The sequence below is a fragment of the Euprymna scolopes genome, chromosome 7 (genome assembly GCF_053919585.1).
Source record: "Euprymna scolopes isolate OS-2025 chromosome 7, ASM5391958v1, whole genome shotgun sequence".
Classification (NCBI taxonomy): Eukaryota; Metazoa; Mollusca; class Cephalopoda; order Sepiida; family Sepiolidae; genus Euprymna; species Euprymna scolopes.
The window spans coordinates 147295236-147367324 of record NC_136488.1 but is presented as its reverse complement, the minus strand read 5'-3'; the positions used below and the strand labels follow the sequence as shown (position 1 = coordinate 147367324).

The window sequence follows — 72089 nt, the reverse complement described above, 5'->3', positions numbered from 1 at the left end:
TTGATGATAGTTTCTTTATATCTTTCCTAATGCTAAAAAGAATGTGGGAACTATTATATCAAATTAACCTGCATACAAAAAGACTTGCTCAAAAGTAAAAATGAACTAATTTCAAAGTAATGAAAAAAAAAATTTTTTTTTCAATCAAATTTTTATTTAAAATATGCTGCCCAAATATACTAAATCTAATTCTATTTGTTTTATTTCCAGGAACCAAGTCTACAATGAGACTGGTCGGTTACCGGTCCAGATGAATGCCCAGTAGAAGAGTTTCATTCCAAAAAGTTGTTAGCTTTTTTTATATATATAGGATTAAGCGATGCTGAGATCATTTCCATTTTGCCAAATTTAATTGGTCCCATACCAAAGAAAAACCCAGATTCATCCAGCGAATTATATTTATAGCTGGTAACATTTATATAGATTACAAGTCTTTACATGCTTAAAAAAAAAAATGAAGGATTTATTTCTTGTCTTTTCATAAACTATTTATCTTTAATTTATTGCCACTTAATAAACCATTATTACAAAAATATGTTGTTTGAGTTTGTTTGGGTTTTTTATTAAGAATTTATAAGAAATAATCACTTTTGTTTAAGTTCCAAAATTTATTTTCAAGTGTAAATTTTATCTGTCCTATACCAATCAATTTTTTTTTCTGAGTGCAATGTTTTGAAATGAATATAGATAATAAACAAGGACAAGAATTACTAATCAAGATCGAAAACTGTTAAACATTAATGTTTCAGGAATTTAACAAGCGTTAAATAACGTTAAATATGAAACACCTACATCAAATCTGTTGCCAAGATTGCTGGAAAAATGGTTGGATCATTTTACTGCTCCAGTAAGTATTGAAACGAATGGCTCTCGTCTTGGGGAGGCTCCATGTTTTGACAAGCTTCTAGGCTTGATCTTTACTCATGGAATATGTACGTCAAATCTGTTGCCAAGGTCGCTGGAAAAATGATGGGATCCTTCTATCGATCCAGTAGGTATCTACCTGTTGATGCAATCCTCTACCTATCAGGTACATCCAAGAATGGAGTATTGCTGTCAAATCTGAGCAAGAGCTGCTAGGAAGAACTTATCCTGCCTTGACAGAGTTCAGAATAGATTTTGTAGCCTCTTTTGCAACCTCTTTCTTGCAAAAGATGTTGCGAGTTTGTCTCTGCTTTATCATTATTTTCATGGCAAATGCTCATCTGAGCTCCAATCTTTGGTCTCCCCTCACTAAACATTCATGAGAAACACTTGTTTGGCTGTAAACACTATCAATAACTTCCCCTACTCTTATCTGTGTCTAAACCTAAATGTAGATTCCATGAACAAAGCTTCTTTCTTAGAATTGCACACCTTTGGAACTCTCTTCCGTATACCTGCTTTCCAGCTGACTAAAATATGGCCATCTTCAAGTCCAATGTAAACAAGTTCTTGATGAGCCATTCCCCTTAAGTAATCCAATTTACCAAATTTAAACTTCTAACGATTACTAAGTATTGTCCTTTTGACCACTGTACACTTTTTAGCCCTTATCCTCGAGCGGCCTCAGGGCCTTGATAAGTGGTGATTCCCTTGTAAAAAAAAAAAAAAATTCACTGCTGATGTAATCCTCTATCTGTATAAGAGCCAAGTACGTCCTAAAATGAAGCACTGTTACCACATGTGGGCAAGAGCTGCTCGGCGTGCCTTTTATAGAGTTCAAAACTGGCTTCAAAACCTAGTAGGCGATGCCATTTTCTCTTCCTTGCAACCTCCTTCCTACAGAAGAGACGTTGCAAGCCTGTCTCTGCTCTATTGTTATTTTCATGGCAAGTACTCGTCTGAGTTCAAATCTATGGTCCCCCCTTCACCAAACTTTCACAAAAAACACCCTAACTGAAAACACTATCAATAATTTCCCTCACTCTTTATCTATGCCTAAACCTAAACGTAGATTCCATGAACAAAACTTCTTTCTTCGAACTGCATGCCTGTTAAACTCTCTCCCGTTTCCCTGCTTTCCAGCTGACTACAATATGGTCATTTTCAAGTCCAACGTAAACAAGTTCTTGATGAGCCGTCCCCTTAAGGAATCTAATTTACCAAATTTCCACTACTAATGATTACTATATTATCCCATGACTACTGTACACTCATTAACCCTTATCCTTGAGTGGCCTCCAAACCTCGATAAGTGGTGACTCCTTTGTTAAAATATATATATATATATATATATATATATATTTATAAGAGTCTTTAGTGTTTGTAATCATCTAGCTTCTCTATTGTTCTTGAGTAGATGCATGAATAACATGTGCGTATATTTAACGTGTTGATATGATAAACAGATGCAGTTCAACAACATGGATATATAGCAATTTACAGCAGACAGTCTTTACAACAAAAGAGACGAATAACATCTTTCTGTGGGTTTTACATCTAGCTCATAAGGAAAATCTGTCCATCTTTGGGTCTTGTTTGACAGATCCACAAAAGCAGCAAGATTTATCTCAAGGAAATGAACAGAAGTTTTGGGTTGTATTTTCAGCAACTTTTATTTCAAGAATTTTTTCCCTTTTTGGAAGTTGCACGTTTGTCTACATTCTGACTATATCATATGATGGACAGCTTTTCCAGCATACAGAGGCCATAGCGCCTTGTTGTTAGCTGACTTCCTTCATCTGTTCAGCTCGACTGTATTTCCCCAACTTACTAAACTCTTTGTATATAAAAAAAAAACTATCTCCCTTTCTAATTATGTCATCAATACACATAGCACTAAAAGATCATTGCTTGGTCTTTTATCACATACGAGGGGCGTGCAATAAGTAATGCCCCTGACACACTTCCCGTAGAAGTAGAGTAACGAAACTTGGCACAGTTATTAGTTTTTCTCTACATAGGAACCAACCAGAGTTATGCATTTCTCCCATCGTTTGATGTAGCTCTGGAGACTGTTTTTGTAGAACACCCCAGGTTGGTCCTCCAACCATGACGTCACTTCAGAAATCAAGGCTGCATCATCTGAGATGCTTTCCTTTCAAAAACAACTTCATGGCTGGGAAGAGGTGAAAGTCAGAGGGTGCAAGGTCAGGAGAGTAGGAAGGATGGGAGATTTCATAATCACACGTCCGTGTTTCTGATCTGGCGACATGCGAGTTGTGGACCGGAGCTTTGTCCTGCAGGAGGAGGGTACCTTTGCTGATCTTGCCCTGCCTCTTGATTTTGATAGCTTCCCTTAATTTCCTCAAAAGTGAAGCATAATATGCTCCTGTAATCATGGTACCTTTTGCCAGGAAATATGTCATCACTACTCCGTCCTGGTCCCAGAAGACTGTGAGCATGATCTTGCCAGTGGAGGGCTGCACCCTTGCCTTCTTTGGAGGTGGTGAGTCCAAGTGCTTCCACTGCATTGATTGGGCTTTGGTCTCTGGATCATAGTGATGGACCCAGATTTCATCCTGTGTAATCAGTCTTTTGAAAAACTTTGACTCCTCTTCTTGGCACATCTTCAAATTCATCCTCAAGCACTCGGAGTGTTCTCACTTCTGGAATGGTGTGAGCAACCTGGGAATCCATTTGGCAGACACCTTATGCATATGCAAATGGTCATGAATGATAGTTTCCACAGACCCTGTACTAATCTTGACATCTTGAGCTATTTGGCGAATAGTAATGCACCGATCTTCCAAAATGGCAGCCTCAACTTGACGGACATCAATGGTAGAAGAGCGGGGGACCAGGTCTGGGAGCTGTTTCCACAGACTTTCGACCATGTTTGAGTTCACGATGCCAGCGTTTTACAGGGTCATATGATGGGGCATTATCACCATAAGTTTCTTTCATTTCATCAAAAGTCTCCTGTGGTGTGCATCCTTTCAAATACAAAAACCGGATCACTGCTTAACATTCAACAGGCTCCATTTCACACTTGACTCTGCTCAAACACCTGTAAAACAGAAACCACAATTAGTTCAGAGCTGTAATTTGCCACATAACCCGTAAAGATATAAATCATTGCACATGCAAAATTTCAGCTAGATCAGACAACTGGAAGTGGGTCAGGGGCATTACTTATTGCACACCCCTCATATTTTTGTTTATTATTTTTGTCAACTAAAATTCCAGTTTGTTTAACTAAAAATTCCCTTTCAAAGTTATTATTTATCCAAACTAAAATTCTTAACTGTTCTAAAATTCCATTTCATCAAGTTAACATTCTTGGTATATTTTTTTAGCTGGCAAAACATCTAGACTCCAAAACAATCATCTAGTTTATGTTCTGGTGTTTTCCCCAGAGCAACCATCCAACATTAATAATTATCTTCCTATGAGATAATGTGCAAGCTCACCTCCCCATAGCTTTCTTGTTTGCCAAATGGACAGTAGAAACTGAAAGTCTGAAAGAGCAAACAATCTTGAGTATATTTGGACAATCTTCAAGTTTTTATAAGTTTAACAAATAATGTGTTTGTTTCATACACGAATGCAAATTCTCTGCTCTAATGTGTAATTTCACTTTTTATTAATCAAAAAAAGACTAAGGTAAATTTAGATCACCGAAGTTAAGCCATGTTGAGCCGGGTCAGTACTAGATGGATGACCATTTGGAAATACCAGATGCTGTATGCAGGAGAATGTTGCCACCTTCCAGCAAGAACTGCAAAAACCTAACATTGTATTCCTCTCTGACAAGAATATACATGCAACTGGGGATTGCTTGTGAATTTGTTATTCCCTTGAGACTTCCTCCTTTGGAAAAAGCTAGTTCAACCAATTTAAGATGCATGTCACTGGCTTTTTACTTTACTTTGAGCATGAGTTCTCCACTGCATTTCTTTTTTTCAATAGGAAAAAGATGACTTTTTACAAATTGCTGGAATTTTATTTTTTTCATGGCCATTTTGCTGGATTTTATTTCTTTCTTACCCATCTCTTACTGTATTTCGTTTGCCTGCTTTTTTTATTTTTTATTTATTTATTTTTTATGGTACTTGTGCAAAATTTGAACCAGACGTAACTAACTGGCTGTTCAGCTTTGCTTTGGAACATGACGTTAATCGCTGGCTTTTGCTGAGCGTCGGCAAGCGTCGCCGATTATCTAAGCATAACAGTGCTACTCAAGGAAAATATGAAAAAAACATTTAAATATAAAATCATCAGAATATATATATATATATATATATATATATATATATATATATATATATATATATATAATGAAACGACCTACTATAACAATTTGTTTTATTCATGTAACAATTTAAAAAAAATAAATAAATAAACAAGTTATATATATATATATATATATATATATTTTTTTTTTTTTTTTTTTTTTTTTTGCAAACATTTTTTTTTCAAACAAAATTGAACAAAATTAATAAGCTAACCAATTTTTTCGTTTTTCTCATTTTTTTTTTTTTCTTTAACAAAAGTTCAAAAAACAAAAAGGAATTTCTTTTTTTTTCTTCCAATATTTTCCTCAAATGTTCGTCTGCTTCTTTGCCGCGCATTGATTAGCTGATCGGCGTCAGATTTCAGTTAAACCCGAGCACATGACGTCATGTTCCGAGCAAAGCCGAGTGGACGGTGAATTACGCCTGGTTCAAATTCTGTACAAGTACCTTTATTTCTTTTTTTTATTTTTTTCTTTCTTCCTCTTTCTGTCTTGTCTTCATTTTCCCATCTTATGAAAATTGGAAATGTTAATTTTGCCATGAAAGCTAAAACTTCAAATGATTCATGATAGGGATAAGGGTGTTAGATGACTTGTTTCATCAAAAAAATGACTTCCTATCCCCCCCCCCACATACACACACACGTGCACTCGGTGTCTTTCTTTTAATTTCTTACTTTCGATTTCCTTAGTTGAAACTTATTGAAGTTCTTCATAGAAAAAAGTTTTGTTTGTTATCATTTTTTTTTCACTGCTCTGTCCACACAAAATAGTTAACGTGAATGTTTGACTCGGACTTAGGATACAAATATTCTGCAAAATCACGTTGACATACCAGTCCTCCTTGGATCACCAAAGTTAAGCAACGTTAAACCTAGTCAGTACCAGATGGGTGACCATTTGGGAATACCAGGCACTGTAGGTAGGAGAATGTTAACACCTCCCTGCAAAAGGCAAACATTGTTATCTCCTCAACAGACATATACATATGACCAGGGACCGCTTGTGACATTTCCTCCTCTGGAGGAAGCCAGTTCAACCAGCCTATGATGAATACTGCTGGCATATACATACATATACAAGGCTACAAGCGTTTTACTATATTTAATCAAATTCAAGATGACGGATTTATCATCATAAGGAAAGTAGAAAGTGAATCTTGAGTATATTTTTTCGGCAGTTTTGTAAATTTTGCTTCCCTTATGTCATTTAATACTCGCATTCAGTGAGTGATGTTTCTGACAAAGAGGGATAAATTGCGATTTTCTGAGTCAGAATCTATCCATCTCTTATCATTGGCTAATTTTTGACCTTGAAGAAGTATTGTTTTGTTGTTGTTTTTTTTGTTTTTTTTAGCTTCTTTACATCAAGTGGCTTCATGTCTTGTCCGGAGCAACTTCTATAAAAAAAAATATCTTCTACTCTACTCTGGTCATGTTTTATATCTTAACGAAACCTTTTTTAATATCAATCACAATTAATATTCATCTATATATATAAAAGGCAAAATGTGTGTGATCATTTCGTGTATGTCTTCAAAATGTTTTTCTCGCACACGGTTCCGAGGTCGTTACGATCGCTTAAAACTGTGTATATAGGTTCTAGATAATAATATGTAGGATTTGGGAACGCATGTAGCTTATAGATTTATTTACGTCGACTTTTACAAAATTATTGCTATTTTGGCTTCTTGCGGGTTGATTGGGCTTTTTAGTATAAATAAACTGAAACTAAACTCAAACGGACATTCTCGGCATTGCGCAGGGAAAAACGTCCAGCGTAATTCTATTTGACCTTTTTAATTAGGTCAAATGGAAGCAGCAGAGTTAACTTTTATTGCGCACGCCTGTTTTTATAGTTAAATAAATAATTTCAAACCTGTTTAACGTTGTCTGTCGTCGTAGCTCAATGGTTAACGTAGCACGTTTTTTTTTTTCACACATTAATTTCCAACTCAAGGGTACGGGTTCGATTCTCATACTCACCTACCAAAACATTTTTTTATTATTATTTAACCCCACCCCCCCCGGAGTTTTGATTTACCTCAAGACACCCGGGCATCGCCGGGTACCCCCCCGCTAGTCTATAATATAAATCTCCCTGTCTGTTTAAATGTATGTATGTTTGTATGTCTGCCTAAAACTTTCGACAAAGGCGATGGATTTTCAAAAGATCGGTATTGTTTTGAAGCTCAACCCTTCGGACGACAAATATCGAAAAATTGGCTAAAAACATTAATTCCTTCAACCTCAACTGGGCACTTTTCTACAAGGAGGAATCGATTTTTTAGGCGATATTTTCGAAAGCCATCCCCTTTTTTCAATTGACTAGCCTTAATTTAAACCTTCGTCACTTCCAGTTTAGCGATGAACGCAATGGCAAAGACGTCACTTTTTTTTTTTTTTTCATGTTCTTTTCCTCCTTCACAGTATGGGTTCCCGCTTGCCTGTCTACTACCACTTTTTTTTATCTTATTTTATTTATTTATTTACTCCAAACAACCGGGCAACGCCGGGATCCCAGGCTAGTTTAATAATAAACATAAAATCAGCAGAACATGTTTTATTTGCGGTCAGGTGTTGATCAATCTTGCAGAAAATAAACAATCCTATTTGAGGATTTTGTTTACAATTTTTCATGTACAACAAACAATATTTTATCCTGCTGGATTATTATAGAATTGCTTAAGACCTTTTTTTAATTTTTTTTTTATCCCAAACAAGGTATATTACCGCTTGAACATAAGGAGCTACTAATTTGGAATCACGTCTTCAGGGCACTATATGCAGAGTTGAGCTGTAAGATGTCTGCGCACTCGGGACAAGATCAAAGTGTAGTATCTGTTCCAGCAGATGCTGCACTTAAGATAATTTGTACCAGTCAATGGAGGGGAAACCCTCTATACTGGGACAATTATTATTTTTGGTAACCAGAGTGCCCCCTTTCTTTTAGGGGAGCTGGTTTTTACCTCACATTAAAAACGGCCTTGTGCCTAATTTGCTCAGTGGGGGAGCAAATAAACACCATCTGTTCCAGCAGATGCTGCAAGCTATGACTAGCTATGACTAGCAAAGACCAGATGTGGGGGCAACCCCACATGCCTGACCATTAACCAGCTCCCATTTCCCACCTCTCGGGAGCTGGTCCCCTTTTTCCCTTCCCCCTCCCTTCACTCCTCACATTAAAAATTGGCTTTGTGCCTAATTTGCTCGGTGGGGGAGCAAATAAATACCATCTGTTCCGGCAGATGCTGCACTTAAGATAATTTGTACCAGTCAATGGAGGGGAAACCCTCTATACTGGGACAATTATTATTTTTGGTAATCAGAGTGCCCCCTTTTTGCCTACTTTTAGGGGAGCTGGTTTTTACCTCACATTAAAAACGGCCTTGTGCCTAATTTGCTCAGTGGGGGAGCAAATAAATACCATCTGTTCCGGCAGATACTGCAAGCAAAGACCATATGTGGGGGAAACCCCACATATAAGACCTTGGTCAATGTAGGGGCAACCCTTCATACCAATTGTCATTATCCAGCTCCCCTACTCCCCGGGGAGCTGGTCCCTATTTCCCCTTCACTCCTCACATTAAAAATCGGCCTTGTGCCTAATTTGCTCGGTGGGGGAGCAAATAAATACCATCTGTTCTTCAGATGCAATCACTGGCCTGCGCGCCCTCCGGGGCCCGGGCGACAAAATCAAAGTGTAGTATCTGTTCCGGCAGATACTGCAAGCTAGGACTAGCTATGACTAGCAAAGACCAGATGTGGGGGCAACCCCACATGCCTGACTATTAACCAGCTACCATTTCCCACCTCTCGGGAGCTGGTCCCCTTTTTCCTTTCCCCCTCCCTTCACTCCTCACATTAAAAATCGGCCTTGTGCCTAATTTGCTCGGTGGGGGAGCAAATAAATACTATCTGTTCTTCAGATGCTGCACTTCTATTTCTTGTTCTCTTTCGGTGGAGGAGAAATCCTTCACGACTGAGACAATTTTTATTTTTGTACCTTTTTCTCCACGTTAAAAAACGACCTTGGTGTCTAACTCTGTCCCGTGGGGAGGCATAGTAAATAGGTATATTAGTACAGTCATGGAAGCAAGAAACAGGGAAGAAATTCTAAAGTCTAGCGGTCTGTGGAGAAAAAACTATTAGAGTAGAAGGATTTCCAGCATCTAGAAACCTCAATGGTGAAGAGGTAAGATTTTGCTGCTTGCCAGGTTAGTCGGGAGTTAATGTACGTCAAAGGGGCATAAGTGTTATAAACTCATCAGAGCACATTTCATGACAGTACTTGTAAAACAGACACAGGGGTGCAACATTGTGGCAATGATACAAAGGCTGGCGCTTGGCTGATAGTACAGGACCTATTAGATTCGAGACATTTTTTTTTTTTTCTTTTTTTTTTTTTTTTTTTTTTTTTGACCCTTTCTAAACAGAAGAGACTAGTGGTAGATGCACCAGGCAAGATTTGGCAACAATACTCCATGCATGAGTGAATGGTGGCTTTGTAAAGATATACGATACTCTCAGGTGTGAGCAGTTTTCTAGCATGGTAGAGGGAGTTAGTTTAAATCTACAAATAAAGCGTTAATGAATAATGAGACAAATGATATTTATTAGAGTTGGGACGATTCATTGGAAATCAGAAAAATCAGAACTTTCTCGAGTACAGAAAAAATTTTTAATCCTAATTTCTGATTCCAAAACTAATTGCTGGTACTAATAATAAGTATTTATTATTTTTAAACTACCAGTAAAACAAAAATCCATATACCATAATAAATTAATGACAAAATGAAACCGGAAGAACTAGCATGGTAAAAAATGTCCCAGATAAAATGGCACAAATAGATAAATGAAGGGGAAAAATGACACACGTGAAAAATATAGATGAAAATCTCAGTGAGTTTATTAAATCGCTATTTTTTAATCAATTATGAAGAAAAGATTAGTTTAAAAAATAGTTAACAAAAAATCTAATCCTGTAATGTACGCCATTCACAAGTGTGGAAATATCTGTACACGTTGCAAATGATTTTATGGTAATCTCAAAATTAAAAAGAAAAATAACTCTAAATAAATATTCAAAAAGTAAAAAAGGTTGAAATCGAAAATTTAAAACAGAATCAGGAATTGTATCGGAATCGGGGAAAATATTGGAATCCTCCATCACTGATCTCTACAACTGTTACTGACATCATTGTTGAAAGATGTTACTATCCATTAAGTCAACTACTTACAGTATGTTAACAAGAGATCCAGCCGTTTTCTGTTAGTGGGAAGATGTTAGGCTAATTGGTGGGGATTGAAGAACTCACTAATCTCACAATGAGTTTATCAAAACGCTATTTTTGATCAATTGCAATTAAATATTAGTTAAAAAAAAATAGTTAGAAAGATTTGTTCATGTAATGTATGTTGACCCCCCTCCCTTCTTGTATTTTTACTTTTGTGAAAATAAATGTACAAATTTTTATGGTAATTCGACAATTACAAATAAAAAACAAAAACAAGTATTCTATAAGTAAATATTTAAAAATTTGAAAAGAATTTGTAATCTATGTATATATAAAAGTAGCCTTGTCTCTGTGTGTGCGAAACAGTTTCTACCAAACTACTCTGTCAATTTTTGGTCTTCACACTTGAAACGATATATAAAGGATTCAGACTAGTGGAATAAATGCGATTTGGTTTTTGGCCATTAAAAATAACTGCTAAGGGATCAAAATTGAAACATTGGAACTTGGCAGGAATAAGTCGACTTAAAATATATCCTCTACGCACGTGCAAATATACATTTATGCATTTAACTGTGTTGATTTTTAACGTTTTGATATGCATATTTCCTTAGGTCAGATGGTGACAAATACCACTGTAGAACTTTGTTTTGGTTTTGATTACAGCTGATAGCACTTCAGTTATATTTTTTCTTTTTAACTTTTGAAATCACTATTATATATTGGATACAATATAATAATCAATAAAGAATTGGCTCTATAATAATAAATACGAAATCTGCATAAATTAGAATATCATATTTAAGTATATATTACGACCGGACAACGCTAGGCAGTCTGCTAGAATATTCATAATTTAACAAAAATATTAATGGTATAAGTTTGTAGAGTGGTTATTGTGATGAGATGCTTCTTGAAGATTGGAGATAACAATTTTTGAGTAACATCTGTAGTCATCTGACTGGGATGGCTTGAAATGAAGCAGAAAATATGAAAATATTGATCATCAAAATTCCATATAAAAATACCAACATCTTCGACAATTAAATTAGCTTTATTTAATACAAGAACACAAAAATGTAAGACAGATTGGTCTGACAGGTTGGTTTTAGCTATAGAAAGAAAATTTAGTTCCGGAGTTTTATCTTGTCCTACCAGGCCTTGGAAATGGGCGAGAAGAGGTGTTTAGCATCAGGTCTCCATGGCGTCTGTCGAGGAACTGTTTGTATTTTAGCACCAAATTAAGGCTGAGCAGAAATGAAAGAAAAAGGTGGGTATGTGTTTGAATTGCCCAATGTATTTCTGTGTGAGTTTTAGCATGCCTGTTTTAGCCAACCAAACCACAAACTAATCACTACGCCAGAGATTACATGTAAATACAAAAGAAAGTAAATTCCAATCATGTAACTGTTACAAATAGTTCATGTCTGTATTTAAAAAGTTAAACATTCTCATTTGTAGAATGTTCAAAGTGAGAAGACTATATATGAGCTTGCCTTTGTTTTATTTAGTGTAAGAGTATGTTCATGAACTTGTGCGTGAGTTCAGTAGGCAGTGTGTGTCTATGCTATCTTTTGTCAGTGTGTGAATACGTGTGTGAGTAAGCTGAGAGTAGTCATTTGCTTTCCTCCTATCATTGAGACAAGGAGAAGCAGGGCCTAATGACTTGTTAACTTTCTGTCTTGTTTCTTGCTAACTGTCTCTTGTTTTCTGTGTTGTTATATATATATATATATATATATATATATATATACCTAGCAGCTGACTCTGAGTAAATATTAATTTTGTGTGCAAACATATTTTTAAACGCATCGTGTGAATACTATTTTTGTAATTTAAAAAGATTTTTCTCATCTGGAGCCAGTTTTTGCACAAAAAATGCATTGCTTTTTTTTTTTTTTTTTTTTTTTAAAGAGATTGTTTATTTGCATGTTTTCACTATGCAGTTATCCAATAAATTGGAAGACATATCAGTTCTATACTCCTTTGTAGGAATGAGGTATGGTTCAGTTCGCACCATCCTACCAGGCATTATCTTCACCTTCAGGAAAGGAAATTGATTTTTTTGCCAGTTGCATATGACACCACTACTGGGAAATGCCAACAAGTCCATTCACAGCTATTTTTGTACCTTTCCAAAGTTTCCCCCTCAGGGTAACAGTATTCCCCTTCACGCATATTAAACTGACTCTGGCAACTGGCAATGAACGAACTCGTCCCCTTCCAACTTAAGAAATAATGCTTAAGATGATGGCCTGTTAGAGCCTAACAGTACTTGAAGGGAGGGGATAGAAGGTCCTTTGGCAACAATAGCAAAAGAGTCTAGGCCATTGTTGGGACGACTTATTGATTGTGGTATGTCTCTGTTTGTGTGCAGCTCTAGGAGGTCCACCCTCTCAGCCTTTGCCTTCTTACCTTTGAGAAGAATGTTAGTTTATGCTAATCACCTGAGGCGCCCCTGTCGGGGAATGCCGACGGGACTGGCCAGGCATTATTTGCAGGTCAGAGTGCTCTTCCTATAAGAGGAAGGGCTGGCTTTTTAAAGTCCACTTTCTAACCCCTATATCACATCATTACGCCATGGGAGGAAGGATTTTTTAGTTCTTTCCCACCGCAAGAGACTTAGACATCAGGGTCAGAAAGTGGTGTTGAGAAGTCAGCACCCCCGAGGAAGGGGCACTGACCTGCAAAAAAAAAAAAAAAAAATGCCTGGGCAGTCCCGTCGACATTCTTCAGTATGGGCGTCTCAGGCGATTAGCAATAAATTAACCCCTTTCTCAAAGAGAGAAGGCAAAGCCTGGGAGGGTGGGAACCTCTTAAAACCGCACAGAAATAACATCCCACCGCAATCAACAGGGACCAGATCATTACAGAAATGCTCTAATCTCTGTTGATTTGGGAGCTGAAGAGAAAAATCCTTCGCAGTGGGAGGGAGATAAATAACATTGGAGTCAAGTCAAAGAATTTAGATTTGGGAGTTATTTCCCTTAGATTTGCGACATTCACACGGGGGAGAAGGAGGAGGGGGTGATCAAATTTAAAAGCTCTACTAGGCTTCATCTGTCGTAAAATCTAATTTATTGTAGTGTTTTTATTACGAGTTATTCCGCGTATGTAATTCTGTTAATTATTTACAACATAATATTACTGTTAGACTATTTTTAATTGGTATTATTATTGACCAATCGCAAGTGTCGTTTCACTTTTTATCAGAGCCATTTTTGAAGGTCTAACCAACGGGCTTTTTTTTTTTTTTTCACGTTAGCAAATTTGATTTTTTAAAAGATCTGATTGTCCACTTTTCTTTTTAATCATGTCCAAACTGAAGGTAAATTATTTCCTTTTAAAAAATTATTTCTCTGTTTAGCAAAACTTTTCGTATATTTAGTAACTCGCATTTTTTTTTTTTTTTAATAAAAATTTATAAAAGTTTATACAGATTTAAAAACCAGTAACACTTATTTAACTTATTACATAGTTTCACTTTTCTTATAACTTATTTCTGTTTTATAATTATAAATTTAAAAAATGTGGTTTGATAACAATAAGTGTATTTCATTCGACGAAGTTTAACTAAAACATATTTCACCATCATGCCATTCAGATCAATTTTGCTTTTTTGCACGTGGTTTTACATGACTGAGGGTCCATGTGCCATGTTGTCGATTAAAAGTTGCGTATGGTGATGAAGTAGTTTTTGCTGAAACCTACTTGGTTGTTTTCTTAATAACTTTATAGTGTTTGTTTTACAATCCACAGAGATTCGAAAAAGTGGTAAAAAAAAATTCGGTACTAGTGCAGACTGCAGCAGAGAGTGATTTCCGGACGTAAATAATAACGTTATTATTTAAAAAGCCGTTCTTAACATCGGGAGGGTGTTTTGTACCTATTCTATACTTCAACCTTACAATTGAATAAAAAAAAAACATATAAAACTTTAATTAAACTTGGAAATACGATTTAAAAAATAGCGCGGATGATCACTCTGTCTGCACTCACCAAAAATTCAAATACACGACAAATAAAGGTTTTTGGCTAAGATCAAAGTGTAGTATCTGTTCTTCAGATGCCGCACTTCCATTTCTCGTTCTCTTTCAGTGGAGGAGAAATTCTTCACGACTGAGACAATTTTTATTTTTGTACCTTTTCTCCACGTTAAAAAACGACCCTGGTGTCTAACTCTGTCCCGTGGGGAAGTATTGTAAATAGGTACACGACAAATAAAGGTAATGAAAGATAAGATAAATACTCTTCTACCTATCTGGAAGAGTTTTTAGTGCTTTTGCCCACTTTAAAACGTTTAATCTGCTCGAAAAACCTACAGTGTCTAGCGTTTACGCGAGAACAAGAAAAGGGTAACTATGAAGAATTACTCCACCCTCGAAAATTCCTTTAAAATTTCCACTTTTGAAGGTTTTCGGGGGCGCTGAAAACAGAAACGACGTTTATAATTACGGCAAACGAGTAGTTTCCAAGATATGAAGAAATGTTAGTGGCCAAAATGTGGGGGGTCACTGTTCTATAATAATCCAACGTAAAATGGGCACTCACTTTATGGCCACATGGAGGGGGAGGCAATATGCAATGAACACACTTTAACGAAAAATACTACTAACTTTTAACATTTCAGGAAACAAGAGGCTTCCAACAGAAACAAGTAGCTTCCATGAAGAAATACACCCACTTTATGGGCACCTATTTTTTTTTTGGGGGGGGGCTGCCGATTTATATTTTTTGGCGCCGTCCGTGTAATGCAGAAGTGCCTTATTTATAGACATATTTTCGCAACTTTTGGGTTCAGCTGAGAAAATCAGTGCTACAAAAGTGTGAAAATGAAATTTGCCAGGTGAAGGCCGAACGATAGGATTGCAAAATATGCATGCGTAACGTAATAGCTATTGGTTCATGTTTTAATTTTTTAGCCTTGCAGCAAATATGTCTTTATAGCTCAGGCATTAACGTCAAAGGAAAAAGTAAAAGTTAACGTTTTGGTTTCGATTCTCAGTGGTAGCGCATAAGTCTTTTTTTTTTTTTTTTTTTTAACTTTTTAAATCATTACTATATATTGAGTCCAATATAATCTATAAATATAAAAGCGAAAATGTATGTATGTGTGTTCGCTTTTTCTGTGTGTCTACAAAAGGCTTCTTTTAGAGAAGCGCTCGGTCGGTTCACAACTTTTTAAAACTTTTTATATCACATATAAATCATAATATCTCACAGTTAACAACGAAGCTTGCCTGTCTATTTAATTTGCTCCATTTCGGGAAGATAAATATTCAATATTTGTAGCTCGCCGCATGTGGGTTAGTCTTTTTCCTATAACATCTTGGGGGCGAGGAAAAAAGCGTTCAGCAGTAAATGAAATCCCGCAGTCAAACTGACCTCATTAACTCATTAAAACGAGCACCTGCTATATCCAACTAATTAAATAAATTCAAACGTGTTTCCGTAAGCATGTTGCGGTGGGGCAATGGTTAACGTCGCACGTTTTATTTTTTCACAACTTTGCCTCAACGGTTTTGGTTCGATCCTCATACTTACTTTTTTTTTAACCCCCCCCCCAAACACCCGGGCAACGCTGGGTACCCCTCGCTAGTATAATAATAAATACGAAATCTGCATTAATCAAAATATATTTAAGCATATTTTACGATCGGGCAATGCCGGGCGGCCTGCTAGTTGTTTTTGCTTAAAACAACATATTGGGAAAAATCAATCTGTCGTCTCTTAACAAGCACCGATTTTGGCGCACGTATGAAAGCTGTACCCGCCTCTGTATTTTTTTTTCGTCTTTTTTTCATTTTTTCTTTCAGCGGATTATTATCGAATGTTTACTAATCTACCAGATTATCAAAAAAAATTTTTTTTTTAATTCAATATTTAACATTTTTAAGTGGTGCTCCATTTCTAATACCACTTTCTTAGTAAATCGATCCCCTATTTTGGAAGCATCAACTTTTTTTGGCTAAATTTCACGAATTTAGCTTTTTTTTTTTTTAAAGCAGTTTGGCCTTCAAAAATCTGGTAGATTAGTGTCCATTTGATAATAAGCCACTGAAAAAAAAAAAGATGGAAATAAAAAAAAATTACAGAGGTGGGGAGGTACACCGCTTGCATACATGTGTTCCAATTTTTATTTTTAATCTGACATTTTCATTCCGTGAAGGATGCGTACATCATAAAGATGTTTCTGCAATATAGTTTATTAAAATGGGTTTAATTCTAAATAAGCACCAACTTTATGCAATCGTTGGTTATTTTTTTTTTTCATACAATATATTGTAATAAAAATCAAAACATAGGAATAAGCGAAGTAAATATTTTTAAAAAAAAAAAAACACGGAAAAAAACTAACGTAAGGCAAGCAATGTTAAATGTAAAAATGGGAAAAACAAAAAAAGAAAACAAAAAAAGAAAACAAAAAAAGAAAACAGAAAAACGAACGTTAAAACTTTCTTAAAAAATCTGAAAAATAAAAACAAAACAAAAAAATGTGAAAAATGGCTTAAATAACCCCGGGGGTACCCAGCGTTGCCCAGGTGTTTTTATGTGTGTGTGGTCGGAGGGGGGGGGGGTTAATGAAAACCTAAGAATAAGCGAAGTAAAAAAAAAAAACAGAAAAACGAATGTTAAGAAATCTGAAAAACACGTGAAAAATGGCTTAAATAACCCTGCTTCAATATTAAAATTTAAAAAATCAAAAAACAAAAAAAAAGAAGACATCTCACACCACGATTCAACCCCAAAACCTTTAGATAATTACCCAGCACTCTAACCGACTGACTTAACACGACGTACACGAAATTAGCTAATTTTTTTAAAATCTTTAAACTAAATCAGGTTACGACGTCGTATGACGCATGCGTAGACGTGACTTCGTCAGGAGAGGACGGTTTTTGCTGACCCCCCCCCTATAGAAAAATGCTGATTTCAGGGTGAAAAAGTTAACGTTTTTGGCCAATTTTTCGATATTTGTCGAGCGAAGACCAAATTTGTGAGTTTTTGTTCTGTCTGTTGAATGTTTTTAGCAGACACAAACATACATACATACATTTTCGCTTTTATATATATAGATGTTTTTGTTCCGATCAAAGGAAATAATTCTATAAGAATGAATACAGTTATGTCCCTTTTTATTTTTTTAAGATGGTGGCCAATTGAAATAATTCCGCCTCGGACAAAGTATTTTCTGAAAGAAATTAAACCAAATTAAAATTTATTCATCTTAAAAACATGATGCAATGATCCACTCGAAAAACTGATGGACCAGAATCTAATATTGATTTTGAAAGAAGACATCTATCGATGCTAAAGAAAAGATAAGGGAACTGATTTTACTTTATATGTTAGATATTAGAATGTAAATAGAAGTTGAAAGTGAAAATATGCATGCATGCTAGTTATATCAATTTATACTTTATTTTTAATTTTGTTAGCATTTTCATCATAGTTTGGCTGCGTTGCAGTCAATTCGAGCTGCATTAAAAGAAAACCATTGGACTTACAGAAGAAGTCTTCATAATTCTGTCCAAGATCAGGTACCTCGGGTAGGTGCCATACCTCTCTTTTCTTTCAGTTTTCTATTGTTTTAGTCAGAAGTGAGGTAGTCACATGTAAAGAAATGTCCAACACCAGAGTCTATATTTAAAAATGAAACCTTTTTAATATTTGTACTATTTGACTTATTATTCGTATCTTGAATATTGTTCTGACAACGTTTTGGCTGATGTAACCTCCAACCTTCTTCAAGTGTGTTGAGCTCGGGAATCTGCAAGGAATAATAATAAATAATAGTAAGATTGTGCATCTAAAAATAAGAATATATATTAATTAGTATATTTTATTTATTTAATTGCGGGATATTATCCTCATCCTTTATAGTTGTTGTTTCACGATGTCTCGGCCAACTATTCCTTTGGCCTTCATCAGATTGTTAACCATGATGGGATAGGAATACAATTCACCAAATTTACACTACTAACAATTCCTATGATATTGTCCCATTGACTACTGACTCTTTAACTCTTATTCTCGAGTGGCCTCTAGGCCTTGATAAGTGATGACTCCTATGTAAAAAAGAAAAGGTTAATAGTCTGCAAATCTATATATCTATAAAAGTGAAATTGTCTGTGTGTGTGGTCATATGTGTACATTTCTCTACCAAACTACTGTCAATTTTCATTGTGTGTGTATTTATGTATATATATACACTTATATGCAGCCTTTGAGACTACACAGTCGATTGAAAATTTCTTGGGACGGCTAAAAGTCATAAATCACTCGCCCGCCAGTCAATAAAATTTCTTTAAATAAAGAAGGGGGGGGGGGCATTTATTTTACGACCCTCAAATATGCGGTGACTTAGAATGACCTATGTCTCATCATTTGTGAATTCTTTCATCTAGTGGTCACGCTAAAGGTCAACAAGAGGTCAAATTTACACATTCCGCATGTAGTCAAAATGTCACCTTCATTTGGAAAAAAAATTCTTCGACGCTACAACTACATACACTTCATGCTTACAAAAGTAAAGACGAACATTTGAAAGAGGAAAAAAACGCATCGTTCCGTCAAGCACGCACCGAAAATTAAATTATACAACAAGTAATCAGTTTTTTCTTCAGTTTTGTTTCTTTGTAAACAAACATTATATATTCCATGAACGATAGAAATGTATAAGGATATAAACAAATCTGGACATGAATTATGAAAATGTAAACACATAAAAATATCAAGACGGCTGATTATTAGTAACATGTTATACATGATATAATATTTCGACTGCCTTGTAAAAAATAAAAAATATAGAATAAATGTATAAAAAAACCTTTATTGTTTCATTAACAAAGCTATTTAATTACTAGGTTAATCTATATAAATTTTGCTGAAATGTTCAATGCTATATGATGCTAAATATCCATTTTTATTATGATCTCGCTTCGAGTTTTGTTCAGTAATTATTGTAAGTAACTATTTCTGATTCTTTTGAGCTGCTGGGATGATTGTGTTTCAGAATATTTTTCAATTAGAGACTTCATATTGAAATGGTTTAATGAAAACATGAATCTCTAATATTTGTTTTGCATTTTAAAATATATTTATTTCAAGGGTGTGACTTTACATTATGTTTTCTTTGTGTATAAATTAGATATATTCATTTTCTAACGGTACCAATAAACACAGTCTTGAATTATTTATATTTCAATTGTCATTTTGATACTACGTATCAGCATCCGAAAGAAATGATTCTAATTTCTATGGAACAATAATATGAATGATGCTATATAAAGAAACTGGTGTTGTATTTTAACGTTTTGTTGAATATTTACTGAAATGTTTGTAGTAATAAAAATAGTTGATTTACAAATCAAATTTACAAATATTTTCTTGTTAGATTATACACACGGTAATTTTTTGAATTGTTGTAAATTATACTATTATTGACTGAAACCAAGACAAAGTCGGACAAGTAAAAATATTTTGGGGCAAGTAAATTTTCCCTCACACTCGACCGGCGGTTGAGTGATTTTTTTTTCAAATCTCAAAGGCTGCGTATATGTATGTATGTATATATATATATATATATACTAGCAATCGGTGCCCGGCGTTGCCCAGGTGTTTTGAGGTTAATGCTGAGAAAAAAAAACGGTCAATTTTTTAAACTTTGACCCCTATTATGACTTCTTAACATTTATTGTTTAGGGATCAAGTAAAGGTAATAAGTTAGATCCATGTCCAAGGAATCTATATCTAAAATATCACGTGTTTAGACCCAAAATTGTAGGAGGAGTTTGGTAGAGTTCTCAAAGGTCAAATCGTTTGATAGCGAGGCCAAATTTCGCGAATTTGGCCTTTTTTTAAAGCAGTTTGGCCTTCAAAATTTATGTTTGGCCTTTTTCTTCACCGATGAAATCTGGGGACGCAACGGAAATTTTCGGCTAAAAAATGTTGTTACTATGCACATCTATGTATTGAAATACAATTTGTGGCAAAATTTCAGGAAAAACTAATGGATGGTTCTCTCGCAATAGTCCGGACAATTCGCTAAATTATCTCGTCAAAACCTTAAATCTCGAATTTTTTGCATTTTTTTTCGGGGGGGGGGGCTAATTTGGCATAATAGTGTCCATTTAATAGTATTATCTTGAAAAAATAAAAAAATAAGGAAAATTACCAAAAAAAAAACAAACAAGAACAACAAAAGTGTGCCGTATTTTTAAAAGTTTTATTGCGTTGTTTTTATTTGCTTTTTTTATTTCATCGGTGAAGAAAAAGGCCAAACAGAAATTTGAAGGCCAAACTGCTTTAAAAAAAGGCCAAATTCGCGAAATTTGGCCTCGCTATAAAAAAAAAAATGGGGAAATCCCCCTACTTGAACTTTCTGTTTAATTAATAATGACTCGCTTGTAGCGTTGATTTTTTTTCTTTTTTCGCTATAAAAAAATAACTACTTGATGAAATTACGTGATTTTTTCTGTAGGAAAACTTTATCCCATGACGAGTACGTACAATATATATATATTTTTTTAAATATTTCCATTTTTTAATGTCAATGGAAAACTGCACAAGTACCCAAACCCGAAATGTAAAGACCACGAGTGAAGGCGCTTTTTTTTTTTTTTTTTTGGTTTAGTTTCATAATGGCGGCCGTGATGTCGGAGGTTCGATTGTTAGATTGTAAGTTTCGTATTTTTTTAATTTGTAAATCGCAAGTTAGGAAAAAATTAAACCCTTCCAAGATGGACAATAAATCAAGCCATAATACTTTATGGTAAAGGTAAGAGCCTACGAACCATAGTTTTTTAGGAGATGTGATTATTGGATTAACCAATCAGAAATCGTCTGTGGCACACACATCTCTGTTTTTATAGATATAGAAGATATATATAGATAGATAGATAGATTGCTGTTCAAGTTCTTCTGGATAGATTAAAAAAAAAACAACTTGATCCCTCCCCACACACACAGCCCCTTATAATAAATCATCACTTATCAAGGCTAAAAATCACTCTAGGATAAATGTTTAAATTAAAAGTTAAATGATGATGAACACTATGAGAGTATTGGAAATTTTCACACATCACCAACTCAAAACCAGGGTTGCGGAGTTGGATGGTAAAAGTTCAACTCCAACTCCAACAATTCCTAGGATGCCGACTCCAACTCTGACTTCTTTGATATCCCCGACTCCGTGATCCTTATGTGGAAATTTATTCTGTAGATCCATATACCAGCCTCCCACACCTATTCAGCAAATATTTTATAAATACTTTTCATATATATTATTTTTTATGTTTAACATTCACTTATATGATAAATATACTCACATATACACTCAACCAGCTTTATAGAATAAGTTAAGATAACAAAGGGATAAAAAAAAATTTACAATTAAATTTTATTATGCTATCAGTTCAAAAGGGAATACATATTTAGAGATAAGGAAACCTCTTTAGGCCATGACATTTTGAAGCCAAACGCTTCTCATCAGAAAAGAGGAGTAAAGACACATGATACAGAGAAAAAATTTTTAAAAGCATAATATTGCCTTTATGGAAAGAGGATCAAAGGAAAAACAGAAAACTGTACTGAGACTAGTGCTGCTTCCAGGACTGCCAGTAATCACTGTAAAAGCATAATAAAGAACACGAGAGAGTTGTATGCTCAGTACGTTATGTCCAAAGTAGCTGAGCAGCAGCTTGGTTCCCACGAGTTTTGGCAAATATCAAACAGGATCTTGAACAGAAGTGTGTGCTCTATTCCAACCATCATCAATGGACCAGAGGTAATCTCGCCAGTATCAGAAAAAGCCAAACTCTTTGCCAAGAACTTTCCAACTAATTCTACCCTATGCGACCAAGGCCGTCAACCCCCCTGTATTTCCTTCTGTATCAGAAAACACACTATGCGACATACAAATATCTGTGCGTGATGTTGTCAAGCTAATCAAGAACCTTGATTCTAATTATACTGCTCAAAAATCTTCAACCAGAACTAGCTCCCATACTTACAAAGCTGTTTAAGCATTGTCTTAAAGAGAATTACTTCCCAACACCCTGGAAAACCTCATCAGTATGTCCTGTATTTAAGAATTCAAGTGATCAGTCATCTCCCTCTCAGTACAAACCAGTAAGTCTCCTATACGTCATGAGTAAGTTGGTGGAATATGTTAAATACAGAAGTAGTTAATCACCTCATAGTGACATGCAATATGGTTTCTGTCCTGCTAGATCTACATCAGATGTGCTCACGGTTATATCTCATAAGATTAGCGAATCTCTTGATGGAGGCTTCCTTTCTAGGGCTTGACATATCAAAGGCCTTTGATAGGGTATGGCATAAAGGCCTACTTCACAATATCTCCAGCTACAGTATAGTTAGAGATGTCTTTTCAATTATTAAATCATTTCTCTCCAATAAGTTCATAAGAGTAGTGGTTGATGGGCAAAATTCAGAAGCTTATAGTATTAATACCAGAGTCCTTCAAGGGTCACTCCTGGGCCAATTCTCTTCCTGATCAACATTGATAATCTTCCAAATCGCATCCGAAGATCATTCCTAGACATTTATGCTGATGACACTACCATCTATGGCAACACATCAAAGACCGTAAGTGGCCAAGTTCTCTCTGATTCTCTCTCTTCTGATCTTGACCATGTAGTGCAATGGGGAAAGAGGTGGCTGGTTTATTTTAATGCATCTAAAACTAAGCTTCTATCTTTACATCATCAATGCTCTGATCCCTGTCAGGCATCAATTGAAATCAATAACTCTCGTCCTGGGGAGGGTCCAGGTTTTGACAAGCTTCTGGATCTGACCTTTACTCCTGATCTGAAGTAGAACGTGTACATCAAATCCATTGCATAGGCCGCTGGAAAAATGGTTGGATCCTTTTATCGCTCGAGTAGATATCTTACTGTTGATGAAATTCTCTATCTGTATAAGAGTCAAGTATGTTCAATGATAAAGTACTGTTGCCACATCTCGGCAGGAGATACCTTATCCTGCTTTGGCAGAGTTCAAAGTAGACTTCATAGCCTAGTAGGGGATGCCCTTTTCTCTTCCCTGCAACCTCTTTCCCACAGAAGAGATGTTGCGAGCCTGTTTCTGCTTTATCTCTATTTTCATGGCAGGTGCTTGTCTGAGCTCCAATCTGTGCCTCCACCTCACCAAACTTTCAAAAGAAACACTTGTCTAGCTGAAACCACTATCAATAATTCCCCCCACTCTTTATCTGTGCCTAAACCTAAACGTAGATTCCATGAACAAAGCTTCTTTCTTAAAACTGCACGAGAGTGGAACTCTCTTCCATTTGCCTGCTTTCCAGCTAACTACAATTTGGTCATCTTCAAGTTCAATGTAAACAAGTTCTTGATGAACTGTCTCCTTAAGTAATCCAATTTACCAAATTTCCACTACTAACGATTACTACAATATTGTCCCATTGACTTCTGTACACTCATTAACCCTTATCCTTGAGTGGCATCTGAACCTTGATAAATGGTGACTCCTATGTAAAAAAAAAAAAGGCAAAAGCTATAAAGAGCTATAGTAGCATAGGTTGCTTCTTATTGATTTATGCCCATTTTTTTTGGATAAGATTGTAATTCCGGATCGATCCCAGACTAATCCAATTGCTAAATTCCATTTGATTCTCACTCAAAGATAGAATTTTCATAGATTCTGTGTGACATCAAAACCAAAACAAAAACAGCTGTTCAGACAGGATTTGCAGTGAGCTGATGGACCAAAATATCTTGATGAAGTGGAAGCATTGCAGTACAGTAAAAAATATATCTCCAAAAATAAAATCAAAACCATAAAAAACTGCTAAATTGTGCATCAGGTAAAACCAAACAGAAAAACCATGTAAAAAAAAAAAAAAAATTTATTGGACATAAGGAAGCAGTCGGATAAAAAATTTTGACCACTAGTACTCTTACAAATCCGACTCCGGCTCCAGCTAAAACCTCTGACTCCACAACCCTGCTCAAAACAATAGCTGAACCAAAAACGGCAGTTCTTCTTGTTACGTTTTTGAGTCTAGGGGTATTAAACATGCAACATATATTAAAACAAACTAAAACTCAGTTTACAGAAAAATAAAAAGTGTTTATTGTACATAAAAACAAAGAAACAAAAATATTTACAAATGGTCTAAGGGAGATAAGCAAGTTCTTAATTCAATCTAGTTTATGTTGAATAGAAAGACTGAGTTATTGAGAATTTATAACAATATTTCTTTGGTCAGATAAGGTCGGAAAATCTTTATAATTACAAAATGTGTCCAGTTTTTCTTTGAGGATTGCTTGTAATTGATTCTTTCTGTGAGATTCCTTTCGACCAGATTTGGATCCTAGGGAATATTGGCCAGAATTAATCTGATCAGCGTCAGACAACCTGGAGCGGCATAACAACTCAAACTGACTAACTGAAGAGTTGATGCAATCAGCTTTCTTTTATAGTTTTGGTCAATTGAAAGTTCTAGAAATGCTCCAGATTGAACACAACAACTTGGAACTCTCCAGAAGCTCTTAAAAAAAATTTTATATTCTAATTTTAATGTAATGTTTTTAATGTTAATAATTACACATTTTTAATATTATTATAAGCAATTGTAATATCTTAATACTTTTATGAGGAAAATGTCCTCTCCTGACATTCCTCCTTTGTCAGAAACATCACTAATGGAATATGAGAACTAAAGAACAAAATAGGGGAGAGGGTAGCAACACTCCCAAAAGTAGACTCAAAGTTCACTGAATCTTTTCCATTTTGATTCAGCAAATAAAGCTTTTGAATCAGTGTTTTTTGTTTTAACATTAAATTCATATTTTCAAGAATTTTGTAGTCGGTGTGTATTTGTTTTCATTTTTAAGATTATTTAAGTGTGTGTGATTTGCCTAATAGCTTCTGCTGCAGAATTGGTTATGCAGTGTTCTAATCCTATTGCATCTATTGTGGTCATTTGCTTGTTAAATGTTTTTGACTCCTAATGGGGCTATGACACCAATGATTTCGATGACCGTTTTTATAACCACAAGTTATAATAACCAACCAATGAAAAGCTTACAAAATTATTATAAAAATTGTTGAATTTTGGATTCTATTAGTCCACCATTGTCTCCGTCATGAACCTGCATTTGATTCTTCGCCACCATCTTTGTTACTGGGAATTACTTAACACTCAAGATCGAAACTGCACTGATTCTTCACTGCCATCTTTGTTCAACATATAGTCTCAACACTTTTTTCTTTGACGGTTTGGAATCTAAATTCGAATTGTGGTAGGTAAAATTTCTGGGGTATCTAAGGATTCAGAAAGCTACACTAAGTGATACAATCTCCAACAGAGAATCCTAACGACCCTGAATTTCTCGAAAAAAATGCGACTGTTTTTGCAGAACTGATTCAATGCTTGGATGATAGAAGTCTGTCTCTGATTATAAGAGAGGCATTGGATGATGGACGGAAAGCATTGAACATATTAAGAGAACATTATTTATCAAAAGGGAAACCGATAATTATATCACTATATACAGAACTAACGTCTCTGAAACGTAACAAGGATGAAACTATTATCGACTACGTTATAAGGGCAGAAACAACCGCCAATGCCTTAAAACTCTCAGGTGAAATAATAAGCAATAGCGTGTTGATATCAATGACCCTCAAGGGACTTCCAGCCGATTTTAAACCATTTACAACTGTTATAACGCAAAACACAAATCCATAAATTTCAGTGAATTTAAAGTGGCATTGCGCAGTTACGAAGAGACTAATCATATGCTCATGGACAATTAACTCCAGCAATATCATGAAGTTCAAAAATGCTTCTCAAAAACAGATAGCACCAAATTACACATCTTGCTGCAATGTTTTCCCCAAAAGTAATTTTCCCAAGAAAAAGAATAAAATTATCTGTTATAATTGTGGACGACCCAACCACAAAAGTTTCCAATGTCGATATAAAAGCTCAAAAATGGACTCCATAAAAAACGTTAAAAACTTTGATGAAGAAGATACATTTCTATTCACATGTAACTTTGAAAATACCACAAACGGTAAAAATCTCCTTGTAGACTATGGTGCTACAGTGCACATTATCACCAAGGAATCTGATTGTATTAATTTTGATTCAAACTTTAATCCACAGTCATTTTGTCAAACTTGCCGGGTAGTCAAATAAATGATATAGTCTTGAAAAGAGGCGATGCTAAAATATCACTAAAAAATAATAAAGTCGTAATTTGTAACTGTATTTTCAAAAATGCTCTTTTCCTACCTACATTTAAGCAAGGCATATTTTCCATGCAGGCTGCCATTAAACAAGGCGCAAATGTAAAGTTTGGCCATAACAAGCCAAAATTGATATACTCTAATGGAACTGTATTTGACATTAAAGAAAATGGCCGACTATATTATTTAAAAAGTATGGTTCCCTCAAAAACTGCCTGTCACGACTTGGAAACCTGGCATAAAATTCTAGGACACTGCAATACAGCTGATATTACAAAATTACCAAATGTAGTCGAAGGCATGAAAATACTACCTTCAGACGATCTCCCAAATTGTGATGTTTGTGTACAGGGGAAAATGACAAAATATATAAGCAAAAACCAGACAAAAGACCACGAAAATTCTCTCACTTGTGCACTGTGACTTGGCAGGTTGGATCAGTCCGATGGGGAGAAATAATCTAAGGTACGTTTTGAACTTTATTGATTTTTCCGGTTTAATTATAGTTTATTTTTTAAAAAACAAATCTGACACTATCCTTGCCACTAAGAAATATTTAGCTGATATTGCCCTGTATAGCTCAGTAAAATGTATTTGCTCAGACAATGTGACTGAATTTACTAGTAAAGACTTTGAACTTCTGTTAATTAACCATCATATTAAACATGAGAAATCTGTGCCGTATTCCTCATTTCAAAATGGCATTGCTGGAAGGGCATGGGGAACCCTTTTTGAGATGGCAAGATGTCTACTTATCGAAATTAGCTTGTTCAATAGAATATTAGGCAAAACACCGTATGAAGCGTTTTGCGGTGTAAAGCCCAAAATGAACCAAATACATATATTTGGTTCATATTGCTTTGCATTTATAGAAAATACCAGTAAACTAAATATTAAAAGCAAAAAAGATATTTTCATAGGTTACAATAAAAACAGTCCAGCATATTTAGTCTACTTTTCAGACCAAAATGCCATAAAAAGGGTTAGATGTGTAAAATTCAATGGCACATTAAATTTAAAAAATGGCGAGCCATTGGACGAAAAATGTGAGGAAATATTACCTAGTATTTTAATTGATTACAATGAAAATATTAATAATGACGACAATTGCAGTAGAACTACTGACGTAAATATTAACCAGACACATCGATACTCAATAAGAGAGTGAAGAATGCCAGACTTCTTAAAAATTGAAAATATACAAGACTACGCAGTGGATTGCTGTTACTCGTTGAAAAGCGCATCAGAAAGTTATAATGAGGTGATTAATTCAGAAAATCACCAAGAATGGAAAAACGTTATGGAATCTGAATTGAAAGCTTTATCTGAAAATAACACATAAGAAATAGTGGCAAAACCAAAGGATAAGAATATAATTTCTTTTCGCTGGGTTTTTTTTCCAAAAAACTCACAGCTTCTGGCAGTGAAACTTGTAAAGCAAGATTTGTTGCAAAAGGTTTTTCACAAATTTCTGGAGTGGAATATTTTGCAACATTTTCACCAACAACAAATTTAATGACAATTAGAATTTCAATACAATTTAAAAATACATCAAATGGATGTAAAAAATGCTTATTTAAATGCTCCAATTGACTGTGAAATCTATATTTACCCTCCAGAAGGATTTAAAATCAAAAATAAAAGTTTCATGTGGAAACTGAATAAATCATTATATGGACTAAGACAAAGAGCTCACAATTGGAATTTAACACTCCATAATTATTTAATAGAACAAGAATTCAAGCAATGTCCCATAGATGCATGCATACCAAAAATGTAGGTAATAAATTGTTGATTTTGGTTTTCTGGGTTGACAATATATTACTCGCCTCAAATTGTGACAACACTTTAAAAGATGTTAAAAATAAATTAAATAAAAAAATTTTAAATAGCCAATCTTGAACAATTGTCATGGTTCCTCGGTATAAAATTTACCTGTGAAAATGAAACTATAACAATGAACCAATCACGGTACATTGAAAAAATTCTGTTTGGAATGCAAGATTGTAAATCGTGTACAACTCCCGTTAAGATGGATATAAATAAAAATATAGAGACCGGAACAAAATTAATAGACGATCGATTATACAGAGAAATGATTGGAAGTCTCATCTATTTGATGACCGCAGCTAGGCCTGACATATGTTACACTGTAACAAAGCTATCTCAAAACTTATTGGAACCGAAAAATAAGGACCTTAATCGTGCAAAACAAATCCTTTGTTATCTAAAAGGAACCAAGGAACAATCTTTAATCTTTAAAAAGTCAACATATCCTCTAAATTTAGAAGGATTTTCAGATTCAGATTGGGGTAATTCTGAGGATAGAAAATGTATAACGGGATACGGTTTTAGACTGTCAACCTATGATCTCTTGGAAAACTAAAAAGCAAATTGTTGTTCTTTCTACTTGTAAAACAGAATTTATGGCCCTCACCCATTCCGCGCATGAGGCAATTTTTCTGAACACCCTTCTAAAGTCTATTTTAAAACCAGATCTAAGTAAAAAAAAAACCTATAGTAATTCATTGTGACAACCAGAGTAGTATCTTATTAGCAAATAATTCTATGATTCACCAAAGGTCGAAGCATATTGATATCAGATATCATTTCATAAGGGATGAAATAAGTAAAAAATCTGTTACCCTTAGTTATGTAACGTCTGAGAATAATATAGCCGACATTTTCACTCAACCTATAAAAAGGATAAAATTAAAACATTTTATAGCAGAACTTTTTGGAATCTAATCATGAATAAATCTCTTTTCAGAAACCTAAAAAGAGAAGAATGAACAGTCGAAATCACACACAAAAAAAAATAATAAATAATAGATTGTAAATTGTCCCGGGCACGACGTTAAACTGTGACCATTTTTATCTTACTAACCAAATTAACCAACTAATACCTAACAGAATGTTTTCAGTTTTTGTTAAAAAAAGAAAAATGTGTTTGTGTATATATATTTATATGTATTTGAATCAGATTATATTTTTATGTGTGTATATATATATATATATATATATATATATATATTTGAAAAGTGTTTATTTTTATATGTATCAAAAAAAAAAACTTAATGTGATTTACAAAAAAAAAGTGGCTTCTTTTGGCACACATTATACCAATATATTAATACTTCTTTTTGACCAATGAGAATAAAGACAAATTCCCCAAAAACAAAACAAAAAAAAAAAATTGTCATCTTATTTGTTCATTTTTATTTTACTTATGTCTTTAATTTTTTCCTTTTCTCAAATCAAACCAAATTGAATCCAAAAAGAATTTTTCCATTAAATCAAAAAAGGGTTTATGTTAAATGTTTTTGACTCCTAATGGGGGCTATGACACCAATGATTTCGACGATCGTTTTTATAACCACAAGTTATAATAACTAGCCAATGCAAAGCTTACAAAGTTACTATAAAAATTGTTGAATTTTGGATTCAATCAGTTCGCTGTTGTCTCTGTCACGAACCTGCATTTGATTCTTCGCCACCATCTTTGTTACTAGGAATTACTTAACACTCAAGATCGAAACTACACTGATTCTTCACTGCCATCTTTGTTCAACATAATGTCTCAACACTTAACAAATACCTTTTTGGAAAGGTATTGTTTCACAATCATTGATGAGATCCAATTCCATCTTATTAAAAGAATTTCTAACCAGTAGACAACATTGGAAGCAGTCAAATGACTGTCATCCAATAAATTTGTAAAAAAAATAAATAAATAAAAAGCAATCATGTGATAAGGTTGACTATAAAAACAAGAGCACATCATCTCATATTACGACACCCAAACACCGAACACATCAACAAAATATATCAATAAATAACTATCAAAACATTTTGTGAGCCATAACTTATTACTACTACTACTACTACTACTACTACTACTGAAGCAATTCGATCAAAGCAACTAACTAAAGAGTATTTTATCACAACAGCAAATGACAACTGACTTTTATTATTGAACTTAAGATCTTACATAAACCCTTATAACAGACCTGGCATTCACTCTAAATGGGTTGAACCAGCTTGCTTCAAAGGAGGAAGTTTCATGGGAATATTAAATTTAGGAGTGGTCCCCAATCATATGTATATCCCAGTCAGGTGAGATGACAACATTGGGTTTTTGCAGGGAGGTGTCGAGGTTCTCCTATATAGATCGCCTGGTATTCCCAAAGGGTCACCCATCTTGTACTGACCAGGCTCAATGTTGCTTAACTTCAGTGATCTAATGAGAATTGATGTATCAACATGATTATGACGTGTATGAATCCTTTTAATAAGGCAATACCCTCAAATAGCCCAGAACATTTTTCTTTGAAATAAATAATTGAGTAATCTTTTCAAAATTCATTCTGTGTTAGTCTTTTTTTTTTATTGCTACCATACATAAATTATAACAGTATATGTAAAATAGCAACTTGTCTTCAATGAATCGTTTACAATAAATAGTATTTTACTAATAATTTAATACTAAAACTTTTAGTATTAAATAACCAAAAAAAAAAAGTTAAGTTTCTCTAAAAAAAAAAATTTAATGAATAAAAGACAAGCCAAACAAATTGAAATGTTGTTAGGGTTAGAAACAATGAATGATTATCAAGGGAATTGTGGTTAAATTCTGATTTTCTTTTTTTATTTCCGGTTTTGAGAAAAACTAACAGGCTGCCCAGTCGTAAAATATGCTTAAATATGATAATTTATTTCATGCAGATTTTATCTATATATTAATACTAGCAAATGTACCCGTCGTTGACTGGGTTCAAAAACAGCCTACAGAAAATGGACTCTGATTTATGAAAGTATGATAGGTTATGAAAAGGAAGGGTTGTAAATTTGGGTTGAATTTGGGGGTATCAAAACCAAAGCAAAATATGATGAAAGTAAAAATAAAATAGATAAATCCCATAATTTATTATACCATACCTGTTCACACTGAAACACTTATCACGATATTCTGTGGATCTATATTAAAAAACCTTGTTAAACTTTGTGACGTATTTCCATTCTATGGAGGTCAGGCACGAATGAACACCTCATAATTTTATTATACCATACGCAGATAGATATGGAAAGTCTTTATTAAAGTTTGTGCCGATTTCCATTCTATGGAGGCCAGGCGCGAACGCAGACCCCACAATTTTATTATACCATCCCTATTTAAGTTAAAACATTCTTATCAAAGTATTCTTATATACATCTATATCAAAAACACTTGTAAACGCTTTTTTTTTTAATTTTTAAATTTTTTATTTCCATACTTTGTGGACCAGGGGTGAAAGCAGACCCCACAATTTTAATGAATCACCGTTCTACCAGATCAAACATAACCATTCCTGTGTCCCGATACATCTTCTATCATTAGATGTAATCAGTTTTATAAAATAGTCAACCATATAGGAGCCTATTCGTGAACAGACACACACACACACAGTTTTATATTATAGATGATAGCGTGTGTGTGTTATTTTGTGTGTCACGCTTGCATCTTTTTTCTTCTGAGTGACTGTCGTTTAACTGTTATGACCTTCCATTTCTTGTATTAAACAATTTTAAACAAGAATTCTTCATAAGTTTTGGTTCCGGTTTCGATTATTGCTGAAGGAACTCAAATTATACATATATTATCTTTCTTCATAAGTATTGGTTTCGATTTCGATTCAAGCTGATGCACCCAAGTCATATGAGTATATTTTTTTTTATTTTTGAAATCACAACTTTATAATATATAAAAATCGATAGAAAATTGACTCTCTAATAATACATAACAAATTCTGTGTAAGTTAAAATATCATACTTAAATGTATTTTGCCACCAGGCGACGCCAGGCGTCCCTGCTAGTATTTATTATTATAGAGCCAATTCTTTATTCATTATTATATATTGTACCCAATATACAGTAGTGATTAGTGATTTGTAAATACACAGTAAAAAAAAAAAATGACTTGGGTGCCATCAGCTAGAATCGAAACCAAAACATGTAGCTTTCCAGCCTTATAGGTTACCATCTCATCTAAGTTCATATGCATATAAAACCTTTAAAAAAATAACGTTCTTCAATATATAAATGTATATTTGCGCATGTGTAGAAATAATGTTTAGTTGACTTACACCTCTCAAGTTACAATTTTTTTTCAATTTTGACCCTTTAGCAGCTATTTTTACTGGCTAAAAAGCAAATCAAATTTGTCCAAATCCCCTATATATCAAGTTTCAAGTCTGTAGACCAAAAATTGACAGAACAGTTTGATAGAGACTGTTCTTCACACAGACAGTCAAGATCACTTTCATATATATGTATGTATATGTATATATTATGTTAAAAATGGAGTACTTATTTAGAATTGGATTTATTTAAAAACAAAAATACAGAAAAATCTTTGATCATTCATTCATGGAATGAAAAGGATTGATCAAGTATTTTTTTCTAAGAAAATCAAATTTTTTGACTAAGCGAGACATAGTATTTTAATCGGCCATGATCTATTAATAAAAGGGAGACAACTGAATTCGAACTATTGAGATCAAAATCAGCCTTATACTGAATACAATTTAGTATTAAAATTTCTAAAATCATAAATTTTGATTTTCTTAGTTGAAAGAAAAAAACCTGCCTAACCAATTTACATGGTTTTCGGAATATGACTTCTTCGTTCCATGATGAGTACGTACATCATAAAGATATTTTTTTTGGTTTTTTTTAAGTGCAATTATAAATAAGGACCAAAAATGTTGATATTATTTTTTTAATGTTTGTTCTCTTTTTCAGATTGGAATCATTGGTGGAAGTGGTTTGAACAAATTGGACATTTTGGAGAATAAATTAATCAAAGACGTAACAACGCCATTTGGAAAGGTAATTTTAATTATTGTGGTTTTAGAATTTTTTTTAGATAAACTTGAATTATTTGGACTACTATTCTTATCTGGGTGTTCCAAAAGTAATGCCTCCTATTTTTCTTTTATTCCATCCTGAATGGATCAGAAAGGGTTTGCGAATTGCTTCGTTATGATGATTCAACTCATGCATTCATGACCTGAAGCAACCCATCTTTAACATGCGTCAGAAGCAGAGATGCGTCATTGAATTTCTCTATGCAGAAACAATTGAACTGATCAACATTCACCAGTGCCTGTTGAATGTTTACGAAGCCGATGCAGTTGCTGTGAGCACAGTTAGAGGATGGGTTCGTCGATTTCAGGGTGGTGACAAAGTGAGCTCCAGCCTTATACGGTTGAGGCATCAAAGGTGGTTAGCAAAAAGTGAATTGAGAATGGTGGTGACTATGTAGACAAATAAAGTCTGGAGCACAAAAGGTCACTTGTTTTAATGGTACCACTCCTGTCTTTGTACCACTTCAACTTTTTGAAAAGAATGGGGTCTTTGCTTTTGTAACATTTGTATGACAAAATATGCACAGCCATTGTTCATTGCTGGCAAAAGTGCATTGAGAATGGTGACTATGTAGAAAAATAAATTCTGGAGCACAAAGTGTCACTCGTTTTTAATGATACTACTCCCATCTTCGTAGCTCTTAAACTTTTTGTTTCTTAAAAAGTTTTATCTATAAAACTAAGGTATTTTTTGAAATTTTATTCCATTATAATTGTAAAGAAATATTTAATACTAGACATTTCAGACCATAAAAACGAGGGGGTGGTTATAACCTGTTGATTTAGAATGAGTGCCTTATGCCAATTTGATGGTTGAATATGATTAAATTTGTGCTCATCTTTGCATTAAATACTAATCCCTATTAATCTCCAAGTGTGCTTCAGACAGATGCCACAATACTTGGTTCACTGCAACTTATCACAACAAAGGGTCATACAAAATTTCAGCCAGATCGACTCTGTAGTTTCCAAGAAAAGTGGAACGGAAAGATACAGCCTAAGAGAAATATAATATTTAATATACACCTCCCTGTTTTTATAAATTTTCCAAGTTTACAAAATGTTTGGTAAATGGAAAATTTTTAAAACTAAAAATGTGCGTATAAGAAAACGTGGTTGTAAATAAAACTATTCTGTAAAAGTAAGTGTGTATATTGTTTTGTTTATAATTTAACCAGAAATAATAGCAACTGGTTCCAAGTCCAAATATTTCCTTTTGGTCATTGTTTATTCTGGGATTCCTAAAGTATATAATTCATCCTATATTCTTGGGTTCTTAAAGTATAATTCATCCTATATCTGGGGTCCTAAAGTATAATTCATCCTATATATATATATATATATATATATATATATATATATAGAGAGAGAGAGAGAGAGAGAGAGAGAAAAAGAAAGAGATTTAGAAGACTATCACAATGCAAGCGATGGAATGTAGTTGGTGTTGAGGAAGAAAGACAAAACAAGTGACAATTTTCAAATCATTATGTGTGTGTGTGTGTGTATATATATATATATATATATATATATATATATATATATATATATATACTAGCATGGGTGCCCCGATGTTTGGAGGTGTATGCTAAACAAAAAAAAAAAAAGGTAAATTTTTTTAACTTTGACACCTATTATGACCCCTTAACATTCATTTATTGTTTTGGGCTCAACTCAAGTTATTAAGTTAGATTCATGTCCAAGGAACCTATATCTAAAATGTCAAGTGTTTAGACTCAAAATAGTCAGAGGAGTTTGGTAGAGTTTTCAAAGGTAAAATCGTTGAACTTTGACCCCTTAACAGTCAAATTTCTGGCTGAAACCTGATCACGTAGATTTTCCCAAATCTCAGTACCCTGTATATCAAATTTCGAGTCTGTAGACTAAAAATTAACAGAGTTATTGCATAGGGAAATGTACACAGACAGACACACAGACATGTTCACTTTTATATATATATATATTAGTGATGGGACGATGCCAAAATTTTTCCCGATTCCGATTCCGATTCCGTTCAAAATTTCCGATTCCGATCCGATTCCCGATTCCGATTCCGATTCTTGTAAAATTTATACATATTTAATTAGAGATTTTTTTTGTTTGTTTTTTCGTAAATTTTCAAATTATTACATAAACCCCTGGTTAATGTCCGCGTATATTTTATCTCAAATGTTTGCCTTGTAATTGATTAAAAATTGTAACACAACAAAACATTTATTTGGATTTTAAAACAAAGCTATATTGTACCAGTTCGTATTTACTGTATAACATGCTACTTACATGAATAGTGGAAAATATTCGAAGATTGGTAGGCAAAATAAGAAAACGATGTAAGAACACAAAGAATTTAACAACGCCACTTAGCAAAGCCACATCTCATTGTTACGAACGAATTTCTAAATAATAATATTACTATTATGAAAACCATTTTTAACTTGAGATTGCGTGAGATTTATGTGCTTTCCCTCGCAGCTAAATCCCTATTCCAAAATGAAATATTACTTTTATAGATTACGTGTTAGAACATTTTTTTAATTGGCGGAAAAAAAAGCGATCATTTAGAATTTAGAGTGTAAGATCAGTTTCGAATATAAATTTAACGTAAAATGATCATCATTTCTGGCCATCCTAATTCTTTATGGATATTAACTAAAGTGTTTCCCACTAAATTAAGTTCGGTTTGCAACGTTGTAAAACCATGTGTAATCACTTAAAAAGTAGACACCCTATCCCCAATAAGCGCACATAATTTAAAATTGGTAACACACTACAGCTCATGTTACATTATATTTATTTGTGAAACTGACCGTCTATTTTAAATTCCTAATCGTTTTATATTAGTGTTGTGTCGATTAATCGGAATCGGGAATCGGATAAATCGGTAATTTTGGGGGTATCGGAATCGGTATTGGAATCGGAAAAATTTGTGCCTAATTTCCGATTCCCAAATCGATTCTTTTAATATTTTTAAAAAGTTCATTTTCAATTGTTTGTACCGATTATAAATATTTCTTTCTTTTAAACTATTAGTAAAACTAAAGAAGATCTAAACTTATTTTATATGCGTAAAATAAACAAAACAAAAATTGAAACTTTTCGAAAATTCGCTAGGTAACCTTTAGAAGAATGCAGTTTATTTTCAAAGTAGCGAAAGAATTGTCTAAAATTAAAGAAATATTTTGCCCAGAAAAATAATATCAAACATTATTGCTAATTAAATGAAAAGTAGAATATAAAAGTGTTGGGTTTTGTCGGTATGTTTGCTGCTCCCTCACTCGGCAATCGGTATTGACAAATATAACAAGCCGTGCATGCATGGTCCCCCTCTATGTGAGGAGGGGGGGATCGAATAAAGTGATAAAAAAAGTGATACATAACTGATAAAAAAACAATTTTGAGTGAAAAAAAATTTTTTTCAAGTTTTTAGAAAAATGACTAAGTTCAACTTTTGCTCCACACCCAATATTAGCCCTAAAACCTCCAGGGCTTGTGACTCTGATTTTTCCCAGGGTCAGTGATACTTCCATCAGGTGTATATCAGGTATGCCCATGGTTTTGCCAAGTTTCAGAAAAATCTAATGAATGGATGAAAAGTTATTCTGAAAAATATGTCAATTTTGTCTATTTAGAGTCATTTTGAGGTATTTTTTTACCTCTTTTGCCCCCATGGAGGAGCTGATTACTTGTAAAAATGGACAAACGGCTATGTTTCAGGCCTTAAGACATGTAAATTTGAGTTCAGCACCATAAAAAAACACTAAATAGAGATACATAATCACATTTTAGACAAATATGAAAAAAAGAGCCTAAAAAGGGGTGGTTTTTAGCTCTAAAAGTTCCCGGGGGGCGCAAACCAGAGTTTTGCCAGGGTCAGCGATACTGAATTTACATTTGCAACAATTGCCTTCACATTTTGGACAAGTTTCAGTAAAATCTAATGGATGGGAAAAAAGTTATGGGGCCAAAAGTGTCATTTTTGCCATTTTGGGCATTTTTGACCCCTTTTCAGCCCCTGGGGGAGCAACGAGAGTTTTCTTAAAAAAAAAACTCGATGTTGTGCACATCTACGTATTGGAGTACAACTTGTGGCAAAATTTCAGAAAAAAGTAATGGACGGTTATCCGGGAATCATCCGGACGAACGGGCGAACGAACGGACGAACGGACAAACGCCACTGAAAACTATAGTCCCTCTCCGATAAATCGGGGGGACCAACAAGGAATGGGCAAAATTGTGAAAAGGCTTGGCTTTTGATTTAATTTGAAATATGCTTCCAGTGTGTTTTTCTTTGATTCTGCCGGTATTGTTTATGTTTATACTTAAGGATTGCTACGACGGCGCCAATGCCGTCTAAAGCCGAGGCCTCCGTGATATATATATATATATATATATATATATATATATATATATCACGGAGGCCTCGCTGAAGCCCGCCAATCTCACTCAAAAGTTGAGTTGAAAGTATTATGGGGTAATTAACACCTTCGATGCCGTTGGTTTCGACAACAATACTTTTTCACACCCACTTGCCAAATTTCTCAAGGAGTTTAATATGAAAAGATTTCAAACGAATAGAGTTTTATTTTATTTTCTTGGAGCCACATTGTCTGACACCGTCGCATTTTTCTCGGGTTTCGGAAAAATTAAAAATATACATGAATATCTCACAATGAATTTATCAAAGTCTGGATAAAATAGATAAAGAGAAAACATTTAGAAATTTTTCAGATTGAAAAAGAAATTATATTTACATTTAAAAGTCCCCCCTCATTGAAATTCTACTTTTGGACGATATTTGTAAACCCACTAAAAACCAAATTATTTTTAGATCTAGGATGAAGCTCTAAACTGTCTTCACGTATTAAAAAAGGGTGCTTGTGCAGTATACACTATGTTAAAAAACGAAAAATAAAAAAATATATATATTCTACGTACTCGTTATGGAATGACGTTCTCATAAAAAAATCATGTAATTTCATCAAATAGTTTTTATTTTATGCCGTAAAAACGATTTGGGAAATTCGGAATCTTCCTAAAAAAACTACGATAATTAGTCAAGGGAGTGTAAAACAAAAACTATTTAATGAAATTACGTGATTTTGTTATGAGAACTTCATTCTATAACGAGTACGTAGATCTATAGAGTTTAGTTTTACTAATAGTTTAAAAGAAATAAATATTTATAATCGGTACAAGCAATTGAAAATTAACTTTTGAAAAATATTCAAAGAATCGATTTTGGAATCGGAAATTATACACAAATTTTTCCGATGCCGATTCCGATTCCCCGAAAATTACCGATTTAACCGATTCCCGATTCCGATTCCGATTCATCGGCACAACACTAATATATATATATATATATATATATATATGACTACTTCATTTAATCACATAAATTAATATACGAAAGTATAATTTTATGCGTAACCTTTAAGTATTTACTTCAACAGTGCTCAATACATAGGTAGAGCTAACTTACTATATATATAAATATATATATTATTTATTTATTCAATTGTATTATGTATTGATTTTTCTTACTTGAAGAGATCTACTGTGTGTGACAGTGCTCCATGATATATTTCGGGGAAGCTGCTTATTCCATCTTTTATACAATATGTTATTTTTTTCTTTTGCAATATGTTATTTTTTTATTTTTATTTTTTTTGCAATATGTTATTTTTTTCTTGCAATATGTAATCGGTTTGCACTGTTTTTTCTCACCTAAAATAAAGAATTATTTTCCCTTCACTTAAAAGCCCTCAGAAAGTTTGATCACGGGTACAATAAACGATGTGGATTGTGTTATTTTGATTCGGTAAGTAATTCAATTTTTCTGTTATTTCTTTCATTCTTATTAATTTTTACACTCAAGTGAAATATGGCACTTCAAAATGAAATAACAGGGAAATTATTTGATAAACTTAGGGAAATTATTTGATAAACTTATGTCTCAGACAAAAATTTTTGTGTGCTGCAAAAAAAAGTTATGAATATACTTATTTATTAATGAAATAATATTAGTGTACACCAAAAATTACGAAAAATAAACAAGTAGAATTGTAATAAAATTAATTTGTAAACTCCAAATGACAAGACAGCGTATCTTCTTTGTTTTAGAAGAAGGGAGATAATCCTCTACAACACACTGGTTTGACATGAATGTCAGTCAAAGTTTGTGAATTCCAAATAGTAAAATAATCTTATTTTTTATTAAAATTTTGTTCACTTATTTTCTGTAATTTTTGGTATACATTAATATTTTTCACTGGGTATAAGTTTGTTTTTGGTATACATTAATATTTTTCACTGGGTATAAGTTTGTTTTTTTAATTTTGAACCGACATATTTTGCTTGAGCATTAATAAAAATAACCGCTATTTCTCCTTATGATTAAGTAGAACTTTTATATTCAAACTAAATTTATTCCATAAATGTTAAACAAGTTCTAAAGAGTCTCTAATAGGTCCTGCACTATTAATTGTTGTGGGGGTACAAATCATCCCTATTTGAGAACTAAGTGGAATCAACCAGTCATATAAATACCACTGGTTTCAGATACTAGATGGAGACATTCATAACATGTGTAACCACATGCTACGAAGACGTTCCTCTCATACCACTTTATACACTTTACACTACTTGTGGTTTCTTTCATTTTTGACTCCTAACATGGGTCTATAATATTAATCAAACTCCAACTCTTGTCCAATCGCTAAAATGTTGTTAAACAGTAGATCAAGGGCGAAACCAAGAAGGATCAGGAGCGTGGTCCACCATACTTGAAAAAGTTAAACATTTTATAAATGCAATGATTATCATTATCATCATCATCATCATATGGTTTCAAACAGGGTTCTGGAGTTGCTAATGCTCAATTCATGAAATGTTCGTAAAAACTCTTGTTCAAGAGTAATAATTTTGACTTAATTGTAAAGCAGATGGATGTGCTTTTCATAGTTTTTGAATTCAGTGTTTTTATTAATTCTGTCTTATTTTTTAATGATGAAAATTGCCACAACACAAAAGAAATGTGAGGTGAGGCCCCTAGGATCATACGGTACATGCATTTTATAATAATGTGTGTGTGTATATATATATATATATATATATATATATATATATATATATATATACAGGGTGTCCACAAAGTATGGCTACATTATGTAGCCAGACTTTGTGGACACCCTGTAGATTATGTAGTCAGACTTTGTGGGCACTGTGTAGATTATGCAGCCAGACTTTGTGGGCACCATGTAGATTATGCAGCCAGACTTTGTGGGCACCATGTAGATTATGTAGCCAGACTTTGTGGACACCATGTAGATTATGTAGCCAGACTTTGGGGGCACCATGTAGATTATGTAGCCAGACTTTGTAGACACCGTGTAGATTATGTAGCCAGACTTTGGGGGCACCGTGTAGATTATGTAGCCAGACTTTGGGGGCACCATGTAGATTATGTAGCCAGACTTTGTGGACACCGTGTAGATTATGTAGCCAGACTTTGTGGGCACCGTGTAGATTATGTAGCCAGACTTTGGGGGCACCATGTAGATTATGTAGCCAGACTTTGTGGACACCATGTAGATTATGTAGCCAGACTTTGGGGGCACCATGTAGATTATGTAGCCAGACTTTGGGGGCACCATGTAGATTATGTAGCCAGACTTTGGGGGCACCATGTAGATTATGTAGCCAGACTTTGTGGACACCATGTAGATTATGTAGCCAGACTTTGGGGGCACCATGTAGATTATGTAGCCAGTCTTTGTGGACACCGTGTAGATTATGTAGCCAGTCTTTGTGGACACCATGTAGATTATGTAGCCAGACTTTGTGGGCACCATGTAGATTATGTAACCAGACTTTGTGGGCACCGTGTAGATTATGTAGCCAGACTTTGTGAGCACTATGTAGATTATGTAGCCAGACTTTGTGGACACCATGTAGATTATGAAGCCAGACTTTGTGGGCACCGTGTAGATTATGCAGCCAGACTTTGTGTGCACCCTGTATATATATATATACACACACACTACATACACTACCAGGACCTATGGACATTCCACAACGGACTCTTTCATGTGTAATATATTAATGTTGGCATTCTGTGGATGTTCAGCGTAAATGGAGATGCCCTGATATTATTGTAGCTCTTTTGTTAAAATTGCAAAAGTATTTATCTAAGCTAACAGGGATGCTAAAAATAAAATACGCTTAAATATGATATTTTAATTTATGCAGATTTTGTATATAATATTTTTGAGTCAATTTTTTATCGATTCTTATATATTATAAAGTTGTGATTTTAAAAATAAAAAAATATATCCAATTGACTTGGGTGCATCAGCTTGAATCAAAACTTATAAAGAAAAAAACATATATATATATATAACTTGAATGCCATCAGTTATAATTGAAACTGATACCAAAACTTATGAAAAATATTTAGTAAAATTATTTCAAAGGTTATAACAATTAAACGACAGTCATTCGGAAGAGAAAGGAGGTAAGCGTGACACACAAAATAACACACTATCGTATTGATATATAGATATCTTGGTACTGTTTGATTTCTTAAAATGCATTCGTTTAAAATACCACGAACATAAGCAAGCACTAAAAATACTTGTTTGTTGTCAAAATGTACAGAGATTCTAAGATTAAAAAAAAGATAAAAAGCTGGGGGGGGGGGTCCCTTGATAGTGTGAGTCTAGAGAAACAGGTCACTCCACCAATGATTGCTGGTATGGTTACAGTTTTCAAGGGAGATAATAATCATATCTGATTGGAGGGCTTTTAGAAATCTAATATATCTCTGGCCAGGTCTTTCTCTCAAGTCTATCTTTATCACTTCCTCCCACCATGTTTTGATTGCCCTTCCCACTGCGAACTGAACCTGCTACCTCAACTGTTCTACATTTACTAATCCAAGAACTCTCATCCATTCTTTCAATGTGGCTATATCATTGAAGTTTCTTGTTCTACAAACACATCTTATAATGTCCACATTCAATTTTCCTCTGAGCTCATCAGATCTGAGCCTATCTTAAGTAATCCAATTTACCAAATTTCCATTATTAACGATTACTATGATAAAATCCCATTGACTACTGTACACTTAATAACCCTTATCCTCAACTGGAGTCCAGGCCTTGATAAGTGGTGACCCCCTACATAAAAAAAAAAAGTTAGATTACACATCCATCATATCATTCTCATATCATTTCTCACCATGCAACGCATGTCTTTAACCCTCTTTCATTTCCATACATCATCATGGTGTGTGCACATGCTTAATTGACTCTTCCCTTGATCGACAGAGGTAACGCCCTGCTGTTTGATGATAGCAAAAATTCCTTGAACTTACTACATCTAGTCCTAATCGTTGTTATCACACTAGCACCTGCTCCACCCCTGTGCTGCAATGGTATCACCAAGATAAAAAAATTTCTGAACAACTTCAATAACTTCACCATCCACATATATTTCCTCTATACAGCAGTTTGCATTTCTCTCTATTTTTCTTTACACTTTTTGCACAAAAAATGGTTGTCATTTCTCAACCTACTTGTAATTCCACTTCTTGTGTACACAATGTTCCTCTGACATCATCAGATCTAAGCCTGTCTTTAAGACTCTCATTACACACCCATCGTATCATTCTCCTATCATTTTTCATGCAACGCATGTCCTCAACCCTCCCTGGTCAGGTTTCACTTCCATAAATCATCAAACTGCATAGACCTTTACCTTGTTCGGCACTTATGTTCTGATAGTTAGTAATAGGGTTCAACTTTAATTTTCTTAAAACCGCTTTTAGTTTAGCAGTGTTCAACGCATGGGTAGAGCTTAGTAGAACAGTTAGCCTGATGATTTCTCCCCGGAACGAAACAAACGTCTTTTTTGTGTAGCTTACTTGCCATAAGCATAATTTCCTGCTAATCTCCTATATATTTGAATTGGCAGCTAGATTATCATCATATTCATGACCATTGAATCCTCCTGTTTCGCAAGCATCTCCCTATACTGTCCATATTTAATCTTCTGAGCTCATCAGATCTAAAACTGTATTTAAAAAGCTCGCATTACACATCCATTGCATCATTTTCATATAATTTCTTTCCATGCAATGCATGTCCTCAAACCTCATTGGCCAGGTTTCACTTCCATAAATAATTACACTATACACACATACCTTATAGACGTTTTACTTTGGTCAACACTTATGTTATGATGTTTAGTAATAGCAAAAGTTTTCTTAACCTCATCCACTTCTAACTCTTGCAATTACACTAACACCTGTTTCATCCTGTGCTTCAATGGTATCCTCCATGGTAAGAAAACTTGTGGCAAATCTCAATAGCTTTGCCATTCAAATATACTTTCTACACGTCTTGTTACAATAAAGGTCCCCTTTTCTTGTAAGTAAGAAAAACATTAAATAAGTAAAAATGAGATTAGATAGACCAAGATTCGAACCTTGTAAACAAGGTTCAGAAATAGGGTCAGAAATGGAATGTAGAATTCGCATTGTTTAATTTAATATAAAATAGTTTAGATATATTTTAGTAAAACGAATTTTGATTGTTCAATTCTTTTTTATGAAAACTGAATTAAAATAAGGTCAGTTAGAAGAACGAACAATAGCATATTTAAATATGTTGAAAAATAAGTTAGGTCAAAAAATAGGTTAGAAGAATTCTTTGTCTGGAGAAATGGTTTGGACATGTGCGAACCATGCATGTTTAACTCACATGAGTTTCCCACACGTGTGGGACACGTGTTTGAAGCCATACATGACGTCATAGCAGAAAATGAATTCTCAATATAGTTTGCTAGTTTTAGGAGATTAGACAGAGTTGGACAGATGGGAGACAGAGCTGACATTGGTCACAAGAGGATCCCCCTTTGGAAGCGAAGGGTTAGAAAGTTTTAATCATGTAATCGACTTTGAACTCCTGGAACCATCATCATTGCAACCAGCCGAATGTAATAAAAGAACACATATTTTGTAACTGCGTCTCCATGTCACCTTTCAACCAAATTGAAGGTAATGTGAAATAATCGTTGATATGAATTTGTGTCCTCTCATCTTAATGAACTTTGTCTCCCTCATCGTTATAATGAACATTGTGTATAACTCATCTAAGTAATGTGTCCCCCTCTCTATCTAAGTAATGACTGTCCCCTCTTCTCTGTGTTAAAGAACTGATCACCACCTCTCTCCTCTCTACAAAATATGTAATAAGAAACCAGGCTGTAAAATGTATGTCGTTCTCCTCTCTCCACTCACCCTCATCAATATACAGGTCCGCCGTCTCTAGTAAATATGAATGTTCCCATGCGACTCTCTCTAATAATGTCAACCTATGCAACAATCTGAGTTCTCATCCATCTCCATTGTCTTGCACTTCTTGCACACAAACTGGTTCTCATCTCTCAACTTACCAATAATTGCACTGCAATTCTGGTGTACCGAATGCTGACAGCTACCACAAAAATTGAATTGCATTTGACTCCCTTTCCACAAACTGAGCAGAGAACTTTCTCCTTTCTGAGGGATTTCCAACACTACAACTAGCGATCATCACTTTGGTTTTTGTAACATTCACTCTCAGGCTTTTACTTTTCCATAGCATACCTCCAAGTTTTGAATTTGATAAGTAAATCTTTCCAGTAAGTAGTAAGTAACTAACATACAGAATCTTTTCTGGACGACTCGTGCAGAATTCCCTGGTCAATGCCTCCAAGGCACAGATGAAATGCAACGGATTCGCTAGCGAGCCCTGGTGTTCTCTCATTTTAACATTAAAGCTTTCACTAAACATGCTGTAAATTTTTTGGAGCATCTCTGCACACACCTGGAACCAATGATCTGTTAACTTCCAGCTTACATAATGCCTACCAGACAACACCTTGTAGCAATTTGTCAAAAAGTTTTCTCCAGATTCACAAAATTAAAATACAGGTTCTTCTTCTAAGGAACTGCTCTTACATTTAGATCAGGACAAACATAACACCAGTGGTACTATGCTCTGACATAAAACCAAATTGCATTTCATCCGTGCTCATCCAATCTCCCAATTGCTGCCCATTGGTGCTACCAGATATCTACTTTGTGACCTAAAATGCATCAAACATTAATGCTTTTTTTTTTCTTCTTTTCCTTTCTATTTGCAAAACCAAATCATGTCCTGCAAAGCCAAAAACAAAAACAATTTTTCCCCAACCAAACAACCAAGCCAAATACCATTGATAAATATCTGAAAACATAAAGAACTTGAAGCAAAAAAAAAAAAAACTTTGGCACTTTTTCAAAGATGAATGAATTCATATGCCATAAAACAAAACAACCAAACCAAACACCATGAATAAATATTTGAAGTCATAAAGAACTTGAAGCATAAAAACATTTTCCGAAATTATTGGATTCAGCATTAAATAAACCAGAAAGGGCTGATTTTCCATAAAACAAAACAACCAAACCAAATTGTTATTTGATTATTTTCTCAATCACTTAATAATAAATTCAGATATTTTGCTTCCAAATTTTTTTTCTCAATATTTTCTCATGTTTTTTTTTTTTCATTTAACAATACCTTCTCTTTCTTTTTTTGGTCCCCCCCGACAAAAGGAGGGTGGACCTGTAAATTCACCCTTGTCCGTTCGTCTGTCCACACTTTTCTCAATAACTACGGCTTGGAATTTTTTGAAATTTTGCATAAACATTAAACATGATATGAGTAAAAAAAGTAACAGAACGGATCTTCCGAGAAAACTCCATCCCCAGGGGTGGGGGGGGGGGGTCCGGTTAAAATGGCTAAAATTGACACTTTTTTTGCTTATTAAAAAAAATTAATGTCTTGGATTTTTATAAAACTTTCTGAAAAGTTGTAACTAACTTATTTCTATATAATTTTGTTTGCATATACTTCATGATAACTCTTGAGTGTGCCCCAGGGGCTCTTTTAAGGCTAATAAAAACACTCCATTTTTGGGACTATTTTACCATATTTGTCCAAAATTTTCTGTGTATATCTATTTAACAGTTTTGCATGGTGCAGAACTCAAATTTAAATATGTTAAGACCTAAAACTGCACCGTTTGTTCATTTTCATCAGGATTTGATGCCCTTAACAATCTTTCTTTTATTATATTTTCAATCTTATAATTCATGATTTTATTAATTTTATTTTTTATTTTTTATTTTTCAGACATGGAGCCAAGCATTCCATTATGCCATCTTTAGTGAATTATCGTGCCAATATTCATGCTCTTAAAGAAGAAGGCTGTACACATATCTTGGCCACAACTGCTTGTGGTTCATTGCAGGAAAATATTGCTCCAGGTGATATTGTCATCCTGGACCAATTTATTGACAGGTACATGTGAACCCTTTTTTAAAAAAAACATTTTTTTATCCTCATATTTACATATACTTGAAAGAAATCAAAAACATAGTACTATTATGGAATTTGTGAAAATAGTTTAGTTATGACATGAGAGTAAAAACTCCATTGTTTTTAAAATAATTGAACCCTGCTCAGATATGGAGCCTGTACAATTTTATGCATTTGAATATGGAATTAAAATTTCATTAAAATGTGAACACTTTTATTAGAAAAAAAAAATTGGTTCTTTTTCGTTATAAAAGCAAAATTTGAAAATCAAATAAAATCGATAATTGTCATGTCACTGTAATGAACATATCCAAAAATTACAAAAAAACCATAAGGTAGAAAATTATTAATGAAAACAGTTATCGTAGACAATTTATCAAAAAATTAAGTTTTGCTAAATTGGTCTAAGATTTTCCAAGTTTTCAGAAGATAATTACTTCCCTTGTTATGATTAAAACTCTTCATTTTTAAATTTTTTATTAGCAAAAGTCAATTTTTCCTAATTGTCTTCTAAAACTATTTTCATTAATAATTAATTTTCTACCCTATCGTTTTTTTTTGCAATTTTTTAATATGTTAATTACTGTGACATAACAATTGAATAAATACCATTTGTTTCCGTATTATTTGGATTCATCGAACTACTGTTCTCTTCTTGAGTGTAATTTTCATAACATTTCGGTCAATGTAACCTCGAACCTTCTTCAAGTGTATCTTGTTGAACTCTGGAATTTGTACGGAATTTTGAGCAAAACCCTTTATTTACTTCACGGGGTAGCGTGCTCTTGTTCTGTCCGCCTTAACTGAATAGAGGTCCTAAGTTATTTGCAATTGTATTTTTTGGTTGCCCACATTGAGGATTGAACCTGGAACCTTCAGGAGAATATCACTTTCTTACAATTGATTTTTCCAAGCACTTTTAACCACTGCATCATGGGTCCTTGCATCCGAATTCCCAAGTTCGACCAGATACACCTGAAGAAGGTTGGAGGTTACATCAACTGAAACATGAAAATCACACTCAAGATGAGCACAGTAGTCCGATGAATCCAAATAATACAAATAACTGTGAATGCTCTGATGAACTGCAAGCACTTGTGCCCCCTCGACGTAAATACCCCCGACAAACCCGACAAGCAGCTAAATTCCACCCCTTCACAGTAGAGATCCCTAGATGCAAGAGAGCCTTTTACTCCAGTAGTTTCTTCCCCAGAACAGCTAGACTTTGGAATTCCCTTTCGGGTCCCTGCTTCCCCGACTGTACTGACATGCAGAAGTTCAAGTGCAACGTGAACCGACATCTTGCTGCCCAACTTCCTACACAGTACCCCTGATGCTTATGTCCCAGATAGTATCCCCCTAAAATAAAGTGGCAATGTGCCTTGTTTGAGGTGAAAATGCAATTAAAAAAATAAATAAATAACCAATCCTCATCTCAAAAATTCAGAAAGAGCATTTGTTTTATTTGAAATTTAGTATTTTCATTTTCACTCTTATAACAAAGAAGCATAAAAAAAAAACTGCCCTGATAGAGGTATACTAAACATTCCAAAAGTATAATGGTTTTGGAGTTTTCTTCTAATAAATACAGGATATTTGGAAAATTGGTGATATAATTTTTGAATTCTGTTCTATATGTGTAAAAGAGATGCTTTGTATAGGGGTTGCTTTTGCAATAGTACTCCATCACTAGTCTAATTTCCTGTGTGATCCATTTATTTGATCCTTGTCCAAAACTAATGCCCCCCCCCTCCTTTCATGAAAAAAACAAAAATCAAAACAAAATCTGTATGATTCACATACCCATGATGGAAAGAAAATATCATATCCCAAAAATCATGTAAATTTAACAAGTAGTTAAAGAAAATAATTTGAGTTTTTCCAACGCTCTCCCTCCCCATTGTAAGAATGGCGTTTCTAAAATCTTGCAAGTTTGAATTATTTGGAGTTATCTCACTTGTTTCTTCAGACTATTTTCATGATAGCATTGTGAAATCATCACTCATTGTTTAGCGATAAAATTTTATTTTATTTAAAAATAAAACTACTTGATCAATTTACATGATTTTTGGAGTACGAAATTTTCTTTTCTTTACAGGTATGTACATCATACAGATTTTCCTTTATTTTTATGAGGAGCGTTCTGAACAAGCACAATTTCTTTTCTGCATGGTCTTTGGTTTCATGCTGCTAAAATTAATTTTCCTGAATTAGATCTCTTGTATTGTTTTCCCTGAAATAATAAGAATGACCAACATTTCAAATGTTTCCAAACCTTATGGGTACTTTTTTTTTTTTATTATTTACACGTATAGAACATAATCACAGAGTTACGTCAATTATTTTATAAACACCTTAGCTTAATTGCTATATATATTTGCAAAACTTACTACTAACACCAAAACTTTATTACTTAAGTAAATACTGAAAATATTTACATAAAATTTTATGTAGATACATATAATAATAGTAATAATTTTTATATATATATATATATATATATACATGGTGATGGTGTGGCGATTGTCACTTCTTGACAGAAGAAGACCATCTTTCCCTTGCTTTATTGTTGATTACTCAATTATTTTCATGTATTTTTGAAAATATATATATATATATATATATATATATATATATATTTAAAAAAAAAATTTTTTTATTATAATTATGTACACATATATATGTGGAGATGTGATCAAAAATGCATCAATTCCTATTTTCTGTGCAAACGAAGGTGGCTCTTCAGACCAGCCCTGCTTTTACACAGGCTGTTGCAAAGGTCACACTTAAACTGAGATTGAGGGATGCCAACCGGTGCTGCTCTACTGTGGACGCTCATATGACGCTTTAGGCCTCCACATGATTTACAGACCACAGAGCAAACAGAACATCTGTGCCCTGCAAAGTTTACCCCATCAAAGAAAGATTGATCTCCATGTGAACACTTGTGGTTAGCCAGGCCAGCTCCGGATAAAGTCAATTTACCGCATAAATCACAGGTGTGGTTCTGCATGAAATCCTCCGACAGACCTGATATATCTGACAGATTTTTCTTCCGGATATTACGCTTCATTTTTGCATGCTCATATTTTCTCTTCTCAAAACTATCACAGTCATGATAGACTAAAGAGCGTTACTTTTTACGATCATTGGAAGCACTTTCCCAACTGAACACATCAATACCAAGAGCTTTAAGATTATCTTTGATGTTATCCTTAAAGCACTTCCTCGGTTAATGTTGTGAACGCCTTCCTTGTGTAATTTCACCATAGAATAGGCGCTTTGGCAATCTATCGTCGTCCATCCTTGTCAGATGTCCAGCCCACCTCATCTGGTTGCGTATAATCAACTTCTCGATACAAGGTACATCAGCCCGCATGAGAACATCCACATCAGATATAAAAGTGCTCCACCTGATGCCCAGAATGTGTCTCAGGAATTTCTGGTGCACTCTCTCCAAGACTTTTATGTGTCTACCATGTGTGTATATATATATATATATATATATATATATATATATATATATATATATATATATATATACACAATTATATAAATGCAACTTTGTGTATGTGTGAATTTTTGCACATAGATTAAAAAAACTAAAAAGCTTGCATGAAAAGCCTAGAAGAAGCCAAGATTAAAAAAAGAATATTCTATAGTGTAGTTAGGTTCAGTGAAGAAAAATAGAGGCATAATCGTAAGATCCAAGACAATGGAGAAAGGTGTTGAGGATGGCCTGCTTGTGTAATTGACAATCCCATCCTCTGTTGTTGTATTGTAAGTGAGTGAAGGTAGGCAAAAGAAGCAAAGATTGTGTAATGAATACACGAAGTACACCAATATACGATAACAAATAAATGTAGATTTATTTACATTTAATTACAAATCTCATATATTGAGTTTCTTTATCTAGTTGGGATTATCTTATAAATATTGATACTAATATTTATATGGACTTCAAGTTTATAGTATTATGCAACCTGTAATCTGAAAGTATTTCAAAATTTCAGTTAATATATATATATATATATATATATATACACACACTAGCAGTTCAGCCGGCTTTGCTCAGGCTCTATGTACTGTTCATAACTTTATGTGTATATGTATGCATATATTAAAAAGTTTGACTCATGTCCAGGTAAGCTACATCTAAAATTTCAAGTGTTTAGACCCAAAATTGGCGGAGGAGTTTGGTAGAGTCTGCAAAGGTCAACTCTTTCAACTTTGACCTCTTGACAGCCAAATTTTCGCCCAAAAACTAATTAAAAAGCTTGCTGCGTGTCTGAATACACTTTATGTAAAATTTCAAATGTTTAGGCTCAAAATTGGCTGAATACTTTGCTAGAGACTGCAAAGGTAAAATTTTTTGTACTTCAACCCCTTGGCAGCCAAATTTTTGGCCAAAAACTGATTAAAACGCTTGCCCTATGTCTGAATATCCTTTATGTAAAATTTCAAATGTTTAGACCAAAAATTGGCTGAGTAATTTGGTAGAGACCATAGAGGTCAAATTTTTAAAACTTTGAACCCCCTTAACATTTATTGTTTTGGGCTCAAATTAAATTAAAAAGTTTGATCCATGTCAAGTAACCTACATCTAAAATTTCAAGTGTTTAAACCCATAATTAACAGAGGAGTTTGGTAGAGTTTTCAAATGTCAAATCATTGAATTTTAACCCCTTGACAGCGACATTTCTGGCATAAAACCGATTAAAAAGATTTTCCCAAATCTCAATATCGCTTAAATTATGTTAAATCTCGAGTCTGTAGACTGAAAATTGACAGAGTAGTTTGGTAGGGAAATGTACACACACACACACACACACACACACACACACACACACACACACAAACAATTTCACTTTTATAGATATATATATATAGATAGATGGATTCAATGCAAGTTTTTCAATTCTTTATTCAAATGTAAATATTAATAACACAAATTTCATTTAAATAACTCAATAATGCAATACTAGAACTATAAATATTTTTTTATATTGTACCACTTCACTGAGAACAGACACTCATGATGTTTAAAAAAGTTTGGTTTATTTACTGTGGGTGTTTATCAACTAAAGAACACGTATCTTTAAATATTTATTCATATATGTTTTTATATATATTTTGTGATTGAAGGCTACACAAGAGACATCCCTGCCCTCCTCCAGTTTTTGAGCACACCAGGATTATGTAATTGGCTATGCAGAAGTTTAATTTTGAATGTATTCAACTAATTGTATACAACTAATTGTTGAAATATCTTTTGTATTAGGTTGGTGCAAAAATAATGCTGTTTTTTATATATAGTTTAATGTCAAAAACCGACATTATTTTTGCACCAACCTAATATAAGAAAAAAATTTATTTAAACTTTTAAATATTGATTTAATTTTTTTTTTTTTTGTTGCTTGTTTATTTTCTTTTGTTCTCTCAGAACCACCAAGAGAACTCAAACATTCTACGATGGTTCGGATGGAGCCCCTAAAGGTGTCTGCCACATGGCAATGCATACACCGTTTTGTTCTAAATTGTCAAAGGTAATACCTTTCTATTATGACTAGAATTCATTTTTGGCATAATTATCACTCCAGACAAGACATGAAATCATTTGATGTAAGGAACTAAAAAAAAAAAAAAGAATACTACTTCAAAATAAAAAATCAGTCAATGATAAGTGCGAGATGGATAGATTCCAACTAAGAAAACAGCAATTTTTCCCTCTTTGTCAGAAACAGCAATCATGGAATGTGAGGACTAAGATAAATAAGAAATAAGATAATAGTAAATAAAATTAAGAAACAAGAAAATAAGGAAAATAAATATAAGAAAAAGTGAGACTAGGTAAATCCGAAACATTTGATTTAAAAGCATTCCTTATTCAGACCACCTACACTGTCCATCCATCAATAGCCTTTGAGCCTCTGAAGGGGCATAGCCCATCTACAACTTTGTAGATGCTTTTGTAGCGAGGAGTTCTTTTTACAGGGTGAGGGTGCTGACCCCACGCCCAACCTTCCCAGAAGGTACATGCAGCACCAAATGGTTACTCATCTGGTACTGGCCAGGATCAACGTTGCTTAACTTCGGTGATCTGGCGAGAACCGGTGTGTCAACGTGATTGTGCCGTACTTGCCTACACTGTGTGGTTCCAATATATTTTGTTACTCACTTTTTAACCAAGGTCTTTTCTCCATGCAGGAGTCCCCAAACCTGCCAAGATATAAAGTTGAAACAAAGGTTGTTCAACATGGTTTTCTTGGTAATCTCCAAAAATACCGTTAGGGCTTACAACACGGCCGCCACAAGAGTCACGTGATCCGGTTGATCCAAAACATGAATCGCTGTATTACGAAACCGGAAAACGCAAATTTAAAGCAAACTTTGACAAACAAGCATAATAATTAAGTACAAAAACAGTTTTTCAATATCATAATAATAAATAATTTATTTAGAACGGTCATTTAATTTATTTCTCAAAGTTTGCCTATTTTTATAACAACATTATATCAACAAAAAATTAAATACAAACAAATTGTGATTGTTTGTCAAAGTTTGCCTTCAACGCTGCGTTTTCCATTTGCACGATTCATGTTTTGGATCAACCGGATCACGTGACTCTTCTGGCGGCCATGTTGTAAGCCCTAACGGTATTTTTGGAGATTATCGTTTTCTTATAATAAAGTATGCATGAAATTCGACAGTACGTGTCAGAGAATGAAGGTTTTATTAAGCTGCATAATGCCAATTAAATTACAATTAATTAAATTGTTGGGGATCATCTTTTGAGTGATGATCTGCATAGGCAGAAAGAAAGAAATAGAGGGAGAATCAAATTATAAAGTGCAGTGATGATTATAAAAGAAATAGAGGGAGAATCAAATTATAAAGTGCAGTGATGATTATAAAAGAAATAGAGGGAGAATCAAATTATAAAGTGCAGTGATGATTATAAAAGAAATAGAGGGAGAATCAAATTATAAAGTGCAGTGATGATTATAAAAGAAATAGAGGGAGAATCAAATTATAAAGTGCAGTGATGATTATAAAAGAAATAGAGGGAGAATCAAATTATAAAGTGCAGTGATGATTATAAAAGAAATAGAGGGAGAATCAAATTATAAAGTGCAGTGATGATTATAAAAGAAATAGAGGGAGAATCAAATTATAAAGTGCAGTGATGATTATAAAAGAAATAGAGGGAGAATCAAATTATAAAGTGCAGTGATGATTATAAAAGAAATAGAGGGAGAATCAAATTATAAAGTGCAGTGATGATTATAAAAGAAATAGAGGGAGAATCAAATTATAAAGTGCAGTGCTTTTTAGATTATAATTTCGTCAAACTATATTTAACATCTGCTTGCTTAGTCATTTTTTTAGGAAACAGAAAAAAAGCTCATTGGAAACTTCTGTCCTATTCGAATATATCACAACATCAGATCCATTTAGTCCTTTTCTCATATTCTGCTTACCGATCCTTCCATGAACCGTGTCTGAAAGGCTTCCCATCTCCCAACACAACCACAAATACATGTAACAGCTGATATATCTACTAATATCCCCCCACATTATATAAAAATTACTGAGCCGCCTGGCATTGCCCAGCTGTAAAATATGTTTAAATATAATAATTTATGCAGATTTTGTATTTATTAATTCTCTATTGATTATTATATTGTACCCAATATATAGTAGTGATTTAAAAAGTTTTAAAAAATATGATATGAATGCATCTGCTACTAGTCTCTCACTCCTGGACAGGGTTCAAAAGAGAGTTGGCAACCTGATAGGTTCTGAACTGTCATCTAAGCTTCAACCTCTGTCCCATCGATGAAATTTTGCATCCCTCTGCCTGTATTTTAATGGTGGATGCTCCGACAAACTACAAGCCCTTTAACCCCCTCAACGTAAAAACCCTCGACAAACAGCAAAGTCCCACTCCTATGTAGTAGAAATCCCTAGATGTAAGAAAGCCTTCTACTCTAATAGTTTCTTCTTTAGAACTGCTAGACTTTGGAATTCCCTTCCGGGTTCCTGCTTCTCCAACTGTACTGACATGCAGAAGTTCAAGTGTAATGTGAATAGATATTTTGCTGCTCAACTCCCTGCATAGTATTCCTGCAACTTATGTCCCTGAGCTCCCTACATCAAAGTGGCACTGTGCCTTGTTTGGGGCGGAAATGTAATTAATAAAAAAAAAAAAAAAAAAAAAAAAACTTCTACTAAAAATGTGCGATGCAACTACACTGTAATAGTGAAATTCGAAATTTTTAATATTGAATTTCAAAGCAAACTAATAATGTTACAGTAATGAATATATCCAAAAATTACAAAAAAAACATAAAGTAGGAAAAAGGTTATTAAATAAAAAATTTTTGACAAAAATTAGCGAAAATAACATGTTAAAAAACACCACAGAGTTCCAAAGGGAGGTAAATAGCGCGTAATTATTGCCAATTTTTTTTTAATAAATTGTGTGTTTGCCTTGTTTTTAGTATAACTGAGTTTCTTCCCTTGTTATGTCTTCCCAAAGAAATATGATGACAGTTTTTTACAATTAAAGATTGAAAACTTGTGTTTTTTTTTTTTAAATAATGCGATAATATTTAAGTATTTCTGACATGCCAATTAAGTAGATATCATTGCTTTTAGTTGAAATATACACAAAAAGTCAATAGATACTTTTTTTTTTTAAATCGATTTTTTTCGTTTTCCAAATTTTGCTATTGTTGTGTAGTTGCGCCAAATTTATAAGGGATGAATTTGTTAAATTTAAACAGTAACTGCATCCATTACTAAAATTTTAATTTTTTTACAAAATTTATTAAAAAAAAAAAATTAAATAAAAAAACAAAAACACAATAACTGTAGTACTGTATGCTTTTCTAGTTTGCCCTTCCAACAAACTAGCCTGGGTGCCTCTGGCGTTGCTTGTGTGTTTGTAGGTGTGAAAAAAAACTTAAAAAATGGTAGAAGGCAGGCAGGCTCAAACCCATGACGAGAAGGCGGAAAAAAAGTGAAAGAAAACCTGACATCTTACCGCTACGCCATGACACGACTGGCAGTGTTTAGTGTTCAAATTAAACGTAGTCAATAACAAAGATGACTTGCAGAAATGGCATTGCTTTTAAACCTCTCACAAAGGTCTTTTTTTAATGGGGGGGGGGCAGCTCCTCCAAAAAAGGAGTTACTCTTGCAGCATCCAAATAAATAGTAATTGTCTCAGTATGAAGGGTTTTCCCTGCATTGACCAAGGACCAATTACAGAACAGATACTACCTGAGCGAAGGCCGGGAGTTGGCCTTTGTGTTATATTAGTTTTGTTTTATTTATACAAAAAAGACAAACAGTCGACATGATGGGACGGCAGGAATTTTTTTTAAAACTCGATCCAAAAAAAATGAAAAAAAATGTCCATTAGCGAATCTGAGACGTGAAAACCCCGATGCAAACAGCCTTTCGTGGACATACACAAACATGCGTGCCCATTTTGCCTTTTATATATTAGACTAGCGGCGTTGCCTGGGGTGTTCGGGGGTGTACAAGATGCAAAAAAAAGTGTTGGTAGGCAGGTTCGAACCCATGACGCGAAGGCGGAGAACCTGAGATTTTATTGCAACATGACAACAATGACAAAGGAAGTGAAAAGTGTTTTTAACGACATCTAACAAAAGCTGTTGACTCTCTGATAATTTGGTTAGGAGTCGGCGAAGAAATGAAATGAATCTTGTGATATTTATTTTCTTCACCACGAGGTCGTGCCCAGCTCCCAGGTGTCCAAATGAATAGCAATTATTTGATATGAGGAGTTTTCCACATAGTGATCAAAGCTAATATGCTTTCTGGACGTCCCCGGCACGAAGCCGGAAAACTGCCTTGGCGTTCGTTAGTTCCGCTTTTTTATACACAAAACACAAACAAACACGTGGGACCATGGGATGGCGTGAATTTTATAAAATAAAAGTCGCTCAAATAAAAGATAGGCAGTACCTTCTTTCGTAAATCGGAGATATTATAATCTATGGAGTATATAAAAAGTAATAACAAACAGTGATCCCCCTCCCCTCCGAAAAAAGTCCTTATCGGACATACAAAAAAAGCACACACACACATAAACACACACACATTTTTGCTTGTATATATATAAAAGAAATTTTGCTTTGTTGAAGTGATTACATGTAAACAACCTAAAAAGTTGACAGTAATAAGAAATTAATAAAAACAAAAACTATTTTAGACTTTTGAGTGGGGGGATTCACTTCTGCATATAAATTTAATGTAAGCCCACTTCACATCACATGATTAAACATTTTCAAATCAGTCTTTAAAAATGTTGTTTAAATGATGATTTTACATTATATGCAAAAGTGATTCACCCCATCCACCCACACTCTAAATTTTAAATTAATTTTTTTTAAATATTAATATTTTACCACCAACTTTTTCATGTTTACATGTAATCGTCCAAAAACAGTAGAATCTCATTTTTACTTTTTTTTTTTTTTTTTTTTTTTTACATGGGCATCACCACATTATCAAGGCCAAGAGGCCACTCAAGGATAAGGGTTAAAGAGTGTACAGTAGAAATTGGATATTATAGTAATCATTAGTAATGAAAATTTGGTAAAGTTGATAACTTATATGGAACGGCTCATTAAGAACTTATTTATGTTAGACTTGAAGACAACCATATTGTAGTCAGCCGGAAAGCAGGAAAACGGAAGACAATTCCACAGGCGTGCAGTTCTAAGAAAAAAGCTTTGTTCATGGAATCTACATTTAGGTTTAGGCACAGATAAAGAGTGGGGGGAATTATTGATAGTGTTTACAGCTAGACGTGTTTCTTGTGAAAGTTTGGCGAGGGGGGACCATAGATTGAAGCTCATTCGAACACTTTCCATGAAAATAACGATACATCAGAGACAAACTTGCAACATCTCTTCTGTGAGATAAAGGTTGTAAGGAAGAGAAAAGGACGTCTCCTACGAGGCTACGAAGTCTATTTTGAACTACTTTTAGGAAAATTAGTACATGATAATGATTTTTAATAAAATGTATGTCAAATATTCTGCTTACTGTTAGAATTTTATCAAAATATCCATATTTTTTATGAAGAATAAAAAAGATAATCAAAAAATTGTTAAATGTTAATACTTGTTGGTAATTATGTTGTTTCTTTATTTTTGATTTTTTACAGATTCTTTGTGAAACGGCAAAAAATTTGGGTTTGAAGACCCACGCAACTGGTACAGTTGTGACAATTGAGGGTCCAAGATTTTCATCTACTGCTGAAAGTAAAATGTTCCAATTATGGGGAGGCCATGTCATTAACATGACAACTGTTCCAGAGGTAAAAACAACCTTTAAACGTATATACATTGATAACATTTTTGCTACCTACCTTCTCGTTTTAAAATTAGTTTCAATAAAGTTGTGTGATATCCTCCGTCTACGTTTTTTTTTCTAATTGACTTAAACAATCTGTTGCACGTGTTTGTCTCCATAGTATGCCTTCTTCCAACTCAACCTCCTGTTCCCTCCATGCTTCCTTTTATGTGCCTGGCAGCAAGAGTTTGCAGCACCAGAACAGGTACTACGCTGTGGTCTTTGCCCAAAGGCCAGATACTGTGATGTTATTGTTTTTTTTTTCCTTTCCTTTGCAGATGTTCTGCAAAGCTTCACTATAGACTCCTTACATAGATTGATAGCAACATTTACCCTAGGTGGGTTTAACCGGCTTCCTCCAAAGGAGGGAGTGTGAAAGGAATATTAAATTCACAAGCAATTCGCAGTTGCATGTATATCTTTGTCAGAGGAGATGATGATGTTCGGTTTTTGCAGTTCTTCCGAGGAGGTGTCAACTGACTCCTACATACAGCACCTAACATTCCCAAATGGTCACCCATCTGGTACTCACCAGGCTCAACATTGCTTAACTTTAATGATCTAGCAAGAACTAGCAAATCAATGTGATTATGCTGTATTATGCACAGGACGCCTTGCCTTATGGGGAGTGAAAATAAGGGCAATTCATGATGTTTCAGAAAAAAAAAAAAATAAATGTGACTTTTTTATAAATTTGTCTCAGTGTGACTTTTTAGATTTGTCTCAGTGTGCCTTTTTTAGATTTGTCTCAGTGTGACTTTTTTATAGATTTGTCTCAGTGACTTTTTTTATAGATTTGTCTCAGTGTGACTTTTTCATATAAAACGGTTGCTTGTTTACTCGTTCGGTTTAGGTTGTGCTCGCAAAAGAAGCTGGTATTAGCTATGCAAGTATGGCTCTTGTGACAGATTATGACAGCTGGAGAGAAGGTGAAGAAGGGGTAAGTATCATCTCATCCTAATTATACCTGGTGCTACCAAATCAGGCTGTCTGAAGATATTGGCTTCCTGACCAAAAGTGCACCAAACATCGTTGTTTCTATTTACTTGCCTCCCAAGAGAACAGAGTTAGACACAAGGTTGGTTTTTAATGTCTCAGTCATGAAGAATTTCTCCTCCACTGACCGAGGACACTTTGATCTTTGCCTGAAGGCCAGATACTGTGATGTTATTGTTTTTTTTTTTTCCTTTCCCTTTGCAAAACTCAATCATGTTCTGCAAAGCCAAAAACATAAAAAAGACAATTTTTTTCTACAAACACAATCAAACCATGATTTTATAAAACCTTCCTTAACATCTAGGTCTTTGTGCATCCTTTCCAAATTTGGAAAATAATCCAATTCTTGAAAAAAATAAAATTCTTCACTGGTTAACTCCCCCTTAAAATAGCTCTTCAGAAATAGTTAAAAACCAGCCTTGTACGTCATCATAATGCCTACGAATTCCCATTAATCACTTGAAAATGATTTTTCTTTATAAAAATAAAACTATTTTATCAATTTATGTGATTTTTTAGTCTCTGATATTTTACTTTCTATTGTGGATACATATGTCATAAAAAATTTTGTTGTGGGAGGAGGGGACTTGTACTCCAGCTTTTAGTGCTGGCCATATTGTTGAAGGATGGACATTAAAACATTGTCTAGCATATATTATATTGTACTGAAATTCTATAACTTTCTGATGCTGGATGTGTAGACTTACATTTCCTCTTTAAGAAAACAACATTTTCTAAACATAAGTAATCACAAATTAAGACATTAATAACCACCTCCAGTTGACAATTATTGGCATTTATTGTTGAAGAAAAGAAATGTTACTTAGGAAGGTCGGAGTCAACCAAAATATTTAATTTATATTATTTTCATTTATTGAAAGAATCTTAACATCAGAGGTTAGTTTTAAAAATTGTTTTCTTATATTTTTAATTCTTTGGCACTTTTCAATGTAGAAATATTGGATCTGTTACCCTTACACATGTGGCATATAAAACAGTTTTTATTTATTTATTTATTTTTTTTCAATGTTTTGACTTGGTCATCATTTTTTTTTTTTTTTAAATACTACATTCTAATTTCTCTTATTTGTATATATATATATATATATATATGCACTAGCAGGCAGAGACTAGAGACGTGTGCATGCAAGTATTGTTTTTTCTAAACAGTTGACACGATCTTTAAAAAGTGATTTTAAACCTACTTATTCTTAACATAAGTTATCTGATATTCATAATGCACAGTTGCGAAACAATGGACAAACAGATAAAAATACAATACCTCTTCCCCCACATTCTGAGACAGGCCTTTTTTTTTTTTTTTACTTACTTATAAAATTTGATTTTCTTAGTTAAAAATAAAACTATTTGATCAATTTACATAATTTTTGGAATATAACATTTTTGCTCTGTCACGTGTATGTACATCATACAGATTTTTTCTTTCTTTTTTTTTTTTTTTTTAAATACAGGGTGAATTCTGGATAAGAACAGATGCCTATGTATTTCTTAAAAATTTGTGTGCAAAATGAACAAATTTCTTTTTAACTTTTTGATTACTATTCTTTCAGGTGTCTGTTGATGTCGTCTTGAAGATTTTTAAAGAAAATGCAAAGAAAGCTGAAGCTGTTTTGAAAAAGGTGATTCCTGAAATTGCCTCCCATAACTGGACCGAATTGATTCAACACAATAAGGTATTTGACTGTTTTCTCACCTGTCTGTTAGTGTGTATGTATGTTTGTATGTCTGCCTAAAACTTTCGACAGAGGCGACGGATTTCCACGAGATCGCTAACGTTTTGAAGCACAACCCTTCGGACAACAAATATTGAAAAATTGGCAAAAAACATTAATTTCTTCGCCTTCGACTGGGCACTTTTCTACAGGGAGGGGGTCGCTTTTTTTCGCTGATATTTTTTAAAGTTATCCCCTCTTTTCGATTGTCTAGCCTTAATATTAAACCTATGTCATTTCCAGTGTGGCGATGGGCACAACAGCTAACGCGTCATGTTTTTTCACTTTCTTTTCCTCCTTCGCAGTACGGGTTTGAGCCTGCCTGCCTACCTACTACCACTTATTTTTGTTTTTCTTTTTGCGCTCGCAATTTTCCTTTCGTTTTTGCTCAACCAACACCCTTACACACACCTCCACTTTCTTTTCCGCCTTCGCGTGATGGGTTCAAGTCTGCCTGCCTACTACAACTTTTTTTGTGCTCAACGCACACCTCCAAACACCCGTGCAACGCCGGGCACTCAGGCTAGTCTATAATATAAAAGCGAAAATGTATGTTAGTGTGTGCAATTTTTGTGTATGTCTAGTAAAGGTTTTGGGTGGGGGCGCTCGGGGGGGGGGCACTGATTCTTACGACTTTTTATATACTCCTTAGATTATAATATCTCCGATTTACGAATGGAGGTCATGTCTATCTTTTATTTGAGCGACTTTTACACACCATTTTCATGGTATTTCCTGCTCTCTGCATGTTTGTTTGGCTTTTCCGTATAAAAAAACGAAACTGAATCCGGACAAACTTGTGCACGTGGCACCCGTGTCAGGGACGTCCAGAAAGCAATGAGCTTTGATCAATGCAGGGAAAATCCGTCATATCAAACAATTGCTTTTTGTGGGGAACTGGTTTTCCCCCCCAACATCTTGGGGAAACAAAACAAAGAAACTGGCTTGCAGCCAAAGTTAAGTGCGGGATTTCATTTCTCTATGGCATGATGTTTGACCTCATTAAATTTACGCACCTGTCACTTAACTTTTTAATCGTTTAATTTCAACCATTCTCACTTCCGCTGCCCTCGTAGCATCGCGGTAAGTTATCAGGCTATCACTTTCTTTTCCGGCTTCGCCTCAAGGCTTCGGTTTCAAGCCTACCTACCTATCAAAACTTTTTTTTCCCTACACACACACACACACACACAGACAAACACCTAGGCAATGCTGGGCACCCATGCTAATCTCCTTTTAAAACAACTCTTTATTAAGCCCTAGAAAAGGACTTTGTTATCAGCCATTCAACATTATCTCATGTACTTTTTTCTCATTTAATCAAAATAAATAAAAACTTTTAATTTCTTAGTCTTATGTATGCAATGAAACATGATTGTTTTAAATGTTTATGTTAATATTGAATTTAATAAAACGTAATATCATTTGTTACCCCCCCCTCCACACATGCACACTCTCTCGCCATTGCATTAGGGAACTTTTTCAAAATTATTGCAAAAAGTCATCTGTTTCAGTTATGTACAAACTGCAGTCTGTGGAAGATTCTGAATGTCGCGTTTAATTTTCTGAAAAAAATAGCATTCATTAAAATTTGTTTCAGTTTTTTCTTATTATTATAATCAGTTATAGTCAGCTAACTTCCGGCATGACTGCTACTGGAAGTGGTGACAAGGCAAATCAGTTTTTTTGCTTTTTTTTTTTCTCTCGCGCTTATTTCTCCCCTGTGCATGTACTCTTTTTTTATTACGTTTTTCAGGTCGTTTTTTTTTTTTATTTAATAATCATTGAAAAGTTTTTTTCTGTCTTATTTAAGAATTATTGAAAGCGCTCCACAGAAAATGAGGAAGTGCATTAGCTGACTATAACTGTATAACCAAACAAATGAATTAGAAGACAGAGTTTAAAATTGACTTTGCAATCTATAGTGGGGGATGATCTCTTTTCTTTCACAGAAGAGACATTGCTAATCTATTGTTATTTGTATGGATTATGCTCAACTGAGTTTCAGTTTCTTGATTCCTCTTTTCAAAACTTTCACCCCAAAAACTTCTACCACAACTGCATGAAACCTTCCTTTCTAATTTGTTATTGTAAAAAGAATTGGTGCTTATCCAGAATGGGGTTCATATGAAAAGTAAAAAAAAATATTTTCATTTCCCTGCATAGTAGGCAAAAATAAATATCTTCACCAAAAATTAGGAAAAGTTATCGAGTAGAATTTTAATCTATTATATAAACCTCACCTGTCTGTTTAAATGTATGCATGTATGTCTGCCTAAAACTTTCGGCAGAGGCAACAGATTTTCATGAGATCAGTAGCGTTTTGAAGCTTGATCCTTCCGACAATAAATACTGAAAAATTGGCTAAAAACATTAATTCCTTCACCCTCAACTGGGCACTTTTCTACAAGGAGGAGTCGCTTTTTTCACCAATATTTTAGAAAGTTATCCCCTCTTTTCGATTGACTAGCCTTAATTTAAACCTTTACCACTTCCGGTTTGGCGATGGACACAACGGCAAAGACGTCATGTTTTTTTTTTTTTTCACATTCTTTTCCACGAAAATAAAATGTTAGGCTAAAAAAAAACACTGAAGTGTACCAAGGGGAGATAAATAGTGTGTAACTATTGCCAATTTTTTAATAAATTATAGGTTTTGCTTTGTTTTTAGCATTACTGAGTTACTTCTCTTGTTATGTTACATGTTCTCAAAGAAATATTGCAACGTTTTTTTTTTTTATGATAAAGATCGAAAACTCATATTTTTTAAAATAATGCAACAATATTTAAATACTTCTGACATGCAAATTAAGTAGATATTACTTTTAGTTGAAATTGACACAAAAAGTCAGTAAATACCACTATTTTATTTTGTTTTTTTTATTGATATTTTTTTGTTTTCCGAATTTTGTTATTTTCCTAATTTTTTCTCAGAATACTAGAATTCAAAACCAGCTTCAAAACCTTTTTCTCTTCCCTGCAACCTCTTTCCCACAGAAAAAACATTGCAAGCCTGTCTCTGCTGTATCATTATTTTTATGACAAGTACTCATCTGAGCTCCAATCTATGGCTCCCTCTTGCTAAACTTTCACAAAAAACACTCGACTGTTTAAATGTATGTATGTATGCTTCGCAAAAACCTTTGCAAATTAAGTAGATATTGCTTTTAGTTGAAATTGACACAAAAGTCAGTAGATACCATTGTTTTATTATTTTTTTTTAAATTTTTTTTATTTGTTTTTGTTTTTTGTTTTCCGAATGTTGTTATTATAGTGTAGCTGCACCAAGTAAATACTCATAAAGCAAGGGGAGATTAGTCAGTCTGTCATTTAACCAAGTAATAATAATGGAGGATTGGCAAAATGCAAAAACTGATTTTTATTTAAATTAAAATCATACTCTATAGTTTTTCCTAATTTTTTGTTAGGATACTAGAGCTCAAAACCAGCTTCAAAAGCTAATAGGCAATACCCTTTTCTCTTCCCTGCAACCTCTTTCACACAGAAGAAACATTTCAAGCCTGCCTCTGCTCTATCATCATTTTTATGGCAAGTGCTCGTCCGAGCTCCAATCTCTAACCCCCCCTTGCCAAATTTCACAAAAAAACACTCTACTAGTTACAACCACTATCAACAATTTTCCCCACTCTCTATCTATGCCTAAACCTAAATGCAGATTCTATGAACAAAGCTTCTTTCCTCGTACTTACCACATGTGGAACGGTCAAAATCACCTGTTCCTTCTTTCATCAGATTATTTCGATTATCCATACTTATCAAGACATTCCAGTAGAACATGGCTGGAGGATTAGGGTGGTATTGGGGAAGAGCACTGGGATGAACTTTAAATCTTCTAGGCTGTGGGGGTGCGAGAGAGCATTGCCCAGAATGAGCAAAAATTTCAAGGGAAGATCATTCTCTTGGAGATATTGCTTCACTGAAGGTCCAAACACTAAATTCACAGATCCAGTGAAGAATTGCCGGGTCACCCATGCTTTGGCATTGGCCCTCCACATCATCTGTAGTCTCTCTTTTAAGACTTTATAAATCTTAAATGCACGTGGGTTCTCTGCTTAATACGCCAGCAGTGGCTTTACTTTGCAGTCACCGCTAGCATTAGCACACAGTGCTAAGGTTAGATGATCTTTCATGGGTTTATGGCCCAGCAGCCTTTTTCTCCTCAGCGGTAAAGAATGTCCTGCATAATGAAGCAAAGCACTGCACAAACTCATCCTCAGCTTTGGTATCTACACTCACTGCTTCGCCATGCCTTATTACAGTGGATGCGAGTCCTCTTCTTGAATTTATCAAACCAGCAACAACTATTGCTGACCTTGAAATCCACTTCATATGTTTATCTCTCTGTTGATGCTGCTTACAGCTGTAGGTCTTTGTAAATTGAGAGCACCTTCTCAGAGATGATGCTCTCCGTGAGGTCATAAATCATGCTAACGAAAACACGTGTTGTTTACGAAATTTGCATTAGCATGAAATGGAAAGAAATTTGGATTAAAACTCACATAAAACAGCTTATATTAAGTTAGAAGACATTTGTTAACTCATAGGAAGTGAAGAATAAAAGAAAGAACAATAAAAAAAGATGACAGTTAAAAAGGCGTAACAATAAGACGAGATGTTGAGAGAAAACAGTGTAAGGGCAGACATGTTCCTAATAAAAAAAACGGCACCATTAAGGAGATAGTGAAACACGACATACTCGATCACCTTGCGGTAGCATCTGGAAACTCATAACTTTGATTTTCGCTTGTATGTAAGGCAAAGTTTTTGCTCTGAAGATATCTTGTACCTCGAATTTCTCGTAACTAGAGCAGCTCATATATTCTAAAATAGCATTAGTCAGGGTACTTGGATCAATATGAAACAAAAATGGTAACAGCAAATAAATTATAGAAAGATGAATCATTGAAGTAAATTGTGAAACAAACAACACAAGCATCATTTAGAATCAAAACCAATGTTATATATATATATATATATATATATATATATATATATATATATATATATATATATGTAGTAGAGATTTAGAAGGTGCGAGGAATGAAATATAGTCGTTATTGGTAAGAGAAGACGAGAACAAGTGGCGATTTACAAATCAATAAGTACATACATATATTTTATATATCTATATATTTATTTAGTTGTATTGGTAAAATGTCTTACTTGTTATGTCTGTGACAATATCCATTATTAATTTCGGAAAAAAATTCCCTTTTCAAATGGTGGCCGTAACAGATCGATTCAAAGCATGCTAGATGATGGAGCGGAAGTTGGGTAGCTATGTGGGGCCTCGGAGCAAATGTGAGTAGGGGATTTATGTATGGTCTGATTAGGTAATTAAAATATCTATAATTTTTATTTCTTTCTATTTATTTATTTGTCTTTTTTTCTTTCTTTTTGGTTTATAACTTGTTGCTTTAGTGTGAGCGTGATATGTGGGGTGTCTAGGTTTATCTAGGTCACGTAAGTCGCTATACGACCACCTTGCATTCACATACCTAAGCAACGACACCTTATACACCACAGCTACTGACATTACATTCACACAAATTGAAAACAACATCAACACCGCATTAGCCGACATATGTAGAATTAGAAAACTCCCCAACAAATACAAACAGAACTTCACTACTAAAAATAGCAGACTCCCCACTTTTTACCTTGTTTTTCACAACGTTTCGGCCAACTATTCCTCTGGCCTTCGTCAGGTGGTAACCGTGACGGATAGAAACTTCGAATCTTCTAACTGCATTCTCAGCAATCACTGCCATCCGTAGTTGTTGTCGTCTCACCACGTTTTTGCCAACTAAACTTCTGGCATGCTTTGGGTAGGATTGAAACCGCTATCTTCAGACAATGTCCATCTGGAACCGTAGAGATTCAACTGCGCCACGGGCCCCGAAGGCTGATCAAGGTTGGATTATTTGATCTTATTAATCCACATTTATTTATTATCTGATCTCTGATGAGACAACAACAACTACGGATGACAGTGATTGCTGAGAATGCAGTTCAGAGATTCGAAGTTCCTATCCGTTGCGGTTACCACCTGACAAAGGCCAAAGGAATAGTTGGCCGAAACGTCGTGAAAAACAACAACCAATAAAGATGAGAATAATAGTCCCAAATAAAAATAAAATTAATATATATAATGCTCATCTCAAAACTGAATTCCAATTAAGAACCAATCGGTACCGACCCGACTATGGAAGATCAGATAATAAATAAACGTGGATTCAATAAATATTAATTAATAAATACTTCAATAACTATTAATTAATAAATACTTCAATAACTATTAATTAATAGATACCTTAATAAATACTTCAATAACTATTAATTAATAGATACCTTAATAAATGCTTCAATAACTATTAATTAATAGATACCTTAATAAATATTTCAATAACCATTAATTAATAGATACCTTAATAAATACTTCAATAAATATTAATTAATAAATACTTCAATAAATATTAATTAATAAATACTTCAATAAATATTAATTAATAAATACTTCAATAACTATTAATTAATAGATACCTTAATAAATACTTCAATAACTATTAATTAATAGATACCTTAATAAATGCTTCAATAACTATTAATTAATAGATACCTTAATAAATATTTCAATAACCATTAATTAATAAATATCTTAATAAATACTTCAATAAATATTAATTAATAAATACTTCAATAAATATTAATTAATAAATACTTCAATAACTATTAATTAATAGATACCTTAATAAATACTTCAATAACTATTAATTAATAGATACCTTAATAAATGCTTCAATAACTATTAATTAATAGATACCTTAATAAATATTTCAATAACCATTAATTAATAGATACCTTAATAAATACTTCAATAAATATTAATTAATAAATACTTCAATAAATATTAATTAATAAATACTTCAATAAATATTAATTAATAAATACTTCAATAACTATTAATTAATAGATACCTTAATAAATACTTCAATAACTATTAATTAATAGATACCTTAATAAATGCTTCAATAACTATTAATTAATAGATACCTTAATAAATATTTCAATAACCATTAATTAATAAATATCTTAATAAATACTTCAATAAATATTAATTAATAAATACTTCAATAAATATTAATTAATAAATACTTCAATAACTATTAATTAATAGATACCTTAATAAATACTTCAATAACTATTAATTAATAGATACCTTAATAAATGCTTCAATAACTATTAATTAATAGATACCTTAATAAATATTTCAATAACCATTAATTAATAGATACCTTAATAAATACTTCAATAAATATTAATTAATAAATACTTCAATAAATATTAATTAATAAATACTTCAATAAATATTAATTAATAAATACTTCAATAACTATTAATTAATAGATACCTTAATAAATACTTCAATAACTATTAATTAATAGATACCTTAATAAATGCTTCAATAACCATTAATTAATAAATGCCTTAATAAATACTTCAGTAAATATTAATTAATAAATATCTTAATAAATACTTCAATAAATATTAATTAATAAATATCTTAATAAATACTTCAATAAATATTAATTAATAAATACCTTAATAAATATTTGAAGGCTTAAATAATAAATGATTTAATAACTATTTAAAGGCTTTAATAAATAATTATTGTGGCCCTAGGAAAGGGTTATATGGGAAGACTTGAACAACAAATTTGGGCAGAAAGAATATATTGTGAAATACAAAGTAAGGTTGTCTGTACTTTTCGACTGGTAAGTTAGACGGTCTGTAGTCCTACATTAGATCGCTGTATTTCCACCCTGAGAGTATTGGCCTTGTGGTTTATATAATAGTTAACAGAGTCTATTACGCATCAATAGGTAAGTCCTCATAACAATAATAAATATTTAAATAAATATTTAAAGACAGTTTTACATTTTGTTTATTTATTTGTTCCTTGCTTATTATTTGGTACTTGTTTATTTAAATTAAGACATTAAAAAGTGAAAATATTGAAAAGAATTATATGGAATAAAGTTATCATGCAAAAAAAATCACTAAATTTGATTAAGTATTTTTATTTTTTATTTTTATTTTTTTTACGGAGAAAAATCAAACTTTAATGAGATCGATCGTGTCACAGCCATCTTGTTTATTTCGCAGATGAGGTATGGGGGGTACCAAGAAAGATAACTCTAATCACCGCTTAAAGTTTGTCAAAATTTGGTGAAATTATTTTGAAACATGAGCAGAAAAAATACATAGATAAATATTTTAGGTTTTCTTTTTTCACTTTTTTTTTTTACAGAGTTTCTCTGTCCTTTCTTAATCCCTTTTTTATTCTGTCCTTTTTTAATCCCTTTTTCGTTTAAAGGCACCACCTCCTCGTTCACAAAATAAGCAAGATGGCTGCAACACAATCGATCTTATTAAAATTTGATTTTCCTCTGTAAAAAAAAACTTGATCAAATTTAATGATTTTTTTTTGTATAAGAACTTTATTCCATAACAAGGACATACAATATATATTTTTTTCAATGTTTTCATTTTTTAATGACTTGATTAAACTAAATAAGTAACCATTATTTTTACAGAGACTGAAATTTTCAGAAACCATAATTATCAACCATTTTTTTTTTATTTTCAGGAAGATGTGATGAATTCTGTTCTCTCGTACACTTAATGAATTTGGGTAATGAAATGGTGAGCAAACACTGCTTTTGACTGAAATAATTTTATATATGAATGTGTGTATTTGTACTAAAAGACAATAAAAAGTTTTTTAACAAAATTTCTTTTTGTTTGTTTGCATCTATATATTGTTACGGTTGCTTCTGACTTCACACTCTAAATAAGCAGTAAGCCTTACAAAGGTTTAAGTAAATGTTATAGCAACTTCTTGTTCTGAATTTCCCTTCTATTAAAAAACACAAAAATAAAGAAAAATCTGCTTGATATTCAAAATGAAAACGTGATGAAACGAAGATATTGTGAAGAGTAATTGGTGTTGGACGATTAATCAGAATCGTGAATTGGTAAAATTAAAACTTTTTGAAGCATCAGAATCGAATAAAATTTGTGTCTATTTTCTGATGCCAAAAAACAATTTTTTTATTTTTGGTTTGTTTAATTTTGTTTAAAACAAAATCTTCCATTTGCTGATATTAACAATAAAACGATAAATGTTTATTGATTTTAAAACTACCAATAAAACTGAAATGTACACATTACCCCATCATCATAAGTGTACTTTTGCATTTGTGAAAATATATGTACATTTTATGAGTTTATTTAAAAAAAAACTATATTACATATTTTAGAGACATACTCTGGTTTTATAGCCGTGGATTGGTATTTTACCATTTAAAAGGCCATTAAATTTCATTTAAATCATCAGCGACTCATGAAATAACAGAAAATCAACGACCACCAATAAAATGTACTGGTCAATTCGTTCAAGTGTTGTTTTTAAAGAAAGTACTAGGATAAACTGTATGTTTATATGGGTCTTATTAATCTTAACTGTTATTTAGAATAATTTCATAGTTGATAACAGATGTTATATGATTCCCTACACCAATTCTTTGATTTGTTTTTATTTTGTGAGTCATTAATTATTTCAATGGAATTTAACGTCCCTTTAAATGGTAAAAGATCAAGCCACATCAAAATATCTATATATATAGTTCTTAAGTAAATAATTTGTTTTTTAGCTCTCACATTTACTATTGAGCATTTTTTTAATTTCTTTTCAACACATTCCAATACACATATACCCCCACCATTATATATATATATATATATATATATATATATATATATATATATATATATATATATATATATATATATATATATATAACATTTTAACATGCTGAAGGAAATTGATGATAAGATGAACAATATCATGAAATTTGAAATATAGACTTTTTGTCATTTATTTATATATGCTCTATAGTTATATTTAATATACATCGAGCTGCATAAATAAAAAGATTGGTATAAATACAAGGTGAAATATAATTGAATAAGCATATTTTTCCTATCAATAGAGAGAGAGAGAGAGTGTGTGTGTATTTGGTTACATCTTTGAAACACTATTTTGTAAGGTTAATTTGGAATTTTAGAAAACCAACATGCACATCTATTTCAGACTGACAACAACCGCCAATACCACCATACATATTTTTTTTTTATTTTCTACAATGGGCTAACCCCCTGGGGTTAATACCACCAACAAAATGAAAAAAAAAAAACAAAAACAACAGCCATCTTCTTTAAAAGTCTCAGATAGAAAACCAAAAGAATTTTACTCAATTAAAAAAAAAAAACATTTTTTTAACATTATTCAGTTTTCTATAATTTCCAATTATATATATATATGATAATTTGTTTCTTTCTATGTGCATTCAAAATTTGCAGTCACGAATATATGGACAAAGAATTTAAACACCTCATGAATACTTTGAAAACTTTGCAATATTGCACATATTTTATATTAAATGCTAAGAAAAAAAAACACAAATATTTTCCAGAATAAATAAGCAAAAATCATATACATTAGACACTTCTTTCATAAGCAGACATCTTCTTTTACCTACACATCCAATAATATAATAATTTGCAACACTCTGAACAAACTAGGAATTCCAATAATACAAACTACATCACAAACTATAAAACAAACATTAAAAACAACAAACATCTCCAAAACAAACCAATTTCCAATGCAGGCATATACACTGTTCCTTGCAAAAATTGCCATCATATATACATTGGTAAAACCCAACATAGATTAGAGAAAAGACTCAGTGAACATAAAAAAGATACAAGAAATAGCAAATCTTTAAATGCATTATTCTCTCATTCATTGAAGCATAATCATACTTTTGAGTTCAAATAAGCAAAAATAGTTAAATTTATTTCAACTAAACTGCAACAGAGATTTCTTGAATTGGCGCTTATCATAAATTCAAGCACAATTAAACAACATA

The 72089-nt window shown here is 33.3% G+C and overlaps 2 protein-coding genes across 6 annotated transcripts in view; both read left to right on the top strand.

The window, feature by feature from the left end:
- The window catches only part of LOC145280041 (cytosolic carboxypeptidase-like protein 5), a 216394-nt gene extending 215861 nt beyond the window's left edge, over positions 1-533 (top strand). For all 4 annotated transcript variants that reach the window (XM_080131707.1, XM_080131710.1, XM_080131709.1 and 1 more), the window contains exon 18: positions 211-533. In XM_080131707.1, coding sequence (XP_079987833.1) covers positions 211-228 — 18 coding nt within the window. In that variant the 3' untranslated portion in view covers positions 229-533. The remainder of the gene's footprint in view (positions 1-210) is intronic.
- A 12869-nt stretch (positions 534-13402) lies between these two features.
- On the top strand, positions 13403-69886 carry LOC145280040 (S-methyl-5'-thioadenosine phosphorylase-like). 2 transcript variants are annotated; one of them, XM_080131704.1, is made up of 10 exons: positions 13403-13722; positions 17834-17944; positions 33418-33504; positions 39302-39360; positions 46763-46930; positions 52392-52494; positions 58155-58307; positions 59196-59282; positions 60910-61032; positions 69743-69886. In XM_080131704.1, the coding sequence occupies exons 1-10, from the start codon at positions 13708-13710 to the stop codon at positions 69776-69778; spliced, it is 942 nt and encodes a 313-aa protein (XP_079987830.1). In that variant the 5' UTR covers positions 13403-13707; the 3' UTR covers positions 69779-69886. The 2 variants fall into 2 exon arrangements, with proteins under 2 accessions (XP_079987830.1, XP_079987831.1); XM_080131705.1 differs by lacking the exon at positions 17834-17944 and having other exon boundaries at positions 13570-13722.
- Positions 69887-72089: the final 2203 nt, after the last annotated feature.

Excerpts from the sequence above, each read along its gene's own strand:
- LOC145280040 (XM_080131704.1), top strand. Across the intron at positions 58,308-59,195 it reads ACATGACAACTGTTCCAGAG|GTTGTGCTCGCAAAAGAAGC; the intron begins GTAAAAACAACC and ends CGTTCGGTTTAG. Across the intron at positions 61,033-69,742 it reads AATTGATTCAACACAATAAG|GAAGATGTGATGAATTCTGT; the intron begins GTATTTGACTGT and ends TTTTATTTTCAG.